Below are 69609 nucleotides of genomic sequence, written 5' to 3'. Positions count from 1 at the left end.
TGTTGTAGTCGATCTCAATTCCAAGAATGAAACGTGCGCGCCCGAGGTCCTTGATTCGAAACTTCTCCGCGATTCCAGCCTTCACCGATGTAATCACCGCATTGTCCCGCGATGCGATCAGCATGTCGTCCACGTAGAGACACACAATGCAGTGGTCGTCTCCATCCCCTCTTGTGTACACACACGGGTCGGCGTCAGCAGGCTTGAATCCCATCACCTTGAGGTGCGCGTCAATCGTTTCGTTCCATATTCGTGACGCCTGCTTGAGTCCGTACAAACTTTGCAGCAACATGCAAACGACGTCCTCTTCACCATCTTCTTCGGCAAGTGTCAAGAGATCTCGGAGTCCCTCTGGCAAGTCCATGTAGATCTCTTCTTCTAGCTTGCCGTACAGGAACGCGGTGTCGACGTCGCATTGCTCGATGTCGTATCCATCTGCGACACACTTCGCCAGTTTGGCGCGAATCGAGTTGAGATAAGCCACCGGGGCGTACGTCTCTTCGTAGTCCACACCGTGACGTTGCGAGTAACCCTTGGCTACGAGACGGGCCTTGTGACGAATAACGTGTCCCTTCTCGTTGCGTTTCAATGCGAATACCCAACGACAGCCGATCGGTCGTTGGTGATCTGGTCTCGGCACCAGCTTCCATGTCTTGTTTGCTACGAGCGACTTCAACTCGCTCTGCATAGCCTTCTTCCATTCCACTTGGTCCGCACTCGCCATAGCTTCTTCATATGACGTCGGGACCTCTTCCGTTGCAGCCATTGCTTGGCCACTTTCAATTGCATATTGGTCCTCGTTAACCTGAACTCTGCCTTGAATCATCTTCTGGCGCTTCGTGCCAGTAGTCGAGGGTGCCACGACTTGCTTCTTCCGAGCGCCTGCCTCTTCAGGATCCGTTGTCTCGTCAATGTGGCGAGCACGCGATCGGGTAATCATATGATGTGTCGATCCGTATGGCACGATCGCATCGTTTACGCCCATGTCACGTTGAAGTGGGATAACGTCCCCAACTTCAGAATCCATTGGCACGACTTGTCCTGACTCGTCCGGTTGATACCCACCATGGCTGGGCTGCTCCACCTTGACTTCATCGTCATCCAGCTCCATTTTCTCCACCATGTCATCCAGACTTGTTGTTTCCACGAACTTCACGGTGCGCACGATTTGCACCTTTCCCGTCGCCACGTTGAGTACTCGGTATCCCTTGACACCATCCTCGTAGCCAACGAATCGACACGTGAAGGCCTTAGCATCCAACTTGCGGCGCTTCTCGTCGGGAATGTGCGCGTAGCCAACTGAACCAAATACTTTCATGTTCTTGAGCTGCGGCTTGGTTCCATGCACAATTTCGTAGGGCGTCTTGACGTTCACCGAGTTGGGGAGCCGGTTGGTGATCCACGCAGCCGTGTTTACGGCTTCGGCCCACCACTTTTTCTCGATGGCTTCGTGGTAGAGCATACAGCGCGCCATCTCCACCAAACTTCGGTTCATGCGCTCAGCCAGTCCATTTTGCTGAGGCGTGTATGGCACCGTCTTTTCATGCTTGATGCCACTGCGGTCGAGGTAGGCCTTGAACTGCTTGCCCGTGTACTCGCCACCATTGTCAGAACGTAGGCGCTTGATCGCCTTGCCTGTTGCGTTCTCCATTGCCGCCTTGAAGATCTTGAACTTCGACAGCACTTCCGATTTGGCCTTCATGAAGTAGATGGTCACGTGACGTGAGTAGTCATCAATGAAGGTTACCACATACGTGCAGCCACCGGGTGTCTTGGTCTGCATCGGACCCATCACGTCCGTGTGGACCAGATCCAGTACGCCTGCACTCTTGACGAGCTTCTCCGGGTGGCGCGGATAGTCGTCCGCTCTCATCTTGCCCATGCAGCAGCCTGCGCAAACGGTACCACTTGTGACACCATCCGAAACGCAAGGCACTCCGTCTGCCATGGTCAACAGCTGTTCGTAACGTTTGAACGGGATGTGGCCGAGACGGGCGTGCACAACGGCCCATGGCTCCTTACGAGATGCCGTCGCCGCACGACACACCTCGCCCCCCACTGTCTTCAACTTGTAGACGTTTCCAAAACGCTTGGCCTCCATGACGGTAGCATCGCCATAGCGAAAGACACACTTGTCCTTGCTGAACTGCGCGACGACGTCCTTCTCGGCCAGCTTCGCAACCGAGATGTGGCTTCCATCAACTTCAGGGATGTATAGCACATCCGACAGCGTGACAGACGTTCCGTCCATCAACTTCATTCCGACGGTGCGCTTTGCAACTGCGTCGATTTTCGTGCCATCCGCGATCGTGATGCGGACTGGCGTCTTCAGCTCCTTCATGGACACGAACTTGTCCCGGACGCTGGTCATGTGCGAGCTGGCACCGGAGTCCACGAGCCACTCCGACTTGTCCATCGCACCCGTTGCCGTAAACGCGAAGTCGGACGCAGCTTGCGCGACTTGCCCACGTTCGTTGTCGACCTTCTTCTTGCGGCACTCGAATTCCTTGTGGCCAGTCTTCTTGCAGTAGAAGCACTTGCCGTTGAACCGATGCTTGAAATTCTCCTTCTTCTTCGTAGCAAACGCCTTCTCTTGAGCCGATGACGATTCATCCGAGGCTTCAACACCAGCTAGCGCTTGGATTGCGTACGAGAGCGTCATGTTCGGCGTGTTCTCGAGCACGGTACTGATCATCCGGTACTCATCGGTCAAACTGCCGAGCAGCAGCACGAGTTGGCGGGTCTCGTCGAGAGGCTCACCAATCGTCTCCATTTGGAGCACGATTTCCTTGAATCAGTCCACGTGCGTCGTGAACCGCGTACCGGGCTCCATCTTGAAGTTATGCAGCTTCTTGGTGACGAGGAGTCGGTTCTTGAGCGTGCTCGGTTGAACTGCTCCTGGAGCATGGTCCATGCATCCATCGCAGTCATCGCACCACGGATGTAGACTTGGAATGTGAGGCTGACGTCGCCAGCGATCACTCCAAGGGCTTTCAGATCGTCGGTCTTCCATGCATCCGTGGTGCGGTTGCTCACCGGGTCGAACTCTGCCTTGATGATGTGGGGCAGCAGTCCCTTGCGCGAGAGCTTCATCCGCATGTTGAACTCCCAGTGGAAGTAGTTATCTTCCACGAGCTTGACGGTGTCCGCGTAGCTTGGGCTCATAACCAATTGAGAGTGTGCGAATGAGGCTTGGTAGTCGAGTGAGTAGTTGGAAGGAAATCCGAAAGTGAGCTCGATTTAGGTTAGTGTGTTTGCCAGCTAACAGTCCCTACTGTATGCAATGTTCCCTAGTAGGTGAGGCTTGTAGATGTGGTCCAAACGATCTCGGCTGCGGTCCAAACGAAGTTGCCAGTCGTAAGACTGATCCGCCTAGTCACGGCTGCGGCTCAAAATAGTTGACTCAACACATGCAAATCATAAGCACCCAAATTGAAGTTGTCGTCCAATCACATTCCAGTATCAGAGATAGTCCAGCCAATCAGGTTGCGAGATCTTCCCATCTTCAATCACAGACCCCGGTGGCACGTGCCAGCACGCGCAGTCCGTCTGCCTCCGCGGTAGGGATCCAGTCGATCAGACAGCGAAGTGCAACCTCAACAGTATGTACGGCGTCAGAAAATGTCGCTATCACGAACGAGATCCCGAGATTACATGAACTACTTACTGTACGCAATCAAGGTTCGCTCGCGAGAAGAAAAAAAAAATCCTGCCTCGTGCTTTGCCCTCACGCTTTCGACTTTGGACCAAAGCCTTTGGCGGGGGTCCCTCTGCCCTTGCCACGCCGTGACGCTGCTGGAACGGGTACAGGTTGTTTGGTCGGGTGCTGCGGGCCTCTTCTACGTATCGGTGCTGAGGACGAATTGTCACGGCGTTTATGTATTTTTCCCTCAACCAACTTGGTTACCAAGTAAATCTAGGCTTTTCGAGAAAAACCTACAATAAGGTTTTACGTTAAGAAAGATGCATTGCCTCCCCAGCCGGTGCGCCGTGTAGGTGGTCCCATAATCTCTCTCCCCGAACCAGTAGCTCTTGCTTCTTCGTAGCCATGAAGCATCGAATCTTTGACTTAAGCACATTCCAACACCCCTCGATGTGATTCAGCATGGGGCTGTACGGACCCAGCCGTAGCAGTACCAGCCTATTCACGTAGTGCGCAGCTCTGGACAGCGTGGCTGCTCACCAACCACTGCTCTGGAGTGATGAGCAAAATTGGCTCAGCTGGGAAATGTCGTTTTTTGTGTTGACATGCCGTGCTTTTTTGTCGTAGCTCATCCCCCATTCACTTTGGTTGGGAAACGTTGCCAGTACTAACCTATGTTATCACATATAGTACACATTAGTGTACAGTACCAACATAAACCAGATATTTGATGTCCTGTCTAGTGGAACCGTACAATTGAATGCAGGGAGGAATGAAATGGAGTCTATTGAATGTTAAGCTCTGATACAGTCCGGAGCATATCGTCAAAATCGTCGTCCAGGCTGGAAGAACCTACAGTCTTATCTAGACATCCTGCACTGATGACTTCGTCCAATTTAGCCGCTGGCAGCTCAGGTTGATAGCCTTCTCGATGTCATTATAGGCGATAAAATGGTCTAAGGTATTTTTTGGGTGACGCGGGGAAGGATGAAACTGTGTGCGTCTTCTTCGCTTTAGGACTTTCGCCGCCTGAAAGACGAGGTCCTTTCGGACGTCGGTGCTGCGTGCGAGCCATCGGTTGGCAAAATGAGCTCGGAAACGTACAGTTCGAGATCTGTGTGTGATACATGTATTATGCTTGGTCTCTGTACGTGAATTACACCATTTCCGACTAACGTATGTTTTCACCTTCTCTACGTTATGGCACACAGCAGTGATATAGCCAATCAGAGCCCCTATCGGGAAGTAATCTTAAGTTACACGTATTGTGGTTTGCAGTTATTTTGTCGCTCGGATTTAGGGCTTAGATCGATCTCTGAGATAAAATAATTCGAAGACATAAACATGCGACATGGTAGTAAATCGACCTCCAGGTGTAGGTAAGTCGCACCACCTCTTCCTACTAAATATAACGGGCGCATCGTTGGTTCTCAGGACACGGGGGTAACGTCGCCGGCCACTGCTTCTCCGATACGGCTCTGTTGGACGTGTTTAACGGCTCGTTAGCTTCGTCTGTGAGTGCACTAGCGGCTCCTGTATCGCTGGGCTTTCCGCTTGTCTGTCGCGCAAGCTGCACTCCGCCATGTAAGACCGCATGTCGATACTACGCTACCATACTGGAACCTAGTGTTTCGCCGGTCTAATACTAATCTGTTGAACGTGTTTGATAGCTCGTTAGCTTCGTCTGTGAGTGCACTAGCGGCTCCTGCTTCTTACAATGAGCCCACCACGTGGTGGTGATTTGCCATTCGACAAGCAACTTCGAGGCTCGGTGACGTTCAGGACTGGCCAGCGCTCATCAGGCCCGCGTAAAGGAATCGTGAAGTCGTTCAAGTTTGTGGCCGATGCAGGCTACTCAGTGGCCCGGGCTCAAATGTTTCGCTTCCGCTCAGGTCAGGAGTTTGATGCTGAAGTTGACGTGATCGAAGACAGGAAGGTATTCATGAAAGCCACTAAGAACGCCCGCCAGCAAGACTTCAAGGAGGTCTCCGTATCCAACTTCTGGGAGCTGCTAAAGCATCGTTGGGCCTACATCTCCGAAGGTGATATTCTAACGATGTCATCGAGTGAACTTCCAACTTATGAGCAGTTCACTTTCGATTTTTTGTTTATCTTGCCCCAGCTCGACGAGTGGCGGAAGGCATTCGGCGAGCGACAGCGTGAGTGCACGAGCGGCTCCTGCAACACTGGGGTTTCCGCTGTGAGTGCACGAGCGGCTCCTGCAACACTGGGCTTTCCGTTTCTCTGTGGCGCGAGCAGCTCCCCGCCATGTAAGACCACATGTTGATACTACGCTACCATTTTACTTTAGGAAAAGCGTTTCGTATGAACTGCTGTAGCTCCTCTAAATAAAATGTAGGGTGGGCTTTCACGTAATTTCGAACACGGGTTACCACGTCGTTCGGCCAACGCGACGAGCGGTTAGTTCGATCTCCTTCATCAACCACACCATCGGTTAAAAACAACTTGTACCGACGTTGCAGTGTTCGCACGTTAGGCCCAAATATATCGCTAACATACTGCATACATATTCCATACACATGCATAAGAAAAACGGCTCGCCAACGGTAGTCGAGAGAGTACATGCTGCAAGGTGAAGGTTTTCGGAAACTGCGGTGCTTCGACAGATCAGCAGCGCGATCTGCCGACCACTCGTCAAGTGTCCAGATATAAGTGTCCAATTGCATATTTTATATATATATAAAGCGCGGCATTATAATCCGTACACAGACAGCGCGATTTAAATTAAATCGGCCCGAATTTCGTTTTTGGATCGGCAATTCGACCACAGATAGCGTAAATCGAGATCGATATCGAGGCTGGCGATTATAACTTGGAGGATTTAATGGCCATCTGTTTTTATATCGGGCACCAGATATTATAACTCGGGCAAAACACTAGGTGAAAACGACCAACGCATTGCAAAGCATAATAATACAATCCCCTATACGTGTTCGTGCGCTATCGCAACTCGAGTTCACAGACTATTAAAACCAGTTAACCGACTGCGTGCATGATGCTAACTATATGCAGAGGCAATTCCATGCCACGATCCGTAGCAGGTCGGGGAAAACAGATCACATTTCGTTGCTGGAGTTCTGCCGGGTTATTAATGTGTTGTACTGTAGAAAACCCTCACCACCTGCATCATGGTCCAAGAAGGCAAAGCGATAATATTCGTGCTAATCGACTGAAAACGTTCAAGGGATAACCTAGCGTTTCTGGCAGCTCTTGTAGTGTATTATCGTTTAGCTCGAGGTCATAAAACATTTGCCCCTTTGCAAGCTCGGGGATAGTCTGGAGTTGGTTACCTTTGAGAGAAATAGCAAACGCTCGCAGTGATACCAGTGACTTCGGCAAACTGGTCAGCTTTGAATGGTCACATGCTGCCACGGACATCAGATGGATACTCCACGGGAAGGCCGCAGGGATGTTTGCGAGGTTTGTATTGCAGAACTGGGCAGTTGAGAGAGACGATGGGAGTAAAAAACATTGTGCGGCGCCTGAAGACACATCTGAGTGAGCCACTATCAGCATTGTCAACCGTGGATTCGAGGAGGAGTTATCCAGATTTCCCCACGAAACCACGCTAGAATTGCGCACGTGTAATACCATGAGGCTGTGGAATTGAAGCAGCGCCGATGGAAATACAAGGTCAGGGCAGTGCGCCAGCGTCAGCGTCGCTAGTGCTGACGTAATCTACTGACTGCATTCTGTACCTGTCGCAGTTTACGACCAAACTCAAGCACGAACATTGAGTCCTTAGCCACGGACGCGTTGTTGCGCGGCATCCGTGAACAGCATTGGGTTGGGATACAATTCTAGCGTGAAGATGCAGTCCCAAGATCACACCTCCTCACAAACAAAACACAGCTTTAAGCACCTTGTGTCCTGCTGCACACAACTGGGTTTTATTTCCTTTGCGTTCCTCGATCAAACTGATATCTGGGGTGAGTTTGTCCTCCGGGGCACTTGCTATGCAATTAACTTTTACCCTGTTAGTTTTTTTTGTTGTACTTGCAATATATTCTATCTGTCCTGGAACGATGAGACCGTTAATGCTCACCAGTGATAGGTAAATAGCAAAATGAGGGACCCACTTCGTGACAAAATCGGCAAAACTTGATGCAAAAATCAATTTGGCCTTCAGCACTAACCGCGCCATGAACATTGGATCATAAAACGATACCGAGGGATCAAACTGACGGGTTGAGATATCAAACGCTCTTGCGTATGGCGCGAGCACCACCATAAACACGACCAGCATCATCACAATGTACAGTAACACGTCGACTACGAGCGCTATCACTCGCTTGAGAGCGGATTTGTGTCTTATGAATTGATTGATAGCCAGTGTCGACCAACAATATATGATAAGTGTTGCCACCAAGATATTGTTTAGCCACACTCGAGGCAGCAGGTGACTCGATCGGCACGCTTGATACGATTGAGTCGACAGTTCTATCACCTCGCGGATCTCGAATATCGTAAGAAAGTGCTGGCCCTCGACGCCGAACAGCCCCCTTCGCGAAAACGGAATCTCCCAAGCGTGACTTACTGAGGTTTGTGTGCTTTTCAAGCCCTCTTGGCGATTCTGAATGAACCTTGCAATAACATTTGGGCTGGCCGAAACACTGTTAATGCTGGCGGAGAAGGAGACGACTGGTTCGTGTGCCGCTCTGAATGCTCCACCGGCAGCCGACAAGGCCCTAGAACTGATATTTAGTGATGATCTCCTCGCCTTCGTGGTTCTGAAGGTTAGTCGTCGTTCTTGAAGAGATCGGTATAAGAGTTGCAGTACCTGGATTCCATGAAGGGCACTCGCAAGCGCAAACATTACTGCGTAGATGCCGCCCACTGAGGAGGACCACAACTGAACGAAGTACACCATGATCGAATTCGTAAGATACGAGTACGTCGCAGCGCAGCAAGTAAGGAATGCAGCACAGAGTAAATGCGCTCCGACGACGTTCACCCACACGAACGCGAAAGTTAGAGGACTGAGCTCTAGAGCTCTTACGGCTCTGTGCCGCTTGAGGGCATCCGCCAAAAACCGCCGCGAGCTTGTTACCAATTGTTGGGATCGACTTTGACGCTTAGAACCTCCTTCTAAACCGGTGCCCCCGCTGACTGTGGTGCTGAGGTTGACGAACGCATGAACTCACCGCGCTTGTTGAGCCATGTTTGGTGATCGGGTCAGGTTGGTTGGGAGGCTTGTGAAGTGGTTAAATAAATATGAAGTGGATCACAGGGACACTGGAAATAGGCGAAAACCAATCTAACCAATCTAAACCGACATCGCAATCGATCGCAACGACGTCAGTATCTAATCTATTGGGGACGCTTAGAAGCACTGCGAAGTTAACGACAAGATGTACGAAAAAACTACAGCAATACTGCAATTCACGGCATTTGATATTGACAAGTTGTTTTGTTTTGGACACTACGCACCACAACACCCGCACACAAACCTCGGCATTTGCACAATTCAAAATCCTCGTCGTCCAATCTCGCAGGCATTTGCCAGAGACAGCACCGCCAGTCTTCCCAACGGGAATTTCGGGGCGGTCGGTTCGAACGATGCCGCGTAGATCGGGTTCTTGTAGTTGACAGTGTTTTCCTGATGCTGGTATCGGGATCGCTTCACGTGGTTAGCGTTGACGTAAGTCGGGGTGACCGAAGTGGACTGGTACCGGTGCTTGGCTAGCAGCAGACTCAGCGGCGGGAGCTGCGGCGACGCCGAGCGTTTGTCCAGGAGCGGGAATTGAGCCGTCGGGGAATGCACCGTCGTCGGTGGTCGGGGATAAATTGGCGACGGAGCGTTGGTGATCGAGGTCGGGGAGGTGGTGGAGGTCTTCGTGTTGCCCCCACGAAGGTGAAGCAGCAGCTCCGGCGCCAGCGTCGACGGGGACGGGGGCGGATTCCTGCGAGCGTTGAATTCAGATTGGCGTTGCAGTCTCTGGGCCTCGAGCTTGGCTGCGCGGCGAGCTTGGGCCTTGATGGTGCGGTACGGCCAACGATACTGGAGGCGGTGGCAGTTGCGCTTGAGCGTAATGGCGGACACACCCAGCAGGGCCGCTGCATCGTCCTGGCGGTAGTGCGAGTACGCCTGCAGTGTTGGAAGGTCGAAGTTGAATTTGCGTCGACTCTTCTTCTCCGGCTTCGGGGAGCTGGGTGGGCTTTCGGGCTCGCAGTCGATCACGATGGGGGTCTTGAAGTCGTGCACCGGCGCCTTGGCGGGGACTTTGGCGATTGGAGACAGCGCGCCCATGTCGAATCGGATTGGATTTGGTTTTCGGTGGTGGATCCGCTGCGGTGGAGGTGAATCGAGAAGTGAAAAAGAGATCGACACTTGAATCGGACTTGAGGACTTGTCCTTCTCGATAGGGAGGGAGGGACCAAGTTCCCGATGGTACCAACACCCCGTAGAGCAGAGCCTGTGAAGGGCTCACGTGGTTGACAGCGAACGGAGATCCAGCGTCGAACACGCGATCTTCACTGCTCGGCGGCCCGAATTTCCGGGTGCTGTAGTACACGTATTCGAGCCGTTCGATGCCATCGGAGGCACTGCAGAGCGCAGCATACGGCTTCTGCATATCCGGATGCGGCGCGTTCTAAGCAATCCCCCGCTCAGTTTACGAGGCTGGTGGACTCATAGCCCACGAGCGAGAGTGGACACCGTCTGAATCTTCGCGGCGCGGTCCATACAGCGAAGTTGGCATCGGGTCTCCTCACACACACACACACACACACACACCGCTTCGCCCACCAGAGGTCACACGCAGCATAGGGAGCTTCGCATTGGTACCAGGAATCTCAGAGCGAGACGATTGGGCCCCATCTCGACCAAGTCGCAGCGTCGTCGAGTCAGGCGCGAACGGAGTTGCACATGCTCTTCACTTCACGCTGCAGCTATGGGGCGGACCTAGGAACCGGAGCCAGTAAAAAAAGCCACCAAAGTCGAGTCGAGCGCATCGAGCGCCATCGAGCGGCGCCTTAGTACCACGTAGGACGAGCGGGAGACTCGGGACATCCTTTTTGGCTTCGAATTTCGTTGGTGGCGACGAAAGATGACCATGTTGAAGCGCCCCGTGTGTTAAACGGTTCGCGGAAGCTATAGAACCATCCTAAGAACCTGCTCCACCCCTCGAAATAGAGCGTTGTCCGCGAAAGTCGAGAGCAGAAATACCCCAACATTTATAGGGCAGCACAGGTATCAGCCACAGACTGCTCCATTACTAGAGCGAGCTCGCCGAAAGCCGGACGAAGGTGCTGAGGGCATCAGAGGACTCGCTCCAATTGAAGCCGGTCGAGAAGCAGGACATGTCCCTCACGCGACGCAATGTGGGCCAAGGCGCGGAGTCCAGTGAAGACCGAGGGCGCCGCGGGTCCACGATCTGGGAGGACGAGGCCGACGAGTACTGGAAGAAGATGGAGCCTGCCCAGCGCTGCCGCCGAATCACCAACTATCTCGCGGCACTTGTGGCCGTCGTGCTGCTCGGCGGGGGCGTCTTCTACGGCGCGCAAACGGCGCTGGATGTGGACAGCATCGCTGCGCTCAAGGCCAGGTTCTCCTCGCCACAGGTCTCCACTCCGCAAAACTTGACCAATGTCGCCGAACCTGCTCCAGCTTCAGTGTCAATGCCAATGCCAACGGCACCTGCAGTCCCCGTTCAGACTAGTGAATCACTGGGCCAGGAGGCTCAGCGTGGCCGCTGCCGCGTGCGCGGCGTGCAGTCTCGTTGGCACGAGGAGACGTGCAGGAAGCTCTGCGTGCGGTACGTTGTCAGGTATCTTGGGGTTGGTCCGCCCATAATCCGCTAACCGTGTGAATATTTCGTCGTCGTGTATCCCGTGGTTGCTGCCAGCGACCCGCACAACGCCGCGTGCATGAACGGCTGCTCCTACGGGTCCCTCACGGTGACCAAGCTCGTGTGCGACAAGATGCAGCCCGCGGACGTGCCGGCGGCTGCGCGCTGCCCGGACGGCGTGAGCTGCATGGAGGCCTGCCGCGCCTACGACGACGAGAAGCCCTTCCCGGACCTACGCAACTCGTGTGTGCGCGGCTGCTCCAACATCGTGCCGTCCGCCTGCGCGCGCGCGCTGCAGGTGTACCGGGACCTGCTGGCCGAGGCCCAGTAATCCCAGCAGCAGCAGGTTGCTATAACGCCGCAATAAACCACACACTTCTCTTCATATTTATCACCGAACGGCGTGCTTGTTCTCGTCCGTGATCTCCACCGTTGCAGTGCCACCTTGAGAGCCGTCGGCCGGAGACTCACAGCCACAGGTACCATGGCATGTATCACAACTGGGGCGGGGAGGGGCAACTTCAACTAGTAGCACCCCGTCGCCACGTTGAGTGCGACTCGTAGTCGCGTTGTGTCCCTCGTTGCATCCCACCCGCCACCTCCAATGTGTGGGCTCCGAAGCAGCTTTCGAGCGGATGGACCCGATCCGAAGTCGGTCTCCTCTCGGTTCGCCCCGCCTTGTGCCGATAAACTCAGGCGAGTGAACTTTTCGCGCTCGTGCCAAAGTTGTTCCGCTGGATCAGAGCGCCCACTGTAACTCGCACTCCCCAATCGCGGCGCGTCTGGTGTCATCAATTCACTTCAACGTGCCGGGTCTCTTGGATGCCCTCGAGGCCAATGCATCGCGGACAGTAGTAGTGAGACCCCCTAGCAGAGACGCTGTCCCTCGCCCAAGCAGTTAAACAGCTCATGGAGCTCATTCATCAACTTCCCCACTCCGACGCAACCGCAGGCAATGACCATGACCTCCAGCAAGACCAAGACCAAGAAGACCACCAAGGCCAAGGGATCGAATGCTGGAAGCTACAAGCGCGAAGCCCCCACCGGCACCGACAAGCAGCAACGCAAGAGCCGAATCGTGTACGACTGGGACTACCACGACCTCTCGCAGTACTTCCACCTGCCGCAGAGGGTGGCGGCCAAGTACCTGGACGTGTCCGTCATCACCATCAAGCGCTGCTGCAAGCGCCACCACTTCGACTGGCCCTACCGAGCACTCAAGCACGCCGCAGGGAACAAACCCGTGCTGTCCGCCAGGGGACGGGCCTTCCAGCAGCTGCCGGTCAGCTGCATGCTGGAGGGCGACGAGGTGACGAGTGAGGAGGAGACGAGCGAGTGCGAGACCGACACGGAGAGCGTCGAGGGCGACGACCAGCAACGGAAGGACCTCAGCGCCATCCTGCTGCTCTTCCACGACAAGTCGGTCAAGCTGTGAGGCGTATCGGATACGGGTGGAGGACAAGTAGAGTGGACGGGTAACAAGTACTAGTATATCAAACTTTCAACTGATATGTTGCATTATCGATGTTGAGCGTGTGTATTACATGTACGCATAGCTGGCATCGCCACCTAGGTAGGATGGACCAGAACATCGGAGTTGCGGTGGCCATGACGAAAAGACCCGACGTCATCAAGCCCGAGCCAACTTCTGACCAAGCTGAAGAACAACCCTGACTTGACCAAAGAAATTGGCCGAAATCCCTGAAGTCTTGGTCGCGCTAAAGTGAAGTTCCCTAAAGCCGGCATAAAGCAACTTCGACCAGCTGCTGCTAAGGATCCTGCAGAACCTGGAAAGGTGGAGGGCAGTACCGAGAATCCTGATGATAGGAATTTTCATTGGATTCGCATTCCTTTTTCCTGTTGATCCTGGACATCTTGATCGTAAGTGTTGCTGAGGTGTAGGTTGCGTAAGCACAATTGTAGCGGACAGCTACTAGTACCTCCTCTGGGGCCACCCGGTGTTCCTCTTTGTCTGTACTTGGTTTCTCGTTAGTTAGTTTAAAATTGCGTAGCCGAAAGCAGTTTTAGAACCAGAGAAAAGATTTGACTTCAGGTGGAGGCATTAAATCGACATGGTGTAGTGAGTGGCTGCTGGCCTGACACAAAGTAGAACTATGTTGAGCGAACTCAACGGAAAGATGCGTTTTCCTCTCGGGAAACTGTGATAGTTCCGGTCTAAGGAAACACCATCGAGAGCAGTCCTCTACTGTATGTCCAAGTTCCATATTATCCTAGGCCACCCACTGAGATTTGGTGAGACCCACTCTCATGCGCTTCCTAATCGATACCATGGAAGCAAAAAATGTGCTAAACCACCGTATACAGCCATCTCGCTTGATAGATCTCATCTAACTTGCTGTGCAGCCACTTTAAACCCACTAAAGGGCAATCTCGAACGAAAGATCTCCGATATAACGTGAAGTTCAACGTGGCCTCCTCTATATGTCTCCGAGGACTCGTCACCTCAATTTCCAACTCAGTTCTCAATTTACCGACTCCACATCAAATCCAGCAAGATGCCACACTACTTCGTCATCGACGCGCGTTTCAGCCTCAGTACCGACCCCGACAGTCCTTACACCAACTACAACCCACCTCGCTACTGCGAGACCTCATACACTTGTACCAAGCCTCGTCGACCGAAACATCCTCGTGCGCGCAGTGGCTCCATCTCCGTAACGTCTCTCGACAAATTCCCGAACTCGCCCGTCAACCGGTTCGCCCAATCCATGGGGCCGGAGCGAACCAAACCGACGAAAGAGGACGCCTGGAGTCGACACACCACCCCCGCCATGTCCACTCGACGAATGGACTTCTTCTGCGACTACAACTTCGCGGAGTCGTGGGACGAGTCATACCGCGCCAAGTCGAACCGCCGCAGCGTGTGGCAACGATTCACGGAGAACGTGGACAAGTGCGTGTTCCGAGTCGTCAGCAAGTTTTACAAGTGACGAATCAGGGGGAATTGCTTTTTGTTTAGTGTAAATGAGTCTGTATTGATGTTGAGTACCCGCCCAGCCCAATGGTAGGCGACGGTGGAGTGTCCAATAAATGCTATCGAAGTTTTTATTGAAGCGCATCGTTGTTCGTGTTGCAGACTTGCTCGAATGTATGTTACCAAACCCATGAAAGTAACTTCAGTAAGTTTTTGATTCATGCATGGTTTGTTATCAAACGTTGATTCGCGCGTGGTGGATTATCAAATATAATTCGGGCCTTGACGACAGGCCATGCATTTTTTTAGCGTCATGGTGTCACTTAGCTGGACATCAACGAAACTGCCGTGCAGTTGCATTGCCAAAGTCTTGTCCATGGCGTGTCAATAGCTTGGATCGCTCGCGTATGTTCCGCTGGCATAAGAAGTAGAAGAACTCTCCGATCTCTGGATGACAACCTCCGTCTATTCTAAGTGTCCTGACTCAATTCTGAGACGTCAACAGGATAAGTAGCGTCAGCGTGCCTTCAAATACCTGCGGTCTTAGTTCACTTTTACCAAACGCGCGCAACAAACATCCGTCATTGACTCATGCCCACGACCGAGCAGCTTCACCATTGTGCGAAGTCCATACTCCGAGTCTGGAATGAGCTGCAGATTGAACTAAACGGATCGTACTCGGTCGAGCGGTTGCAGCAGCTACGTGACTTCAGCGAGCGCGTCACTACGATGCACTGTTTGCTCGTGCTGGCTGCGACACCGATGCCTAGCCTGCTCGTCACTTACTAATTGAGAGCACACCATTGCGTCCACCGACCGATGGAATTGAAGAGAGCTTCATGCTGTGGGTGCGTACATTCGCGCTCATGGTCGTCGTGGTTCTGGGATTTACGTGGCCGTGCCGCATCGTCGTGCCAGGCCTGCCGTCGTCAATTACTCCTGTGATCGTAGCTGCTGCAGCGTCTGCTGGCGTGACCGCCGCTGGGACCTATAGCATTGCTTATGCTATCGGCTTCCCACTTCCCTTCACGCTGGTGTGTGAGTCTGGTATCGGGATGTTCATTATGGGCATCGGCATGATTGCTGCGTAGGGTGATTCCTCACCAGTGATCGCATTGGTCGACTTGCGTTCACCCGTCACTTCACCTTGGAAGCTATGCAAGCTAGCATGGTGTGGGTGTATCCGGCGTACGCATTCAACAAGCTCTAAGGTGGTCGACAATTTGCCGCGATGGCGCTATTACCCGTGATCAAAACGCTTTATAAAAATGCATTTGCCCGAATGCTTCGGGAGCGACAAGATCTCCAGCCGTGTCTTGTGGTGTTTAGCGTAGAATTGTATCACGTGCTGTTCTTGTCGTGGCGTATGAACGGCTCCGCCTCGAAGAAGGCGATCGTGACCTTGATGCTGGTGGACGTCCTGGAAGCGGTTATTGTACTCCATGAAATCGACCACGCGGTCAGTCGTATCACTTCTAGTGTTTCAGGCGAAGCGAGAATCATTCTGTTGCCGAAGAAGGCGGCATCCGCAGTGAAGTATCTGCGATTTCCTTCCAGAATTCCAAGGGAATCGAGGCGCAATTCGTTACTAGACAAGCCAAAAGCAGCGATGGGGTCCAGATTTCACCCAGTGAAGGCCATGAACTTGTCGTTAAGGATACGCAGCCGAAATCAAGCCTCGGTCTCAGAGGACACGCGAAAGAACCCCGCGTCGGGCCATTCGATGCGGATCCGATCGATAACCATCCGAGCCGATCCCTTCACGCCGTGAAGGTGCATACGACGGCGACCGAAAATGTTCACGGTCTGTCTTCCTGTTCGAGTCTAGTCGACTTGGCAGTGGCAGCGCAGCAATCAATGACTGCATCCGACTCGAGCGCTGACATACCCGTATTTCGCGAGTTTGTGCATCACTCCGTCCGGTTGCTCTATACGACCGAGTTCGTGTTGCTGATCGAGTTCACAGAAGTCATGATCCCATGCATCTACAGTAAGTAGAACACCTTCTCCAACCTGGACGGTTACTAACTCATTGTCTGCCAGGCTAGCGGCATATCACCTGCCCAACCGCGCGTTCTTGACCAACATCCACGACAAGTCCATCGAAGAAATATCGTACAATATCCTCGCACTGCTGGGCTACTCGTCCTTGGTGATCTTGTCGCTGATAGTGCTGGGAGTAATTCTTCAGCGACGCACTCGAGTGTCCGTACTGCGACAGCTCGCGTTCGTACTGGAGACGCACTGGTCGCTCGTGCAGGCTAATGTTTGTCTCTGGTTCCTCCTGGCCATGCAAGCGCCTCTGGAGCACTACAGGGTGGACTTCTCCTTTCGGTTCAAGTGGCTCAATGCGAACGCGTGAATACGAACCGTAAGAGGCTATCATGACACAGAGGAATGTTCGGCAAACGTCTGTTCCTAGTGCGGCAAGAAATGATAGCAAAGCTTGAAAACTTATCATATTCGAGTTTAGTTTCCTACTTCAACCATCATACACCGTATGTTCATGCGATTCTCCCCCTCTCAGTTTGTTTTGGCTGGTGTTTGACGAGTTCAATTCGGAATCGGATCGCTGTGAGCGACGCAGGAGGAAATGCGAACATTACGCTTACTGGTTCTTCTCGTGCTTCTACTGCTTGCAACTTGCCACGCTATCACGACCAACAAGCAGACAACCGAAACAGACCGCGATGGCATCGACCTTACTAGTGGAGAAAGCGAAGAGAGAGGGTTAACTCCCGAATTCGTTTCGGAGGTCGGAGTTGCCTTTGGCAAAAACTCAGCCATCACCCAAAAAATCGAGAGCATTCGCAACAACCCCGAAATTGCAGCGGGTGTGGAGAAGAGCCCCGTCTTGAAGAAGCTGGAGACCGCCGCCGTAAACGACCCGAACTTCGTGAATACGCTCAAGAAGAACCCCGAGGTGGTCAAGCAGTTGCACAAGGACCCCGAAGTGGCGAAGATTTCAGTATCGCTGGAGAAGAAGAACACGCATTTTCATAAAGAGGACTTCAAACAGCTTCGAGCGGCTCTCGCCAAAGATTCCTCGAAAGACGGCAAGCTGGCCAAGATCTTGGACGTGTTAGAGAAGGCGATGACGCTGGTTGCCAAGGCCAGTTTCACAGTACTCGTTTTTTTGCTGGTAATAGCTGCCGTTGCGTATGTCACTCATGCAACTTAGGCAGGAGGCCGCACACGGAAAAACGAGGAAATACTACAAGATCAACGCGAAACTGCTCCAATTCGAGCTTTGGAAACTACGAGTTGGTGCTGTGCTCTCGCGTTCTATGACGGTGAATAAATGTACCATAAATCCCCCTCTCAAGCTGCATGCTACAGTAGTACTTCGTAAATTAAGACAATAGTGTTGTTATTGCTGAATAAATGTACTTAGTACAGTCCTTCGAGCCGAGGGACTGGGACTAATGGGACTCTGGTGATCCTAACCGTCAAACAATTCATCGGCAAAGTCACTACGTCTCCTGAGCGCTGGTTTAATTAGTATTTGAAAAGGCAACGAAACCAGTCGAGGTTTGCATGAAGCAACGAAAACCCTCTCCGTGGTGTAACCTGCAGCCTTGTCCTCTAAGTAGTGCATCCTCCACAAAGCTGAAAGCTGGAACGGACAAAACTGGACAGAAGTCATTGTTAAGCATAGCATGTCAGCCACACTTAGAGCGGCTGGTGCTTACACTGTTGCGGAGTCATGAAGTCATACAATGGCCCAGCCACAACTCCCAGGTTCCAAATTGCCGAACACTAGTTGAATGCTTGGTAAACATGCTAGAGAGTCGGTGACCCCGAACCTGGCCACTGTCAGATTGTTTGTTAAACTACCGGACGTGCTGGATAGTAACCACGAACAGAAGAGCTCCGATATCTAGCGAAGTCCAACTTGACCTCAGCTACCAGGGACAGGTCCCTCAAAACTCTGCAGTCTATAACTTACCAGCTCCAACGCAAACCAAACAATCCACACTATACACAACGATGCCACACTACTTCGCCGTCGACGCGCGGTTCAGCTTCGGTACCGACCCCAACACCCACTACACCAACTGCAACCTACCTCGCAAATGCGAGACCTCGTACACTTGTACCAAGCCTCGTCGACCGAAACATCCTCGTGCGCGCAGTGGCTCCATCTCCGTAACGTCTCTCGACAAATTCCCGAACTCGCCCGTCAACCGGTTCGCCCAATCCATGGGGCCGGAGAGAATCAAACCGACGAAAGAGGACGCCTGGAGTCGACACACCACCCCCGCCATGTCCACTCGACGAATGGACTTCTTCTGCGACTACAACTTCGCGGAGTCGTGGGACGAGTCATACCGCGCCAAGTCGAACCGCCGCAGCGTGTGGCAACGATTCACGGAGAACGTGGACAAGTGCGTGTTCCGAGTCGTCAGCAAGTTTTACAAGTGAAGAATTATTGAGGCGTGCCAATACCAAGAAAATGGAAGATCATGGACTCATCGGACGATTTAGTAGAGACAAATAATATTCCGTCTCTCTGGTAATCAAGTCGGAAGGGCTTTTTAATTTGAAATGAGTTGCGACTCCTCCGAAGAAAAAAGCTACTTCAAGTAAAACAAAATCGAGATACCACTGTTCTCGAGAGGTCAGTCACACAATACTTACTTAGCCTCACCGCTCTATAGCAATAAGTGCGTCTAGGGTCGCTCCGGAGGCATATACCTAGAGTAATGAAAGAGATCTGGACCGGTTTCGAACCCGAACCTTACACTAAAGTGTTTTATCGACGTTACTGAGTGAGCTGCAACAAACCTCCGATAAACTATATCTACTCGTAATGAAGCATAACATCCCGAAGCCGTGGTAAGATTGTTCCATTCACTGACAGCCCCATCGCATAGGGAGTTAAGCGCCTGGAGAAGGTAGAAACGCATCCCACAAAAGCAACCCCATCAACACAAACACCAACACGACGATCCCAGGCACCACAGCATTTCTGATCAGATGATCAATAGTCCAGAATCCGTCATCCAGTCGCGCTGCTTTGACGGGGTCCTTGGCCGCAGCCGACCGTAGCTGGTTGACGTCTTTCTTCGTAATGCGGACGCCTTGCTTCTCCAATGCACTCGTAACTTTTGCGACTTGGGGATCCTTTGCTAAGGTCTTGATCGCTCCAGGGTTTTCCTTGAGGTTTTTGAAAAACTTCGGGTTCTTAAACGCGGCGGATTGCAGTTTCTTCAGAGCAGGAACGTTCCTGAAAGCTGCGCCCAACCTCAGTTTTTTATTCGTGGTAGTGAGCTTGCTGCGGAGATCATTGCTTTTGCTGGGGGGAAATTTGAATATCGATAGAAGCAGGGAAGGGCCTCCTCTCTCCTCGCTGTCTTCGCGGATCAGCGCCGTCTCATTATCGCTTGTGGTACTTGACTGCTTCGTATTTGGATGGTTGTTGGTAGTCTGGTCAAGTGTGGCAGCGATTCTACCCACGCTGCCGATGAGGACGCCTAGCAGCAGCATGAACTTGAAACTCATGATTCAATTCCGGGGTTCTCGCGTAATTGAACTGAAGTGTTGGTGGCGAATTAAGAAATGACTCGGTGACCCGTAACCCGGCAAAGGGTGAACCTGTCGATTGTTCGGGAATCGAAAGTGATGGTGACTTTGCTTTTAGTACTGTATATTAATCCTATGAAGACATTACTTAAAAGCTAGGACACAGCCAATTAAAAAAAAAAACGCAATGCGTCTGCATATTTGCGTTGCATTGTACATTCATATAGTCTCTCGAATTACTCATAACCCTCTGAGTGTTGATTATGCAGTAAGCGATTATGTGGCGCAGTGAATATTGTGCCTTTCACACGTTTTGGCGAAGTCGATGTCTTAAACTGGGAATAAGATACACGAGACTAGGGTGCGAGGTGGGATTTGCTATGATCTTTGCTAATGTTAAAAGTCATATTAGAGGCAATTTAGCAGTCCTTAGAGGACGAGAAAGTCCGAATGCCGCGAATCACCCGGCCATTTGGGTTTTTCTCGCTTACAATGATATACTCCCAAGACTTAATAAGCGGATACACATTGCTATACATCGCGACTGCAATTGCCGCATTCTTATCGATAATACGTTGCAGTTCGTCAAAGCTGTCGAAACGTCGTAGTTGTTGGCGCCTCCAGTGGAGCACCCTGTGGTTGCCTAGCCTGTGTTGTAGCTATGTAGAGTGTCGTAGCAGGCCCAGTGCTTGGTTTCGGCTTGATGTTTTGCGGGCAAAGGTAGCGACCAGTTCGAGTCAGCTGTACGGAAGCCGCTCGCCTTTAACTACGACAGTGTGTTTCATCACCGACAGTGAAATTAAACCGAGCCATACGTCCCTTGTCACGGCATCTACTCAGTGCTTCACCTTTCTTTATCGTCAAGCAGCAACGAACCGTACTAGGCATCGTGCCTTCTTCTGTTCCAGAGAGGAGTTCTTGCATCTTGCTATTTAAAGTAGTTCTGAGGGCTTAAGTTATTCTGCCCGACATCCGTTTTGCAGTTTCATAATCTGATTTTAGCTGATAGGGTTGCAAAATTAGTAAAAGCGGCAATACTAACGACACGCCTACATAATATTTAATATTATAATACATGAACTGTACCAAATATCTCGATTATGCAATGGATGATTATGCGACTGCGCTGGATAGCCAGCTTAGCGCGGCGAGGTGATCAGATATCCCTACAAGCTACCAGAACATGCCAAAACAATTCAACGAGCTTGCACAAGGAACCACGGCACGTCCGTCATGCGAAGCTGAAGGGGATTGCACTAAGTGGTGCGAGCGTTTGTGGGTACTGTGGGATATTCACGAGGGAGTTCCGTAGCCAACCAACCAAGGATTTCTTCTGTTTGGCCGCTGAAAACGCCTCCACCTCGATGGTGACGGCGCTCGACCCAGTGAACTCGATTGGTGGTAGCAAAAATGACGGCGACGCCTTTTAGCCTCACCACTGTGGACAATGGCGACAGTCTCGGTGAGAAGGGCGGTGAAAACACTCCAATTAGGACATCGCGGTAAAGCAACCGCTTCACGAAATAAAAAAAGAAAGGTATTTGCAATCTGGGAAAAGTTGGGTGTGGACCACTGCCCGAAGCACTACATATCTGCCTCCAGATCTCCCGATTGTGAGCAGCATGTGGTCATTCAGCTTTCCATCGCACTGTCGTGAATTGCGGTTTCTTGACCGAAGTCTTGACCAATTCAGGGTCCTTCCAGATGCTCGACAAGAAGTTCGAGTTGTCTGCTGCAGCCGTCTCCAGCCCCACGGCTCCTCTCCAAGAAGGAACTTCCTCTCCCCTCGGGACCTACCAATTTTCAGAGGTCTGGACTTCTTGCTTGCCTTAGGACTAGGGAACAGAAATCTGCGCGTCTCACCGGGAAGAGAATGAGATGCTGACAGCATATCGCGGCTGGGGAGCCCTCACTTCATGTCCACATACTGCTACCAGAGAAGTGAACTGACTTGTGTCGCGATGCAGCCCCCGAGTCGGTCACCTACTGTAGCATAACGCGGGGAAGATAGCTATTGCTCTTTGCTCTTGGATTTCCGTGAACGCAGACGTTGCTCTCATCAGTGACTAGAAGACAGAACAAAAAGACGTAAAACAAGCAAATACTCGTTTACCACTGCGGTGCAGTCCTACAATACACGAAACCAAGTCCGCCATCCACTGCACTACCGTCTCTCACACATCGACCGGGGCCTTGCGGAACGTCAACATGATGGCCCCATAGTCCTTCTTCAGCTGCTCGTCGTCCTCGACGCTTTCGCTGTCGGTGTCGGTGTCGCCCTCACTGGGCGGCGAGTCAACCGCCTCAACGGCCTGCATGCAGTCAATTGGCAGCTGTCGGAAGGCCTGGGCTCTGGCCGACAGTACCGGTTTGTTGCCTGCCTTGTACTTGTTGGCTCGGTAGGGCCACTTGAAGCCGTAGCGTTTGCAGTTGCGCTTGACCGTGATGACCGACACCTTGATGCACTTGGCCGCCTCCTTCTGCGACATATGGAAGTACTGCGAGAGGAACTCGTACGAGAGGTCGAACTTGCGTCGGCTCTTGCGCTGCTTCCTGTCGCTATCAGCGGTGGGGGAGGAGCGCTTGCAGCTGGCCTTAAGGTTGGTCGAAGGCGAGTAGGCGGCGGTCATTGCTGAGAGGGGGGGGGAGGGGGGGGTACTAGAGGTAAAGTGTGGAAGTTTGGAAATGAGCTATGAGCTTTTAGCGTTGGAGTCTCACTGCTACTGTCGTCGTTGTCAGCACTTGAGGGGCAGCCAAGAGACCGGCATGCTGAAGTGACTTGATGACACCAGACACCTCCGGCAGGCGCCATCACTGGCCTCCCTGGTATAGCAGAGCCGTCGAGATCCACGAGCGAGAAAAGTTCACTCGCCTGTGTTAACCAGTGGGAGGCGGTGCGGACGGGACCCGCGTGGCACGCCAGGCAGTGAAGAGACCGATGGGTTGAAGAGGACATTTCTCGTCTTGCACCGCGTTGAAAGCGGCTTCGGAGCCCACACATTCGAGGTGACACGATGCGACTAGAGTCCCGAAGAAACTTTGGTGTTAGTTGTGGGATGACTCCACCCGAAGTACAGCGTTATGGTTGGTATGTAACTATAGTCGTCAGAATGGAGTGAAACGAGCTGATCACTTGATTTCTGCCTTACGTAGTGTCCATATGAAAAAAAGCGCTAACCGTTTACTTGGAGTTATTTTGATCATTGGTAGAGTTTGATAAATACTACTAGCTGTATGTCTGCCCTTCATTTGAAGCTGAGCTGGCCACCAGCGCCTACACCAATAGATCTTCAAATTAGTGCGCAGCTTGCTGCGGGAGGTCTTACTATGTACGAATTTACTCGGATTCTGAAAGTTAAAACATGTTGGGGGAGTGGTTATAATATAACCACATATTATGTACACCACACGTTTACATACAACATTCTTTTTTTTTTAAGTAAACGCTGTTGCTATTTTTAACGGACCCCAAAACCGAATTAGTTTTTGATTACGGACCCCAAATCGGATTTCCCCGGTTTACGCACCTTGTTTTATCAGCCCGTCTGTTTCGATCGTAACTGTGTTTCAACGTAGAATTTAAGAGCCGCTGTCGCATTTTCATTTTACGCGTTTTGTCGCAAACCATCGTTTAGAATTCATTTCGACGGTTAATACATGCCTCCGCTATTAATACTCTTTCACCGCTACTTACTCCATTAACATAATATGTTATCCGGTTTGGCTTGCTATGTTTATTTTGAATGAAGGGTTGGTAAAGCGGAAGAGGATAATCGAGATGGAGAGAGCCGCATCAAAGCCAGTTTGTTAAGATGGCTAAAACCTTTTGGTCTCGTGTGCTGTGTCTGTTTACGACAGTAGTGGTGTAGTTCACCAAGTGAACGCAAACATTGGTTGACCAGCTGCGTAGATTTCCGATTCATACTGAAGTGGAATGATTTCCAGCGCATCACTCGCAATGCAACTAACCTAGCTATCGCTCCTACCGCTAACCATTCTCTTTGCAGTACGTCGATTCGTATGTGACCCAACACGAGGAGCCACGGCATTCTGACTGACAAGTTGCTCCCGAACGTGGCGAGCTGACTGATAGTCAGTGGGAACTATGACATGCTCGCATGGGCACCCTATTGAGAACGGTATGACCAAGACTCTGCGTGCTAGGAACGGCTTGTCAATCGTAGGACGTCGTGCCAATGCTTTGTGCGGTGGATGCACGAAGGGAAGCAGACTGTGAAACCGTTTCCACCACGGTCGAAGACAAATACATTACGTGTGTTGCAACGAGTACACACGGATGCGATGGACCGATAAGAACAGTCTCCGAGGAAGATGCGAAGTATGTGTTGACGCTCGTGAGCGACTACTCGAGGTATGTCGAGGCGTACTTCAGGAAGAAGAAGAGCGAGGCGGCTAGTAAGATGATTGAGTTCAAGGTGTTCTACGAGATCCAGTGGGGAGAACGCTTGAAGTGCCTGCTTTATGAACTACACGTTCACGGAGTTGTGTCGTCGGAACGGTATCATGGACCAACTAACGGTGCCCTACAGCCCACAGCAGAATAGTACTGCGGAGCACTTGAACCGGGCGATCGTGGAAACGGCACGCAGAATGCTGCATTACAAGGACGTGGCGATAGAATGGTGGGCGGAAGCTGTGAGCACGGTGGTGTACCTGATCAATCATTCCACCGACATGGAACGCTCGGATGTAACACCGTATGAGGTCGGCTTCATAGCGAAGACAGAGTAGGAACACCTGCGTGTGTTTGGGTCACCAGGGTACGCCTACATTGACGGCGCTAAGAGGATGAATCTCGAGTGCAAGAGCTGCAGGTGTGTGGTTCTCGGGTATGCGGAGAGCGCTAAGGGGTTTCGTGTGTATGACATGGATGTGTCCAAGGTCAAGGAATCACGGTCGGTAAGCTGGACGAGCGCGAGGTGGACAGAATATGTGTTACGCACTCGCCGAAGCATGGGCCAATCATCCATGGGATCAAGACCAGTGATGCACCAGCCGTTCCAGTGGAGATGGAGTGCCAATACATAGAAGATGAGACGATGGATGTAACGGGGTTAAACGCACAAGTGTCTACAAACCACTTGTGATTTTAACAGATAAAATATCTGTTAAAAGTTTTAGATACTTCCTCGCCTTGGTGTAAGTCACACCAATGGATACATTGAACTTGGCCACCACAATGAGTGGTCCACACCTACCCAGAGATCCTATTGGTAGAAAGCAGCATCTTTCTACCAATTAGAGACGTGCATATTGGCGGGGCTCTGACAGCCAGCCGCTGTCAACCCCTTTCATAGATGATAAACAGTTTTAGCAGATTTAGGAGGAAGATCAATTTACAAACAATACAATACTCATGTTACCCTAAGTAAGCTACTTGGTGTCTTTATTTGATTTATATTATACTTGTGTACTCAAGTATAATTAACTCAAGTTATTACTAAGTACCTACGCTTCCTCATACACGTAGCGCAACGTGTAAGCTAAAGTAGTGAGCCAAAGTAGGCCCACTACACCTGGTAGCACTTTGTAGTTCGTCCAACGACTGACTGCTTGACGTTTGTATGAGGTGTACGAACGCGGAGCCGAGAACCACATGAGCACGGAGGTGCCCATGGAGAGCTCCAATACGCCTGCAACGCATGTTGCACGCGCCGACTGCCCCCACCTGTCTGACCCAGAGTGGGAAGCCCTTCACCGACCGGCAACAGTCATTGGAGAAGCAGCGATAGCTACGATGCTGCGTACGCTATCGCCGACAGAGCAACATGGTGTTGCTCTGGGGTTCATCATGAAGAAGCAGCGTGATGCTGCTTCCTCAGTAACGGCGTCGTCGGGGACGCCACCGCGTGCTCAATCACTAAAATTGAGCGTAATCAATTACGTGGGAAGAGAGGGTGAGCCTCTCCTCCGATGGCTTGTCGAGCTCGACACAGCCATAGCGGCTCGACGCATCGTCGACCCGCTGTCGAAGGTCGCGTTCGCCATGTCCTGCCTTGGCGGACGCGCAAGGAGTTGGGCGTATGGATGCCGACTCTCCGATCCTACGTGCTTCAGCACGTACGAAGTGTTCAAAGAGGAACTCAAACAAGCGTTTGATCCCCCGCAAAACGAGTTCCGGTCGAGGGCGGAGTTCCTCGACCTTCAGCAGGGTAAGCATGACGTCCATGCTTACGCGCAGCGCGCACGATACTTGGTCTCAAATATCGTGACTAATCCAATTGACGAGGCGACCAAGGTCGTCACGTTCATGTAGGGACTTAGAGATGGGCCCGTGAAGACCTATCTCTTCCGAGAGTACCCGAGTACTCTCGAAGCTGCAATCACCCTTGCCATGCAAGAAGAGCTTAGCCTGCGGTAGACTAAACTCCATGCGAACGTACCGAGGCCGCAACCGCGCCCGGTAGTGAGGACGGGAGGTCCGGAACCAATGGACCTCTCGGACGCAACGACTGCTGATTACCAGCAACAGGGAGACAATGTATGATCGGTCACTTTGCCAGGGAGTGCACAGCTCCCATGCCCCCTGGAGGTGGCCGTCGTGGTGATGCTAGGCATCGCCGCGGACCAACAAGAAACGCGAACATCCAGTAGGAGCGGGGCGCCCTACTGGTGATGCAGTCACGCATGCCGACATCGGGCACGCGACACGGAGGACTGCAGCCCTCAGTGAGACTAGCTCTCGCTGCAAGAAACAAGATGACAGGCCGAACCTAGTCATCTTGAAGGTTTACTCAAAAAGAGAGCGAGTGACTCTCTTCGAACCTTGGTAGATTCAGGCGCGTCGAACAACTTTGTTCGACTACGGAGCCTGCCGAGTCTCGACTTCGAGGAGGTAAATGTACCTCGAAGTCTTCTGGAAGTGCGATTGGCAACAGGTGCCATCGTGAAGACCGAGAAGCGCGTCGTGAACATGCGCTTCTCGTACAAACAACGAGTATTTGTCGAAGACTTCATCGTCCTGGACCTGGACGATAAGTTCGACGGGGTACTGGGCATGCCGTGGTTTGCACGGCATGATCCGGTAATAGACTGGAAGAAGCGCACGCTCGTGCGCTTCGGCCGCGACAGCGGAACAGAGAGCGATGGCCCTGTTACCGCAGCGCGCGCACCTGCTGGTGCGCGCGGCTCACCAGTCGAGACAGCGCTTAATGCTGCTGTCCCGGAGTGCCCAGGAAGTGCGCGAGGGCGCGCACAAGTGAAACCAAAGGCGGCAATACTGCCGACGTCAGAGGAAAAAGATGAGCTGGCTCCGGGAGCAACACTCACATTCAAGTGTGTAAGGGACAGTCCCTGACCCGAAGAGGTCAGGTCGACAACGACGCGTCGGCTCCGGGAGCCGACGCACCCTCGGTCATGAGGGGCTCCGCCAATGAATGGCGTCGAGGTGACGAAGGCGTTTCAACTCCGGGAGTTGACGCTGCAAACAGTGCGGACGGTTGCAAACGTACGACACTGACGCAGTTTGCATGCTGTCGTGCAGCCGGGCTGCATGACGAAGCGCCATGCGATCAAGCCGGGCTTGATACCGCGCGCCCGCGGACAGGGTCCGCCGGCGAACAACTGTCCACGACCAGGCCTGGACCAGAAGAACAACTGTGCGGAGCCGGACTCCACACAACAAGAAGACGGCGCAAGCGGAGAACGCTGCGCAAGTCTCGGTCCGGGACCGAGACGCTACGAGAGCAGTCTGTTGGGCAGACTGAGGTGGTGACGCCGGACGTCGAGACGCTAAGCGTCTTGACGCGCACCGATACTGGATTCCAGTATCGTGAAATGGGACTCGCTAATCCTCCGACGACGGCGTCGGAGCTGACTTCGCTTCCAGCCATGAGCTGGAAGCGCTTCACGCGCGACTTGCACGATGGACGCATCGAGCAGGTCTGCGTTCTTTCGAACAGCGAAAGAACGGAGAGTGAGAGCGAAGAGCTGAGACAGCTCTTCATGGGAAGTACCACTGAGAGTGAAAACACTCTCAGTGCGAAGACGAAGCGAGAGCGCTTCGAGGAACAAGGTTGGGACTCGCTGAAGTCGAGTCCCTATTACGAATTGTTGAGGGAGTACAAAGACGTACTCCCGGAAGAGATTCCTGCGGAGCTTCCGCAGGATAAGGGCATTCAGCACGAGATTGATCTCGTGCCGGGCACAAAGTATTCTGTTACGCGGCAGTGGTCACTGCCGCGAGAGCAAGTAAAAGCAATCGACGACTTCTTTGAAAGTCGTCGCAAAGCAGGACAAGTGCGGTAGTCGAGGTCCCCGCACAGTGCCCCGACGTTCAGTGTAAAAAGGCCACAGGGCGGATGGCGCATCGTTCATGCGTATAACAAGCTGAACGATGCGACGGTACCGGCGCAGACGCCGATACCGCGAAAAGATGTTATAATCGATTCGATGGCCGGGAGCACCGTTTACAGTGCTCTCGACTTGCGAGATGGATTCTATCAAATCCTAATTCGTGAGAGGGATATCCCTCTCACGGCAGTGAGCACGCCAAGCGGCATGCTCTGGGAATGGCTAGTGATGCCGCAGGGGCTTAAGAACGCCCCTGCGACTTTCAACAGGTGCGTGACGCACTTGTTGCGGTCGGTGCGCGACTTCGCACCGAGCTACTTCGACGATGTGTTCATCCACAGCCGAGCTGTGGACGGGAAGACTGACGTAGAGACGTACAGGGTGCATCTCCGGAAGCTACTTGAGCTTATGCGAAAACATAAGCTCTACGCGAACCTGAAGAAGTGTATCTTCGGGGCAAGCGAGATACCCGTCCTCGGGTGTCTTGTAAGGGAAAATGGTGTTCGCCTTGACCCGGAAAAGGTCAGAGTGATCAATGAATGGCCAACGCCTTCAAGTGTCAAGGAACTGAGGCAGTTCCTTGGCTTGGTCACATACTTGTGCAAGTACGTGGAGGATTACGCGGGCAAGATTCGCCCGCTGTCACAGCTTCTCAAGAAGGAAGCTGTGTAGAATTGGACAACCGATTGCCAAAAGGCATTCGATGCAGTCAAGCGGGGCTTGACTGAGGCGCCGATCTTGGCAGTGGCTAACTAAGATCGCCTATTTCACGTAGTGTGTAATGCATCCGATTTCGCGATCGGATGTGTCCTGATGCAACACGAGGGACGTGATCGTGTCGTCTACTACCAATCGCGTCAGCTGAAACCAGCTGAGCGCAACTATCCGGTGCATGACAAGGAACTCCTTGCCATGAAATATGCACTCGCGAAGTTCCGAGTGTATCTACTTGGAAGTAAACCATTTGTGGTCTACACCGACCATGCATCACTGCGCACTGCAATGAAGTCGCCACACATATGCCAAAGAATGGCGATATGGCTCTCATTCTTTGCGGAATATAACTTCCGGGTCGAATACAAACCCGGAAGGTTGAATGTGTCGGCCGACGCGTTATCACGTCGGTCAGACTATGCAGAAGCTGCTGACGTCAATGCCATTGACGCCATGCGAACGAGCACACCCACGTCGTCTCTGTTGGCCGACGTGAAGGCCGCGTACGCGCACGACGCGGACGCGAAACTCTTGCTGGCCTATGGCACAGCGCCTTCTGACAAGTCCCGTCAGAAGCTGCCCAAGCACCTTCGAGCGCGTGCACACCGCTTTCGTGTGCACGACGGACTACTGCTTTACAATGCAGTCGACGACAACGCGATCCGCGTTGTCGTGCCGAATGACCATGACCTGCGACTCAGGATCATGTACGAATATCACAACGCCCCGACTGCGGGACATCTCGGACGTGAGAAGACATACGTTCTTCTCATGCGCGACTTCTACTGGCACCACCAGTACAAGTGGGTGCGCAAGTACATCCGTGCTTGCGAGGTATGCCAACGCGTAAAGCCTGCGCCATTCGCGCAGGCTCCTTTGCAATCACTACCGACTCCGTCGGAGTGTTGGAAGTCCATGTCTTTGGACTTCATCTTTGGTCTTCCCCCGGACAGCGGAGGGAATACCAATGTTGTGGCCTTCATCGACCGCTTCAGCAAGATGTACCATCTTGCTGCGGTGCCGGCAGGAGTGCACGCGAAGCGGACGGCCCGTTGGTTCGTCGACATGGTGTTCAAACACCATGGCATGCCGACCGACATCGTGTCGGACAGAGACCAGCACTTCCCAGCGCACCTGTGGCAAGAAGTGTTTACACTTCTTGGAACCAATGTAGTGGGTCTAACTTGACTCACTACTTTAGCTTGCACGTTGCGCTACGTGTATGAGGAAGCGTAGGTACTTAGTAATAACTTGAGTTAATTATACTTGAGTACACATGTATAATATAAATCAAATAAAGACTCCAAGTAACTTACTTAGGGTAACATGAGAACTGTATTCTTTGTAAATTGATCTTCCTCCTAAATCTGCTAAAACTGTTTATCATCTATGAAAGGGGTTGACAGCGGCTGGCTGTCAGAGCCCCGCCAATATGCACGTCTCTAATTGGTAGAAAGATGCTGCTTTCTACCAATAGGATCTCTGGGTAGGTGTGGACCAAAAGCGCGTGGAAGGTGCTTGTTTCCACTGTTGACTTGAGTCGCGGAGAGCTGCGAGGTTATCGTCTCTATGGGTGAACTTGGTGGACATGTTCAGCGCTGCAGGTAGACCGTTGGAGAGTAGTGTATTGCGAAAAAGGCTGAACTTGTTGTTGATCCAGAATGTCAACAGTCTCGCCATTGCTGGATCTGGTCGAGCTTGATCAGAGTAGTTAATCACAAAGTCCTTCGCTGTGGACATAAAGTCTGCTGTCTTGCTGTTGTAGAAATATTTGGCGAACTTGTGATGCGCAGAGAGAGCGCTGATTAGGTCGGCGTAGCTGGAGACCTTAGGTGGGGGCTGATAACCATTCTTTGGCGAGAAACCCCAGAGGTTGACCCCTTTCTCGCTCACCGCCACGTCTTCGTCCCAAGTTCTTGCCGGCGCTTGGCTAACGGTATGTGCAAGTGTTGCACCTCACGAACGTCCTGGTCCTCCGATGAGCTTGAACACTGGTCATCGTCGGGCTGTTGGAGTTCGAGCGCTGATGGGCTGGCTGTGAATTTCGGCGGCGCCTTGAGCGAGGCGACGTGGTGGACGCGGTCGCTCCGGCGGGCGGGTCCAGGCGTCGCTTCGCTGGTAACTGGGGCGTCGTCGGTATAAAGATCGCCCGGCCGATTAGTGCGGCTGGCGGTCGAGAAGTCGAGGACATGTTGGCGGCGAACATGCACTAACTGAAGCGTGTCGGGACGTATGAGGGGGACGATATCGTCGGGTTCGTAGGGAACCGATAGGCTTGCAATCACGGCTGCAGGAATCCCCGTCCTGCGCTTCCGGCAGGCTGCTACGAGAGCGTCTTGTTGCTGGAGTAGCTCCATCGGGCTTAGGGCGATTATGTTCGCGCCTTGGCCAGTTTGTAAGACGTAGTTGAGAAGGTCCGCCTTAATGACCGAGTGCACGTCTGTCATTGCGAACCTTGTCGAGCCGTCGGGGCGTACGATATGCAATATGTCGGTGGGTTCGGAGGCAGTATAGCCCGACACGACTCCGTACGCCCATGAGTCGACCCCTGATGAATTCGTTTGCACAAACGCGACTGAGTTTGCGCTCCGAGTCGGAGACTAGCCGAAGTCCTGTAGTTGCTGTCGACAGATCGAGCGTAGTATCATGGTCGCTATCGTCCGTGCCGGTGACCTTGACAGTCGTCGTGCCGTCCTTGACGTCTATAACTTCGACGTACTGAAAGTCGGTCAGCTGGCTAGCGTGGACAGGACCGATGAAAGCGAGAGCGCCAACTTGAACTGCTCGTGACATCTTCGAGTCGGACGGCTTGTCAGGCTTGGTTATTCGAATCGAGTAAAATTTGAAAGTGAGCTACGACGGCTAGTGCTCTGCCTAAACTGGACCTAGCGACTTCGTCTCAGGCTGCGATCGAGCAGCACGTCTTCCGTTCCTTATGCTCCTGGAAATAGGAGTATCCTTCCTGGATACGTCCACTACGTCTGCGACCGTGAGGCGTGGCTCCTGAAGTTGGTGGGTTGCAGACGCAAACACCATGAGATCCTCATGCAGTTCGCACGAGAGACTTCATGCAATCTCAATCTCGTCACCGCAGCACAATCAATATTTCCGACTAACAATCACAATATATCGATGAGTGCAATAATTGCTTTTCCAGACCTGGGCGCAGGGTCAACTGTATTTATCGACTAGGATACCATACACTCGTTGCCGCTCTGCCTAGTAGTTGGTCACGTTGAAGTGGTCGAGTGCCACGACCTTGGCCCACACCGAATTTAACAAGTGCTTGAAGACTCCTCCGAAGCGATCAGTTGTACCGTCTCCTTCAGCTCGGGCGCCGCCAGCAGTGCTAGGTTCGTGTCCATCGTGTGCACGCCCTTTCCTTCAACCTTGTACTCCTTCTCCGACACCTCCGTCCACGTCTCGTTCAGGAGCACCTGGAATTACTCGTTCGACAGCGTGAGCGAGCCGTTGCTGTACAAGCCGCTGCTGTAGCCCATCGCCTTCTGCTCCGTGCGTTTCCGTTGTTGGCGTCCGTGCGTCCGCCCAGGAAGTCGATGGTCACGTTACCGGCGTCCTCGAGGGCCACCTGGCCCGCCAGCACGACCAGGTCTGCAGTCGACAGCGTTGAGTACGACTCCTTCACAGACCTCCAGCGCGGAGATGATCTTGTCCACACCGCCGTTCACCGCCAAATTCTTCTGCGGCGATAAACAGCGTGGCGTTGCTGGGGCCTGGCAAGAAAGCCTAGATAGCTGAGTCCTGAGACGCGTTGCTGGGACTTGGCGAGACAGCCTGGATAGCTAGATGGGTCCTGAGACGCCTGCTCATATCCACGCAATTCTGGCGTTGCTGGGACGTGGCAACAAGAACATAGATAGCTGAGCCCGGAGACGCCTGCTTGCAGCTACGGGTGCACGGGAGATCATATACGACCGAACAACGTAGCCGCGGTTAGGGAGCATGGAATCGTAGGATTGTACTAACTGAGAACTAGCCGATCGCCGCCGCTTCGCGGCGGTGTGTGTGTGGTTAGTCATAGGCGGTTACGCTCGCTGTTCCAGCTCGCTCCACTATTTGTCATAGCCCCCTCCGCTTCGCTCCAGCGGGTGTACACTTCGTTGCAACCCGTTACGCTCGCTGTGCCAGCTCGCTCCACTACTTGCCATACCGTTGCTCACAACCCGTTACGCTCGCTGTGCCAGCTCGCTCCACTACTGAACATACCGTTCGTCTCAACCCGTTCCGCTCTCTGTTCCAGCTCGCTTCACTACTTGACTTCCTGTTCGTCCCAACCCGTTACGCTCGCTGTGCCAGCTCGCTTCACTACTTGTCACTACTTGACTTCCTGTTCGTCCCAACCCGTTACGCTCGCTGTTCCAGCTCTCGTCACTACTTGACTTCCTGTTCGTCGCAGCCCGTTACGCTCGCTGTTCCAGCTCGCTCCACTACTTGGCCTACTGTTTGTCTCAACCCGTTACGCTCGCTGTTCCAGCTCGCTCCACTACTTGCCATACCGTTCATCCCAACCCGTTACGCTCGCTGTTCCAGCTCGCTCCACCACTGACCATACCGTTCGTCCCAACCCGTTACGCTCGCTGTGCCAGCCCGCTTCACTACTGGATATACCGTTTGTCTCAACCCGTTACGCTCGCTGTTCCAGCTCGCTTCACTACTACGCGATCGCGTTGGGTGCTCGAATGTCCAGCGTGCTTGAAGGTCCTGCGTGCTTGAAGGTTCTGTGGGAGGTGCTTGAAGGTCCGGGTTCACCCCTGTCCAGCGCACGTCTTGTATTTCGCGCGCTGTATCGCGAAATGTGTGTGGCACCCCGAATAGCAATATATTCTAACAGAGAGAGTTTCGGTCAATCACAGAGCAGTAATAATATATTATGTATTTAGCTCACGCCCAGAAGGTCGTCCTCTATTTACTTTATAGCGCTATCGCGCACATGTACAGGCTACTATGTCGCACACACAGCGCACCGTCGTCGCTGTGCGGCGCTCGCGTCCTGTGGGGCTCGCAGCGGCGCCCGACGTCCGCGCGCGGCCTCGCTTCGCCGCGCGCGGAATTCAAAAAAGGAAATGTGAAAGCTGAGGCAAATCAACCGGCCAATCACAGGACGAATAGAAATCACGCAAAAATAAGCCAGTCCGGAAGATGGTGGGATGCCATAGGGCAGGTTACTAATGCGTTAATGCAGGGCGGTAGGACGATGCTCTACGGTAGGCTAAGGCCCGAAGACAGAGAACGGACTTACGGACAGACAGACTGACAGGATACTCTGTTAGTTGTAGGGGACTAGCCGAGCGCCGCCGCTTCGCGGCGGTGGTTGTGGGTTTGGTCACAGTAGTGTGGACCGCCCGCCTCCGCTTCGCTCCGGCGGGCGATGGTTTCGTCAAAGGATTACATTGCTAAACTGGAACGCACTTCCAAAAGGACATGTATTTCTGTAATTATGAAGTGTGTATTTATGTAATTATGAAGTGTGTACTGCTGATTGCCTACTCCGCCTAAGCATCTTCGAATATCTGCCTGTACACAATGTTGTCAGTGTATGCACCGTCGTCTTCCTCCAGCTCTGGATACTCGATCAAAGCCTTGAACTTGGACCTGGATGTAACTCTCGACAGCGCCACATAGAGCTGTCCGTGGGAGAAGCAGGGTGTCGCCAGATACAAACCTAGGTTCTGGACGGTTTGGCCTTGGGCTTTGTTGATGGTCATGGCGAACGCTGGTACAACTGGAAACTGCTTGCGTCGCAAGCGGAAGGGGAACTCGCGCGCGTCCCCATCGCTGACGAAGACGATCCTTGGAATTAGAACGTTTTGGCCTATGCGCTCGCCAGTCATGATGGTAGCATGAATGACGTGAGGCTTGAGCTGGACAACCCGCAGTCGTGTTCCGTTGCAGAGGCCCAAGTCGGGGTTCAGGTTTCTCATCATCATAATTGGGGCGCCTTCCTTCAATGTAAGCTTGTGTGGAGGAATACCGTTGATAGTCACCGAATGCAACACCTCCGGCTCGAAGAAGTTTCCTTCGTTGTCGTCATCCACTGAATCCACCGATAGATACTCGCGGGCCTCCCCGGAGAGTCGTTCAGAGACAGCTTGGTTGATGCGGTGCACCACGGCGTTGGTAGTGGTCAAGATGGTCCTGTTGGCGAAGTACTCGTCCGTAGCAACCTCAGGATCGTTGATGTCGGCGTACATCTTATCAATAATGTTCTTCAAACCCCGTGGAATAGCTCCAGGTGTGATTTCTTCGTCTTCAATGTCGTCTCCTTCTTCGTAGATGTTGTCGATCAGCATATCGCGCGGAATCTTCACAAAGTCCCTGCCCAGTGACCTGTTGACCTCGTGCTTACCCTCTCCGACTTGTAGAAGAAACTCCGAGAAAGCCGCGAGCTCTGCGGCGGTGCTTTCGTTACTTGCCGATTGTACACGCATGTTTTCCGTGAGATGCAGCTGCCTGAAGTGTTGCCATAGCGTAGATGACTTCAGACACGCGTCGATGGTCTCCGCTGGTGTGCCGCGCACTACCACCGGCAAAATCTGGCGGAAGTCACCCGAAAGTACAAATACTTTTCCTCCAAAAGGCTCCTGGTCGTTACCCATGATGTCACGCAAAGACCTGTCGACCGCTTCGAAGGCGTGCCTGTGAGTCATCGGAGCTTCGTCCCAGATAACCAAACTGGCCCGCTCGATCAACATCTTGAGGCGCGACTGTTTATAAATCGCACACGTCGACTTGTCGTTCAGCTTGAGAGGTATCTTGAACGTTGAATGCGCTGTGCGCCCACCCATGAGCAACAGCGAAGCAATTCCACTCGAAGCCACAGCAATCGCGATCTTCCCGGACAGTCGCACCTTCGCCAGGATATGCCGCAGCAGAGTTGACTTTCCTGTGCCTCCCGGGCCGTCAATAAAGAACAGCTTGTTGCCTTGAACTGGTGCTTCGGCCGCCTGGATGATTTCGTCGTAAATAGCTCGTTGGCCGTCGTTCAGCTGGCTTTCTTGGTCCACAATGGCTTGAAGGGTAGAGTGCTGGTACCCCTCCAGTTCGCGTCGAATGAGGTTGTTCCGCAGCAGCGAATCCAGCACCAGCCGCGGGTAGTCATCCAGCTGAGGGAGGTCAAAGTCCGCCACTACGTAGCCATTGATCTGGAGCAGGTCGTTAAGGTCCTTGAGTGTGTGGAACCTGATCATGTCTTCCTTCTCCTGTCCTTCCAAGCCCCGGTATGTGTGCGCGAAGTCTTCAGAAAGAACCTCGTAGAAGCGATTCCACAGTACGCGAACCTCCGAAACTTGAGAATAAACAATGATAGTCGCGAAGAGCTGGCGGAGTTGGTACGGCATCTTGAAGGATGCGGCTTCTTCCATACACGCAATCCATTCTGCGTCGTCTTCAAGGTAGCCCAGTTTGAGTGCGGCTTGGCGGTACGACGCATACGTAACACCATCCACTGTCCGAAGCTTGGCAAAGGACTGAGGTCCCTTGCGGTGACACAGCAGTACACGCATGTAGAACCTCTCCATGTCCCGAGGGGTAACATGAACCATCCGCCCAAGCGCCGCTTGGTATTGTTTGCGACGAACCCATTTCTTTGCCTTGTCATCCCATCGGAATAGCTTCGGAATGTCTTGGTACACCATGGTCTTTGCAACTTGGTTCTCCGGGGCCTCACTCGCGCACAGTTCGAAGAAGCGGGTCAACATCGAGTGGCGACCGCGCGTGAGAACTCGATCCGGGTTGTCGCTCGATCGGAAGGTCACAAATTGCTCGTTCTCCAGGTGGATAGTCAGCTGTACGATGGAGTGCGTCTTGCCTTGAACGGAGAAGTCGAGAAGCCGCATACATGCCTCTATCGGAGATATATACCTTGCGTTCAGAAACCGGAGAATCTCGTTGGGATCCATCCTTGCGCTATTCGACTCACCACCCACCGTTTCCACAGTTATTACAGCCTTGTCGGACCCCTTGTAGACGTACTTGTACAGATATTTGACCGCCGTGAGGGCCGTACAAACCTCCACGTTGATATGGCAGTTGTACTTCTGCGAAAGGTAGGGATTGTACGGGACCACCCATTGGTTAATGGTGGCGTTGTCGTACTCCCTTCCCTTGAACTTGAGTACTCCCGGTGGCCGGCGGCGACGTCTGCAGACAGGAAACCCGTTCACGTTTCCTTGGGTAACCTCTACCAACGGCTTCGGGTATCCCTTCGTGCACTTTCCGTCCTTCATGCAGGGGCTGGAGGGGTTCGCCGCGCCACATGGACCATGCATCATGCAAGTGAGGATGGTCTCGTACAGCTGGGGGTTGATCTCGGCGTCCGGGAGCTCCGAAGAGCACAACTTGTCGATGATTTGTCTTGTACGCGGCTTGTCCTCGTCTGCGAGAATGATAAGAATGTGTGCGTGTGGGAGGCCCCGCTTCTGGAACTCCACCACGTAGATCCTCGCCAGAACACGTCCCAGTACGCCTTCATCCAAGTCTTTCAGCATCGCCGCGAGTTTCTGCTGCCAAACGCGGGCTACGATGTCCGGGCGGTCTTGTGCGCTTTGGTTTGGCTCCGGTATCTTCTCCTGGATCTCCTCCCACGTAGGATTGCACGTCATAGTGACGAAGACGTCCGGTTTACCGTACTCGCGCACGATAGCCATGGAATCTTGGTAAGACTTGTACATGGCCCGCGGACTCCCCGAATGCGTAGCTGGTAAAACGATGCGCTTGCCGATTTGGTCCAGAAAGTGTCCCGAGCGACGTTGCGGTTCGTCTGGGTGTTGTAGCGCCCCCGTTTCGCGGTTGTATTCTGTCAGTAGAGCTTCTCCCTCGCGCAGAACCGCCGTGTTTTCACTTAGAAGCGCGTCTTGAACCCCGCCATACTGATCGGCCCGTAGTTCAGCTTGATGGGATGCCACCCAACGCAGTTGTTCTTGCTCGCACTTGGCTCGTTGATCTACGCAGTACTGCTGGAATAATCGTCCACCTTGGTGCAGTACCGACTCGTCACCGACTTTCTGGAATAACCGGTAGGCTACGTGCTCGCGGAGGGACATTTCACGCTTCTTTCTGCGCACCACGTTGTTCGCATACACGTCTGTGTAGGTCCAACCCAGTTCTCCATGCGGAAGAAGTAGGGGATACTGCAACGGGTCGTACACAGAGTGTGTCTCGAAAAGGCGCAACAGAGAGTGATCTTTTGCACACAGAAGGATGTCGCGCGGGCTGTCCAAGTTGCCATCCTCGATAAGAGTCGCCCCAACTTCCGAGACCGTGGGGAGGTTGTGAGTTCGCGGGTTCGACCTCTTTTCGTGTAGCCGGAACACCATATCAACCACCTCCTTTCCTGCTGCCTGGTCGGCGCGCAGCTTCTCCGCGAAGTTGAGATATTGTTGCGCGAACGGATTGCACTCCTCCATCATTTGCTCGATCTCCAGCAGCGTTCCGGAATCGAGGTCAGCGAAGATACCTCGGCGTCGCTCCGCTCGCTGTTGCATGTCTGGATCGACTATGTAGATCTGGGCAAACTTGGGAGGCATGGGCTCATTTGTGAACGTATCGATACGCGGAAGTAGAGAGCCCAGGTAGTGACCCATGGCTCCTTGAATGCGATACGTGTATACGCGTCGTTGTCCCGCAACGCTCTCGTCTTGGTTCACGTCCCTGAAGTTGTACCGGCTGCTACAGGAAGCCCCAATGGACGTGAAGGCAAACACTTGGTTGTAGGCACGGATGCGGCGCCGAAACTCGGCGTCCGTGTACAACTGGTGCAATCGCGGAGGAACGGCAGGTAGTGAAGGTAGCTGCACCGCTCCCTCTAAACAGCAGCCTTTCTTGGACTCCGCAGGCCATTTCCACGCGTTGCAATGAGAGCAGACCGTAGTCGGAGGCAGTCTGTGGCGCCCATCGACGATATTGGCGCCACTGAGCATGGAGACTCTGAAATCCTCCTGGTTCGCGAGTGCATGGCCTCTGCGAAGAGTGCTGCGCCGTATACGCTCTTGTTGCCGCTGTTACTCTCTCTGCTCTTCGTCTAGAGCGTCACGAAGCACGGCATGGTATTCTCGAGTGGCTGCTCGCTCCGTCTCAGCTTGCTCTTGCGTCATGTTACCTCGACGTTCTTCCTGGCGAACGCGCTCGCGTTCCTGGCGTTCTTCACGTTCATGAGGCGTTTCCTGCTGTCGTTGTTGTGCATGTTGTAGACGATCGGTCTCCTGCACGATCTCCCGTTGTTGCTCCGTTTGGTTAGATCTTCTGTTGGCCCGTCCTAAACGGTTTTCTTCGCGCACTGAGCTCCGTTCGGCTTCGGGGACTGACGCTCGACGTGCACGTTGGAGTTCTGCAGCTCTACGTCTCTGACGCTCGCGCTGGGATCCGGTCATGTTAGCCCTTCTAACTCGGGCTCGCTCTCTGTCGCGGGCTCGCGTGCGTTCTGTCTGAGACGCTGTCATTGCTGCGCGTCGCCTACGCGCTAGCTCCGCCGGGGTCGGGCCACGAACTTGCTCCGTTGTGCTGGTATCCGCCGCTACAACTGTTGAAGCAACAGACGCCGCCGCCGGGACCGAAGGTTGTTCTCTGCGGGCTGGTGGGGGCTCAACAGACGTATTCCCGGCCGCAACGTGACTCTCGCCCGCCGTGACAGTAGTGGCTGTGGCTGTCACGTTAAGCGCTTGAAATTCCTTGTTTAAGTTGTATCGTTTAGACCTTCGACGCGCTTGGCGACGCTTTTTAGCGGCAGGCTCCTCTGGGGCAGCGGGAGTTGCGTTGATACGCTCATTGTCCCGCATGGCCTGCTCGATCTCCTCGCGCATCCTTTTCCTTTTGACTCGACCCATTTTGACCTACGCACACGCAACAGAGTCACATGGCGCGTTAGACATAAAGTCTAAGAACACCGTCGCCATTTCCTGGGTCCTATACACGCGCCCCGCCGCGGACACAGAAGCGCAAATAGGTGCGTCCACCTAAAGCGCCGGTCCCATACACGACCACTGGCCCGGAGATGAGGTAGGTCACCCCGGCTTCGCCGAGATCTGCCCCATTTACCCCGGATTGGTATGAGATTTCCCACGCCGCTGGCGGGCGGACGTGGGCACCTCAGGGTCGCGGCTCCCAAGAGCGGTCGCTGCGGCAAGGGCACGCGCAATCCTACGTCGGCGGCGGGTGCCAGCTGCAGTCTTTCTTATCATCTTAAAATGGGTATTGCTACCCACTTTAGAGAAAGTAACGGTCAGTATAGTGGAGAGCTGCAGTACCCAAATGCCATTCTCCAAGGTAATTAAACCCGGGATGCAAGCAAGAGAGCAATGTTGCAGATTCGGGACGACCTGCCTGGCATCTGTGCGCCAACGGGGGAGTCTCGACTACATGGCCGTGTCGTGGAACCCACTGCAACTCCCCCGTGGCCCCACCGGAGTAGGCACCAGACCGCCCTTAATCCCACACTATAATACCTCGACTGCCCTGAAGGTACCAGTTATCCCAACAGGCGGAACTCCCGAAACCGACACTTCTATTACAGTTAGGAAACTATGTAGCTAAGCGTACCTGAGTCCCTGTGCGGCGCTCGGGTCCTGTGGGGCTCGCAGCGGCGCCCGACGTCCGAGCGCTTCCTCGCTCCGCCGCGCGCGGAATTCAAAAAAGGAAATGTGAAGCTGAGGCAAATCAACCGGCCAATCACAGCACGAATAGATATCACGCAAAAATTAAGCCAGTCCGGAAGATGGTGGGATGCCATAGGGCAGGTTACTAATGCGTTAATGCAGGGCGGTAGGACAATGCGCTACGACAGGCTAAGGCCCAAAGACAGAGAACGGACTTACGGACAGACAAACAGACTGGAGACTCGGTTAGTTGTAGTGGATGGCATCGATCTATTTGTAGTCGGGCGGATACCTACTGCCTGGCCTCGTAACTTGAGCCCCTCATGAAAGTTAAGGCTAAATGACTACAAACAACGTCCAGATTATCTTGTCACGCGAATGTCGCCCCTAAAAAACTCAGGCAACACGCACTGGATAATATACTATCCGCCTATGTATAAACCTAACACGTTCGTCCCGATACATTATTCTTTGTCATCTTATAAGTGATTCAGGGATCTGTGTTTATATAAGGACTAGGACCCTCACTTGTATCGCCCCAACTACCCTGGATAAAATCCAGAGAATTCTACACCTATGGTTGCACTTTCAATGCCTGCGTTGCGGGTTCTGACCACGTTTAATGGTTTAGTTTGTCAAATTGCCAATCCTCTTTGCAAAGTATTTATTTGCTCCTAAATTACGCGAATTGCTGAACCAAAATTAAGGCTTACACGATTTCCTACTAGCTTTCGAACCACAAGAGAAGGTTTGGAGTTGCATAGAGTTAAATGCTGGAATTACTGATCATTGCTTCGACACTTATTGGCTACAAAACGTTGTGCACATTTATAAAATCATGGGCTAATGGATGAACACTGCATAAACGATAGTGGGCTCCTTAAACATGCCTAGACTAACCGAAAGTAATTGTTGGGCACGCGTTTGTTGCCGTTCGTAGCATCACGGCACGGATACATTGCTCATGCACTGCCTGCGAGCGCAACAATCGATCGAGCCAACTACCATGCCGTTCCTGGAGTTTTAGCACCAGAAACTCCGCCAGTATTGGAAGCTGGAATGGAGGCTCCCATGTACTGCCTCACGAGTGGCTTCATTTTTGATCTTGGTTGTCTTTAACTAATGCTCGTGCTGGCACAATTGCTAGCATGAAATTTTTGTATAGAGCGCGATAATGTCTAGTCAATTGTGTCCAATGCCATATGGTACTCCAGTCTTCAGTCAAGCAACCGAGACCTCTTTGGCAAGGGATCCACCATTGATGGTAACTACGCCATTTCACGGTCAAATTGAGAATTTGTAGGATCAAAAGGAGAAGCTACCAACACGGGATTTGATGTCCTGGATATTTTCTTCGATCGATGTTGCACTGAGTGTCCAAATACAACATAACTTTAATTTACTGGTTACTGCTCGCTCTCTGGCTTGAACTTCACGTAGTCATAGAGATTTTCTCGGTTTAATTGTATATTTTTTCAATTTGATCGCAAGACGGTGTCCACCCGTCACCTATTGGTAGAATGTGTACGGATGCTTTCTAGGCTACGACAACTGGTTGGTGAGGTATGAACTCGTGATCGAACAAGTAGTTTGAAGAGTGCGTAGTAATGATAACCAGAAATTAGACATTGCCGAGGATAACTAACATGTACTAAATATCCCTCATTTACTAATCTAGCATTTGTTTGTAATTACTTCTGTTCGCTAACGTTTAGGCGAGCACTACTGTAGTACAGACTTCGGAAATAGGGAATGCGGCGGTCAATTGTGTCAAGCTTTTCTCGCCTGAGGGTAGACATGGAAACACTTCCTCAACGTTCATGTACAGTTAATAATGTCCATGAACCTAGACCATAAAAAATATTTAGATCAATTTTCGCCTTCAAGTCGCATCACAATGCCAACACGAACGAGCTCCATGATAATGCCAGGTGAACGTAATGATCATCAATATTTCCAGGGGAGGGGGAGTCATAGATAAGAGCAAGTAGCGCAAGTTGATTGCTTTGCTTGGTGGAATCAGCGTTTCCGACGCCAAGTTTGTCAATTTCGGCTCGTGGGTTACGACTCTCAGTCCTCCAGCGAAATTCGCTGTTTCTCATGTACGAGAATATCTCGAATGCCAGCACTTCGCAGCAGGAATTTAATTACGAGCTAGACTAAGGTAAATTTGGTTTGCTTTTGTTTGTTTTCAGGGTTCAGTTCGATGCATCTGCTACACGTATCGCGTGCAGCCATTTTCACTTGACCGTGACTTACATTCTCTTATCTTTCATTTTATTTTGCCGTGGTTAACGCCTCTGCGCTCAGGGTGGCCCCTGAATTTTCAACCCCGCGGACCGAATTTCTCTATTCCCCGTACCAACACCTACGGCTGTATTATCTTATTTTTGCTTGTAAAGGTTTGCGTGTTGTTCCAGTAAAGAAAAATCTGGTGAATGTTGCTCGAGTAAACAGATAAATCATTTGTCATAGGTATTTTCGTTGCTTAGAGGATATGGAAAAGAGTAGGTATTTTATTTCAATCTCTACTGGAAGGGTCAACGTAGCAGCATAATTTGTACAACAAACAGACTATTCAAAATAACAGGCATTAATTAAACACGAAGAGTTCTTCAACATCGCAGATCATATTCAACAGGGTATGTGGTTAGTCAATAATGGCACCGCAGTGGCATCCGCCTATGGACTCTGGATAAAACCCAGCTAATACCGTCGCGTTTCGCTTTAACCAGGGTTCTTCAGCTATCTTCTGGTAAGATGCTGGACTGCACTGCGATACTTTGCATGTACTCCATAATATTATTAACACGCGAGTTCTGCATTTGATGCTGCGGTTTAATATCGTGCTATTTGCTAAGTAATCTGTAAGGTCGAATGGAAGATTTCTGGAGGTTTTGCAAACATCACGCTGCGTGATGTGATTCACGCTTCTATTGTTTGCGTCTGGACTGGATCGAAGGTAGATCTCACCTTGTATCCCAGATGCAGCCCGCGCGTGATCGTTGACCAACAATCATTAGTCGAAATCCCATTTTGCAGGGCTCTGCATTGTGAAGACGGCCCAGACGACCCGAGAGTACTGGAATTTCGGACGCCGGGGTCGTCGCCAATCGTTTTATGCCTGACGGCGACAAAGTTGGCAGAACCGTGCTTTAGCTACCTGCTCAAGACGTACGAATCCATCCTGCAGAGCGCGTGGTCGTTGAATGCGCGCCAGCACTGGTTGGAATCGGGCCGTCCTGCAATCAGTGAAATATTACAATCCCAGGATACTAACACTGCTTACACTAAACTTGTTCTACACATGTTTGATAATTAGTTAGGTAAGAGATATGCTGCGAAGCAGCTTCGTACACCGTAAATCAATTGGTGTTTTGTCTTAAACCGCCGCGATCAACCTGCCTGGAAATCTCGGGTCATATTCATATTGTACCGTGGTGTACAGGCAGCTTGCGAGTTTAGTACATGTAATGTTTAGGCAAAGAAAGCATAACGGCGTGAAAAAAACATCGATGTCGTCGCAGAAGCTAAGCCGATCGGTTCTGTCGGGAAGCATTTGGGGCGGGTGACTACCTGGGTAAGCGATGTCGCCCTGCCCGATGTGGAACATTCACCCCAAAAAAACTACCCGATATTCAAGTGCAAGCACTGCGTAGTAGCATTATCTATAGGAGGGTCACCTCGCTATCTATGGGATGGACACTCCTCAGTTAACCGTAGGTCTCCTTGAATTTGGCCGAGTATGTTTCGAGAAGCTTTGCCTTCGTGCTATCCGCCACTCCTCCTGCGGTTAGAAACTTGGAGACGGCTGCCGGGGACGCTTTGTCTAGAACCCACTGGTTGAGCAGCGCCGTCTCCAAGTCCGTGGCTACGTTCTTCGTACTCGCGACTTCCTTTGCTGCGATGAGCATCGTGGTCAAATCCTGATCGCTAAAGGTAGCTCTAAAGAGGTCAATCATCGACTCTCTTTCCTTGAGGGGCCTTTTTGCATTGAATGCTTCCAAATAAGTGTCCCAAGTGTTAAGCAACGGGTTGGTGAGGATGTCGTCGACTGAGTCGTCCAGAAACAAAACGTTTTTGAAGAGATTCTCAGGCGTCTCTTTGCGGTTTAGCCAGAACTGGATCTGGTCGGCCTGCAACTTGGTAGCGAGTTTTTCTGTGCTCGGGACCTTCTTCGCCGCGATGAGAACCGATGCCAGAGCCTCGTCGCCGAAGCCACTTGTCATCGCCAAGATCATCGCACTATCCTTATCGCGCATCCCTTCACTTATACGAGCCATGTACTTCTGAAAGTAGGCGAACAGCGGAGACTCGAGCACTTTGTCCCCCGTTTGTTCGAGCCTCAGGCCCTGGAAAACATTGCCTGGAGTAAGCCTTGTCCTCCAGCCCCTAAACAAGCTTTCTTCCGTCCAGTGGGCGATCTTCTTCGTACTTGGGTTTTTCTCTGCGGCGAGGATCATCGTGGCCAATTGTTGGTCGTTGTAGTAAGGGCGCATCGACTTGAAGGCAGCGCTATCCATGTCGCCGTACTTGAAGAAGTCGTCCGAGTACTTGGCCCAAGCGCTGAACAGAGGACTTTCCAAGAGCTTGTCCTCCGCCTTGTTAAGCTGGAACAGTTTGAACACATATTTTGGCTCTTTGCGTATGCTCAGCCAGTACTGGAGCTGCTCGCTCTGCAGTCTCGCAGCGATCGTTTCCGAGGCCGGCACCTTCTTGACCGCCTCCAGCAGGCGAATGACGCCTTCGTCGCCGTAGTGCGTGGTCATTGTGGCGATCAAACTCGTCTTCTTCTCCGGATTATTCGCGTTGTAGGCCCTCGCGTACTTCCCCCACGCGTTCAACGACGCGCTGTTGAACATCTCCTCTCCCGCCTTGTCGAGACGCAGTAGTTTGAAGACGTCGTCGGGGTCCGTCCGGAGCCAGCGCTGCAACTGCTTGGACTCGAGCATCTTGGCGGTTTCGGTCGTCTCAGGGACCTTCTTCGCGGCTTCGAGGATCTTGACCACGCCTTCGTCGCCGTAGCTCTTGGTCATAGCTGCGATCAAAGTCGTCTGTTCCTTAGCGTTCTGCTTGTTAAAGACGTTGAGGTAGGCGGACCACGTGGCCAGCTGCGGGTTGGAGAGGAAGTCGTCTCCGGCCTTGTTGAGCGCGTATAGGTTGAAGACGTCGTCGGGATGTTTTCCAATCGTGGCCCAGTACTGGAACTGCTGCATCTCGACCTTCGTGGCCACATCCTTCGTCTGGGAGACCTTCTTAGCCGTTTCGATCATTTTGATCAGCGCTTCGTCGCCGTACTTCGTGGTAAGGCTCGCCATCAGAGACATCGCCTTTCGCGGGTTGTCCAACACCTTCGTGCCCAAGCCCATCCGCACGAAGATCTCTTCGACAGGTTTCCCGTTTGTGAGCCATTTCGAGAGTTTTCCAGCCGAGACGGAAGGCCCCAACAGAGCTTTCGTCTTCTCGGCGATGATGGTGGACTCCCCTGCTCGCTCTTCATCGTCGAACCTCAGAAATCGTTTGGAGTAGATGCCGAACGGGTCGGAACGGAGCAAGAGCTTCGAGTCTGTGACGAAGTATGCATCGGCGTTGGCGAGGACAGCAGCAGCAACCAGGACCGAGACCCAGAGGACTTGGGTCATGTTTACTCTCACACCAAATTGCGAAATGAGTGCAGTTTGCTGGAATGAAACGATCCGGGAGCGAGCTGCACCTATCGGGACGTGTACACGTATCTATTATAATCAAGGTATCATGAAACACCCGTGAGCGTGTTCCTGGACCATATCAACATAACATCTGGGATTGCGATGACCGCACAAAGGTGGGGATCGAGAGGACACAATGGAATATAGTCAAACCTGTTTATATGATCCTCCCTATTTGAGCGTTGCCATCTATTTGATGCAAGCTTTGTTGCTACCAAATATTTTACTTAGTTTTTGTATAAACGCTGTTTATATGTATACAAGGTATATGAGTCACATTTTGGAGGACCAAATTAGGTCTAACCTGTTTATTTGATTCACACTGTTCACGACCACACACTCTTCAAAGCCCCCACTGCTCAACGCCCAACGCCCAACGCCCAACGCAAGCCCCCTTCCCTCGCAATGTCTCCTCGCACCTGTCTGACGCTAGAACAAAAGCTCCAAGTGCACCTAAAGCTCAAGCAGAATCCTGGCATGAACAACCCCAGATGTGATAGTGGACGAAGCAGCAGGAAGTGATGCAGTTTCGCAGGACGAGCAGGAGGAGGAGGAGGTGGACCAGGAACCCACAATTCAACCTGCCATCGCTCTGAGACACTGCATGGAGCTGTCTGCATTTCTGCTTCAATGCGGAGAGCAGACTGATAGAGAACGAAGAGCTTTACAGACCGTGACCGCTTTGGTTCGGGAGACTACGGTGAAGGCAAAGCCGCAGCGAATTATGCGCGATTTCTTTACGTGCACCACATAATTTTTTTTAACTGAGTCCATTTTATATAAGTCATTGTTGTAGATGGCCACCAACGGGGCCTCATATAAACATGTTTGACTATAGTCGTGACAGACCGTTTTGGACATTCTAAATTAGAAAATAGTAACGAGGGATTCAGTACAGTACTCATCACTAGTCTTGATTTTGCCGAACAAAACTGCAGGTATATTGACTGAAACATGAAACCATATACTGCCAGTTATGATCACGACAACGTGGGGAACAAAATGGTCGTAAAATGTTATTTCTATTAAAATAAGTGTTATGGAAAGCTTACCCAGACAAGCCATGAAATGGGTACACCTGGTGTAGCAGGAGCTGTGCCTTATGCCAAATCCTACTTCAGATCATCACGTCGTTAAAACCAGTCTTCATATTTTGCGTTATGGAAAACTTGCCCGCCGTGCTTGGACCAAGCATAGCACCAAGCGTTGGTAGTACTGGGAGAATAACTTATTAGAACGCTTTCAATGTTCAGCATTTTCTGGTCAAAGACTGGGTCTTTTATTGGGACCGAGTGTAAGCCCACCGATACCCGGTAGATGGTGAAATACCCCTAACTGCGCGAATAATTAGTGGTTCTCTGAGGAGACACATCTTTCTCGAGACAGCAAGCATATTACGATTAAATCGATCTCCCAGCAAATCACGTGTTTTCAGCATGTAGCTGTGTGTTATGCCGATTTTCGTGGACTCTTCCATGCCCACATACAGACAAAGTCAAAATACTACTGTAAGTCTGCCCAGGGCTCTCTGCAGGCTGACGAACCGCAGTTAATGGGTACGCTGGTGACTGGACAGATGTCGAGACGTGTCCTCGCATCCTAGCGGGTTCGTATTCGCATGCTTCGAACCAATTCAATACTACGAATATGTTGCTCGAAGTCATTACTTCGTCAATCGAAATCGGTTCTCCTGGAAAGCATTCCACACAATCACAAAAATATCCGTATAAAGCGCAGCAGGAATTGAACATAAAATTGTTGAACACCTCCAACATGTCCATGTCCTTCACTAGCTTTACGATAAAGTCGCCTAACTCCACCAACATGTTGCTGTTTTTTCGCTATACACTAACAGACAGTTTGCAAACGTTAGCGTTTGCTGTACAGCCAGTGTTTGTGCCAACACTAAGTACACTAGTTCGCAAACAAGTTGCCAGACTTCCATATCTTCCAAATCTGGCCACGAATTCATCGCATGATTCTGATACCTGATTCGGTTGCGTTAGGAAGACAAACGTTAACTTAGACTATTGGTTTGTAGAGAAATTAGAGCTCGCAGCCGTTGCTCGTAAATAACAACAAGCGTCAGGATACAGAAAGGAGATTTCTATTATAGCTCCAACAATATGAATAGCTGGATTCGCATTGCATAGTGCGACAAGGTGTTGGATTCGCGCTCAATGTAACCTGTCTGAATGTAACGCAGTGGAAACCTCAAGTCCGTACTCTCTTGTACTCTAGACCAGATACTCACTGGCCACTCGTCGCTGAATGGAATTGTTAGTTGACGGGTCGCCCCGTAAACTTCACCTTGCAGCCGTCCCGTAAGTCGTCCCGTAATACAAATATATGTACCTATCGTCAATTACCACGTAATTATAAATTTCGTGCTCCGTAACAAATTACGAAACCAGTCGTTTTGCGTTATGGAAAGCTTACCCAGACAAGCCATGAAATGGGTACACCTGGTGTAGCAGCCATCCAGCTTTGCGTTATGGAAAACTTGCCCGCCGTGCTTGGACCAAGCATAGCACCAAGCGTTGGTAGTAATGGGAGAATAACTATTCTCAGCAGCTCGCAGTCGTCGTCATTGATACAAACCAGAGAGCCGGTTTTGTTAGCACTTTTTCTACAAATGACCCACATTCCAGTGAGGGGGTTGTAGTTTTATCGACGAAATGGTACAGACAATCCAACAATAGTGGAGCGATAGCAGCCTGTGGATAGCAGCCCATCGGCAAAGGAAACCGCACGAGATGGTGACTTGCCCAACGAGTTCATGCATGGTGATGTGCGGTATGGTTTGCTATCCCGTCATGTCCATTTCGGAATCGGCTTCACATCAACAGAGTGGGAAACACTCTAACGCCAGCGCGAAGAAACTATGCAAGCAACCCACCTACTACTTCTGCTTCTGGCTACACTTCTCGTCAATGTCAATGCTGCTGCTGCTGCCGCTGAGGAAATCCCCCAGACAACCAGCCTCCGCTCCCTCTTGGGCAAAAATGACGGCAAGCGCGGAGGGTTGTCATCCCTAAACGACGACAGTATGAGCGGCTTAGTCGAGAATGAGGACAGGGGCTTTATGTCCTCAGTAACTGAGCCAATTGCCTCGAAAATCAAAGGCTTGTGGAAGAGTACTGGTCTCAGCAGCAAGTTCGGTCGTTCCGGAAAGAATGCCGACTTGGTGGCGACTGTGGAAAGAATGCCTATCGTGAAGAAACTCGAAACTACGATTAAGAAGAACCCGAACTTCATCAACGAGTTAAGCAAGAATCCTGTATCGATCAAGAAGTTGGCGAGGGACCCTGAAGTTGCAAAAGTGTCGGCTATGATTAAGAAGAACAACGTCAAGGTCACCAAGGACAGTATCAAGAGGCTGCGCGCTGCTGCGTCGAATGACCCCACCATGCTGAGCACACTGAATGGAATCGCCCGTGTAGAGCGGATGGTGGATGGGAAAGATATTTTCGGGGTTGTCATCTTTTTATTGTTTGTTACAGTATTGGTGCTTCCCATGATACTCATTCCAATCATAAAATAGTTGAGGCAGCATGCAGGTTCCAACTATGTGAATGTATCCTTGTGGAAAAGGGAGAGAAGCTGGTTCACTGCTAGAGATTAAAGCTAATAATTAGCTTGCGGAGTTCGGGGTTCTCAGCGAGAAGCATGAAGATTCTTCTAATTATGTTTTCCCCGAAGCTATACACCTTTTCAACTTCAAAACTGGAAATTCTTAGTTCAATACAGCAAAATGTAAGATCAAAACAGTAATACTCTATGCTTGTATATTATTATTATATATGTCTTGCAGATAAAACGTCGCCCTGATTTATGTGTAGATTGAGGACGACCGCTCCATAAATCATGGCCCTCATACTTCTCCCTGGGAACCCCGAACTGCTTATTAGCTTTAATCTCTAGCAGTGAATCAGCTTCTCTCCCTTCCACAAGGCTACATTCACATAGTTGGAACCTGCATACTGCCTCAACTATTTTTCTTTTGTAATACCAAACGCACAACCTGTCACTTGGAAGGTGAGGTATTGGGCAGTTGGTGGAAGCACTTCTGATGCTTCAGGTGATTTGGAAAGTGAATATATGTAGACCGAGCAAACTTTGCTCGGGTTAGCCTTGCAACAAAGATGTTGACGCTGCACATTATGAGCAGAGAGTACTCTTGGCACTGGGGCCATGAGGAATCACTTTGACCTGCAACGGCGAGTCGCAGTCTGCGACTACCTGTCCTATCAAGTTGACTTCTACCTAAAATATAGCATACTGCTTGTCACGCAGTCCAGAGTACATCTGGCTATAGCCCAGAGCCTGTCACAAGATAAAGCTCAACACTGTAGCTACAAATAAAATTAGGACAATCCCGCCAAATCCTTTCATCCGCGCTATACGGTCGATTACGTCCAGGCTGGACTCCAGCATCCTCTGTTTGGCCGGATCATGCGAAACAGCAGCGCGCAGCTGCTTGATACTGCCCTTGGTGACCTTGACGTTGTTCTTCTTAATCATAGCCGACACTTTTGCAACTTCAGGGTCCCTCGCCAACTTCTTGATCGATACAGGATTCTTGCTTAACTCGTTGATGAAGTTCGGGTTCTTCTTAATCGTAGTTTCGAGTTTCTTCACGATAGGCATTCTTTCCACAGTCGCCACCAAGTCGGCATTCTTTCCGGAACGACCGAACTTGCTGCTGAGACCAGTACTCTTCCACAAGCCTTTGATTTTCGAGGCAATTGGCTCAGTTACTGAGGACATAAAGCCCCTGTCCTCATTCTCGACTAAGCCGCTCATACTGTCGTCGTTTAGGGATGACAACCCTCCGCGCTTGCCGTCATTTTTGCCCAAGAGGGGGCGGAGGCTGTTTGTCTGGGGGATTTCCTCAGCAGCAGCGGCAGCAGCAACAGCATTGACATTGACGAGAAGTATAGCCAGAAACAGAAGTAGTAGGTGGGTTGCTTGCATAGTTTCTTCTCGTTGGCTGTAGAGAGTTTTCCACTCTGTGGATGTGGACCCGATTCCGAAATGGACTTTACAGGATAGCGGCACGTCGGCAAAGGAAACTGCACGAGATTACGATTTGCCCACCGGGTTTAATGCACGGTGATATACGGTCTGGTCTCCGTAAACTTCAAAGGCGTGTCAGCGCTATGCATTTAGGGATTTCATAACTCGAAGTTGTGAGTTGACGTGAGATCAGAAGCTGCATGCCTAGCGATGGAGCCTGTGCGATGCATTATTCTACGTTGTCAACGCTGAAAGATCGGTAGAACTGGTTTGGTCGCTCAGTTCTCATTTAGATGTTTGCCAGCCGGTCAGATGTATCTGACAGTGTATTCGTAGGGGACTGGCTTCTGGTCACCCAGTACTGTACATGTATCGAGGGTTGGTCCAAGCACAGCAGGAAATTTTTCCATAACGCACAATGTGGATACAAATTAAAACGCATAAGCATTGCGAAACGTAAAATGTGAATACTGTTCTCAACGACAGGACGATCTGAAGTAGGATGTGGCATAACGCAAAGCTGGATGGCTGCTACGCCATGTGTACCCATTTCATGACTTGTCTGGGTAAGCTTTCCATAACGCAAAACGACTGGTTTCGTAATTTGTTACGGAGCACGAAATTTATAATTACGTGGTAATTGACGATAGGTACATATATTTGTATTACGGGACGACTTACGGGACGGCTGCAAGGTGAAGTTTACGGGGCGACCCGTCAACTAACAATTCCATTCAGCGACGAGTGGCCAGTGGGTATCTGGCCTAGAGTACAAGAGAGTACGGACTTGAGGTTTCCACTGCGTTACATTCAGGCAGGTTACATTGAACGCGAATCCAACACCTTGTCGCACTATAGACGAATTTCGTCAAGGTAGCGACTACACTTCCGTTCAGTATTGGTAATTTCATCCAATAAAACGAATATTTCACCAAAAATTGCTAATTTAGGCAATGACACGACTCGATTGGTATAACCTCAACCGATGAGAGGCTTCAGTCCTTCATGGGCATGTAATAGCCACAGCTCCGACGTATCGAGTCGGTGGATTCGCCGATGTTATTGATATTGCCTTACAGATTGCTAGTCATTCGCCTATTTCTCAAATAACACTCAAGCTCCTACATCTCTGACAAAACATGAGCCTGAACGACCTCGCTCCGGCCAACAGAATATGCCCACGAGCGAGAGTGCAGCACGCTCCTTCATGAAGCTCTTCGCAGAGGAAGGTGTTGGATGGGACTATCGAGAAGTGTTCATGCAGTGGAAGAGCGCTCCGCTCGTCCTGGAGGATGTTGTTGACGGTTAGGGATGTACCTTGTTTTCAAGGAGGGCCGGAAGGGCCAAGTCTTGGCCCGCCGCTCAGTCATATAGTACTTCTGACAGGCCAAGAACTGGCTGCTGGAAGAGTTCCCCCCAACATCGTGCGGCTGTTGACATGAAACTGCTGAAAAGAGGACAAGTTCTCGAGCGCTACTGTATGAAGAGGTAGTCGGGAGCTTTCCTCAACAAGGCATCAGCATGCACGAAGAAGGCACTCAAGCTTCTTGCTTCTTGCGATTGCTCTTGCTCTTGCGTTGGTGACCCAGACGTCGTTGAGGGCATCACTGGTGGGGCGACTACCGGAGCGCCACACTGCTTCCCAAGCGGCTCTCACACCAGCCACGCCGCTCATCGATTTGATGGGTCATCTAGAAACCGTGCTCCCGCGCCAGATCGACGAGGTCAAGTCTCCCGACTCTACGCCCGGAATCCACAGCTATCTCAATCGCGTCCTTAATAGAGTCGTAAAGCCGGCCGGGGTCGCTGAGCGCTTGCTTGCTCACTCCTTCCGTCGGGGAGGGGCACAACACGCCAACGGAGCTGACTTGTGCGTTCAGTGGGTCTTTGACCTTGGAGCCTGGAACATGACCGCGACAAACAAAGCGTTCGCCTACGTCTTCAACACATCGTCAGAGTACCGCAAGGTTGCTCGAGTCTTGAGCAGCCGCGATCCAGACAGGAATGCCCCGCTTCTCGCGTGCGACAGCTTCGACTCTCACATAGACTCAAGGATTCGCTCGGTTGCTTCGTCGCTGTTCGTCGCTTCATCGGGCCTGCATACTGCACAGTACAATGTGAATACACGGGTAGTCGACACTCAGATGGATGGCGTGCCTGTTACGCCACTATGCGGAATTGAAGTTGCTTGCACCGGATGGCCTGGCAGTTCAGCGCATGGAAACTTGCACAATCGAGAATGGCTTCTCCATCAGCGAGCTGCTAGTGTGGTCGTCGCACCTGACCTGTGACACAAACGCAAACACCAAGCATGAAAACACGGAGACTACCAATGACGAAGCTGATATCATGAAGCATCCTATGTTTCGTCACCAAGCAGCATTGATTGAGCAGTTAACCCAAATCAACCAAAAGCTCCACACTCGTTTGACGCTCATGGATGCTAAAATCTAAAGCAAGAAGAAACGTGAAGGACAAGAAATCGACACAAGTGAGGAAGGCAGATAGCGATGACCCCCGCACCAAGCGACGACGTATCTCCGCCGCGTTCAGTCTGAAGATGTCTGGTTCTCCTGGTACGCTCACTAACTGCGCATGTGGAGCTTGAACGACGCGGCAACCACGCAGAAGAGATCGACCATCAAGCAGGTGGTCGCGTTCTTGAAGTTGTTTCTCCCAGGCGGCTTTGAGCTTAATGAGACGTCTGTGGCGAGGCCGGTGAAACCTGAATAGCCCAGGTGTACGGTGGCCAGTCTGGAGAATTGGTTGTAGGCACTTCTCGGGAAGGTAAACCCTTGAACGCAGTCCCTTAAGCCTGAAACGCAGGCTACGGGGGACCGCGGACGAGGGTGGCGTGTCACCTTGTGAGTCCCTGTCGGTGTCGTTTATCTTCGGGGAGCCTGGATAGGTCACCGGGTGAGTTGCTCTACGGTTTGGAAGCTTTGACCATTCGGGTGTAACCTTCACTGACATGAACGTACTTTCCAAATGGCCGGGAGGTCGAAGCAGTGCAGGACCAGGGATACTACCACAAGTTAGAACCCCAGAAAATACACCCTTCCAGATAATCAATACAAATACAGAGTTATACACACACAAATAGCCGCCACTTATTCTTAGACCCTCGGGCGGTGGGTCGTACGCCAGTCAACTATCGACGCTCCAGGCACTGGTCAACCTGGAACGCACTTCCTTCTCGCGCACCACTCGCCGAAGAGAGATATACATAAACCAAATACAATCTCTCCTTGTACGCAGTCGATCAACTATTCCCGGGGGTGATTGCTAATTAACCACCCAAGATAACCTTGTGAACATGAAATGGGTAGCTACTCTTACCTACACGCAGTGGGCCCAACTGGGATATGGAATACGCGGATCACTTCAGCGCCGGAGCACCTGATCCCCACGTAATTGGACTTGAGAGTGTGGGGAGCTCCGCGCTGACCTTCTCCTAGCGATCAGCGGACCCGATTCCTGGCTGGCACTTGGTTCCACTTGCGCAGTAGGGGGTAAAACGAACTCTCTGTTTGTAATCTCCTAGACTATCGCTAGGGGTATGTAAATGTTTCCTTCTTTGGTGTTCTTCTATGTTCATCGTCGTGCGTCTGGCGAAAAGCTTGATTTGGTTATACTTGGGGTAGCTTGTCTTGACTTGAATATACCAGCCGTTTTTGCCTTGACTTGATTATATCCATTTTGGCTTGATTACACTGGCCGGCTGTTGACGTCGACGCTTCCGGGCTGGATCTTGCACAGCTTCAAGGTACGTATCTTTGCGTGTGACTGGCTACTCAGGGGGGTTCATATACAACTGCGGACAAGGTTCCACGAGTCCGAACATACTTGATATTGAGTTTCATAGTCAGCCGTCCTTCAACGCAAGTGTATCCGATCTGCGTTCAGGGATAACTTGCGCTCAGGGGCTTTGTCTTGTCTGAGGCTTTGCGGTCGAAGGCATGGTGACTCCACTCGGTAGCGTGACGCTTGTCTGTGCTTGTCTCGGGTGGCCAGCAGTCTTGGCACTGTGCACTTGTCTTCACGAGAATCTCTGGGCTCTGGGCGCACGAAATCTGTGTGCGTTCAAAACCTAGGCGAGGCGGGACACCATACACGATACGTTTGAGCAGACTTTTTCGACGTTCCTCTTTATGTCAACCCGCTTAAGGACGGGGACGGCTTGGACGGAGATTCGTGCTCAGGGTTTCTCGTCTCAGCGCGGTCTTCCAAGCCTAAAGGGTCCATCCTAGGTCTCTTCGCACTTCGTTCCGCGGAACTGTGGTGTCGAGAAATGCAGCCGAGACAGGGTGCGCAGAAGACTCGAGGCGCCGGCGCCCACTGGCAAGTCACAACCCATCGCTAGTCATTGGACCAAACTCCCCGATCGCTGATTGGCCTCAATAGGCCAGTGACGATGACTCGTCGACGGTCCCAAGTCAAGCGCGGGCGGTTGCAGCTCGCTAAGTACGGTGCGAACCTATTGGCAAGATCCGAACTTATGAGTCGTCGGCGCCTGTCCCCAGTCGTCGGTGGCGTTTCAACGGCCGTTTGAGTCGTCGGTAACGCCGCCACGTCGCAGAGAAAGCGCCGAAGAGTCGCGAGTTACAACTGGCGGACCCAAAACGGACGCGTTTATACTTGATATCTGTAATGGGGTTACACACACAAGTGGCTACAAGCCAATTGTGAATTTAACAGATAGGATATCTGTTAAAAGTTTTAGATACTTCCTCACCTTGGTGTAAGTCATACCAATGGATACATTGAAGTGGGCCACCACAATGAGTGGTCCACACCTACCCAATGATCCTATTGGTAGAAAGCAGCATTTTTCTACCAATCAGAGTCATGCATATTAGCGGGGCTCTGACAGCCAGCCGCTGTCAACCCCTTTCATAGATGATAAACAGTTTTAGCAGATTTAGGAGGAAGATCAATTTACAAACAATACAATACTCATGTTACCCTAAGTAAGCTACATGAGTCTTTATTTGATTTATATTATACTTGTGGACTCAAGTATAATTAACGCAAGTTATTACTAAGTACTTACGCTTCCTCATACACGTAGCGCTACGTGTAAGCTAAAGTAGTGAGTCAAGTTAGACCCACTACACCTGGTAGCACTTTGTAGTTCGTCCAACGACCGACTGCTTGACGTTCGTACGCGGTGTACGAACGCGGAGCCGAGAACCACATGAGCACGGAGGTGCCCATGGAGAGGTGCAACACGCCTGCAACGCATGTTGCACGCGCTGACTGCCCCCACCTGTCTGACCCAGAGTGGGAAGCCCTCCAACGACTGTCAACAGTCATTGGAGAAGCGGCTTTAGCTACGATGCTGCGTACGCTATCGCCGACGGAGCAACATGGTGTTGCTCTAGGATTCATCATGAAGGAGCAGCGTGATGCTGCTTCCTCAGTGACGGCGTCGCCAGGGACGACACCGCGTGCTCGATCATTGAAATTGAGCGTGAGCAATTACGTGGGAAGAGAGGGCGAGCCTCTCCTCCGGTGGCTTGTCGAATTCGACACAGCCATAGCGGCTCGACGCATCGTCGACCCGCTGTCGAAGGTCGTTTTCTCCATGCCATGCCTTGGCGGACGTGAAAGGTGTTGGGCGTATGGACGCCGCATCTCTGATCCTACGTGCTTTAGCACGTACCAGATATTCAAAGAGAAGTTCAGACAAGCGTTTGAGCCCCCGCAGAACGAGTTCCGGTCGAGGGCGGAATTCCTCGCCCTACAGCAGGGTAAGCATGACGTCCGTGCTTACGCGCAGCGTGCATGATCAAATATCGTGACAGATCCAATTGACGAGGCGACTAACGTCGTCACGTTCATGAAGGGGCTTAGAGATGGGCCTGTGAAGACCTATCTCTTCCGAGAGTACCCGAGTACTCTCGAAGCTGCAATCACTCTTGCCATGCAAGAAGAGTTTAGCCTGCGGCAGGCTAAATTCCATGTAAACGTACCGAGGCCGCAACCGCGCCCGGAGGCGAGGACGGGAGGTCCGGAGCCAATGGACCTCTCGAACGCAACAACCGCTGGTTACCAGCAGCAGGGAGGTAATGTGCGATGCTTTCGTTGCGGAAGGATCGGTCACTTTGCACGGGAGTGCACAGCTCCCATGCCCCATGGAGGTGGCCGTCGTGGCGATGCTAGGCATCGCCGCGGACCAGCAAAAAAACGCGAACATCCAGTAGGCGCGGGGCGCCCTACTGGTAATGCAGTCACACGTGCCGGCATCGGGCACGCGACACTGAGGACTGCAGCCCCCAGTGAGACTAGCTATCGCTGCAAGAAGCAAGATGACAGGCTGAACCTAGTCATCCTGAAGGTTTACACGAAGAGAGCGAATGACTCTCTTCGAGCTTTGGTAGATTCAGGCGCGTCGAACAACTTTGTTCGACTACGGAGCCTGCCGAGACTTGACTTCGAGGAGGTAAATGTACCTCGAAGTCTTCTGGAAGTACGACTGGCAATAGGTGTCATCGCGAAGACCGAGAAGCGCGTCGTAAATGTGCGCTTCTCGTACAATCAACGGGTGTTTGTCGAACACTTTATCGTCCTGGACCTGGACGATAAGTTCGACGTGGTAATGGGCATGCCGTGCAAGCCACGGCATGATCCGGTAATTGACTGGAAGAAGCGCACGAGCGTGCGCTTCGGTCGCGCCAGCGGAACAGAGAGCGATGGCCCTGTTACCGCAGCGCACGCACCAGCAGGTGGGCGTGGCTTACCAGTCGAGACAGCGCTTAATGCTGCTGTCCCGGAATGCCCAGGGAGTGCGCGAGGGCGCGCACAAGTGAAACCCACGTCGGCAATGCTGCCGACGTCGGAAGAAAAGGATGTGTTGGTTCCGGGAACCAACACCCACATTCAAGCGTGTAAGGCACAGTCCCTGACCCGAAGAGGTCAGGTCGACAACGACGCGTCGGCTCCGGGAGCCGACGCACCCTCGGTCATGAGCGGCTCCGCCAATGAATGGCGTCGAGGTGACGAAGGCGTGTCAACTCCGGGAGTTGACGCTGCAAACAGTGCGGACGGTTGCAAACGTACCGCATTGACGCAATTTGCATGCTGTCGTGCAGCCGGGCTGCACGACGAAGCGCCATGCGATCAAGCCAGGCTTGATACCGCGCGCCCGCGGACAGGGTCCGCCGGCGAACAACTGTCCACGGCCGGGCCTGGACCAGAAGAACAACTGTGCGGAGCCGGGCTCCGCACAACAAGAAGACGGCGCATGCCGAGAACGCTGCGCAAGTCTCGGTCCGGGACCGAGACGCTACGAGAACCGTCTGCTGGGCAGACTGAGGCGGTGACGCCGGACGTCGAGACGCTAAGCGTCTTGACGCGCACCGATACGGGATTCCAGTATCGCGAAATGGGACTCGCTAGTCCTCCGACAACGGCGTCGGAGTTGACTTCGCTTCCAGCCATGAGCTGGAAGCGCTTCACGCGCTACTTGCACGATGGACGCATCGAGCAGGTCTGCGTTCTTTCGAACAGCGAAAGAACGGAGAGTGAGAGCGAAGAGCTGAGACAGCTCTTCATGGGAAGTACCACTGAGAGTGAAGACACTCTCAGTGCGAAGACGAAGCGAGAGCGCTTCGAGGAACAAGGTTGGGACTCGCTGAAGTCGAGTCCCTATTACGAATTATGGAGGGAGTACAAAGACGTACCCCCGGAAGAGATTCCTGCGGAGCTTCCGCAGGATAAGGGCATTCAGCACGAGATTGATCTCGTGCCGGGCACGAAGTACTGTGCTACGCGGCAGTGGCCACTGCCGCGAGAGCAAGTGAAAGCGATCGACGACTTCTTTGAAAGTCGTCGCAAAGCAGGACAAGTGCGGTAGTCGAGGTCCCCGCACAGTGCCCCGACGTTCAGTGTAAAAAAGGCCACAGGGCGGATGGCGCATCGTTCATGCGTATAACAAGCTGAACGATGCGACGGTACCGGCGCAGACGCCGATACCGCGAAAAGATGCTATCATCGATTCGATGGTCGGGAGCACGGTTTACAGTGCTCTCGACTTGCGAGGTGGATTCTATCAGATCCTAATGCGTGAGAGCGATATCCCTCTCACGGCAGTGAGCACGCCAAGCGGCATGCTCTGGGAATGGCTAGTAATGCCACAGGGGCTCAAGAACGCCCCTGCGACTTTCAACAGGTGCGTGACGCACTTGTTGCGCTCGGTGCGCGACTTCGCACCGAGCTACTTCGATGATGTGTTCATCCACAGCCGAGCTGTGGGCGGGAAGACCGACGTAGAGATGCACAGGGTGCATCTCCGGAAGCTACTTGAGCTTATGCGAAAGCATAAGCTCTACGCGAACCTGAAGAAGTGTATCTTCGGGGCAAGCGAGATACCCGTCCTCGGGTGTCTCGTAAGGGAAAATGGTGTTCGCCTTGACCCGGAAAAGGTCAGAGTGATCAATGAATGGCCAACGCCTTCAAGTGTCAAGGAACTGATGCAGTTCCTTGGGTTGGCCACGAACTTGTGCAAGTACGTGGAGGATTACGCGGGCAAGATTCGCCCGCTGTCACAGCTTCTTAAGAAGGAAGCTGTGTGGAATCGGACAACTGATTGCCAAAAGGCATTCGACGCAGTCAAGCGGGGCTTGACTGAGGCGCCGATCTTGGCAGTGGCTAACCAAGATCGCCCATTTCACGTAGTGTGTGACGCATCCATTTCGCGATGGATGTGCGCTGATGCAGCACGATCACGAGGGCCGTGATCGTGTCGTCTATTACCAGTCGCGTCAGCTGAAGCCAGCTGAGCGTAATTATCCGGTACATGACAAGGAACTCCTTGCCATGAAATACGCACTCGCAAAGTTCCGAGTGTATTTGCTTGGAAGTAGACGGTTTGTGGCCTACACCGACCATGCATCACTGCGCACTACAGTGAAGTCACCACACATATCACAAAGAATGGCGAGATGGCTCTCATTCTTTGAGGAGTACAACTTCCGGGTCGAATACATACCCGGAAGATTGAATGTAGTGGCCGACGCGTTATCACGTCGGCCGGACGACGCAGAAGCTGCTGGCGTCAATGCCATTGACGCCATGCGATCGAGCAAACCCACATCGTCTTTGCTGAACGACGTGAAGGCCGCGTACGCGCACGACGCGGACACGAAACGCTTGCTGGCCTATGGCACAGCACCTTCTGACAAGTCCCGTCAGAAGCTGCCCAAGCACCTTCGTGCGCGTGCACACCGTTTTCGAGTGCACGACGGACAGCTTCTTTATAATGGGGGTGACGACAACGCGGACCGCGTTGTCGTGCCGAATGACCATGACCTGCGACTCAGGATCATGTACGAATATCACAACGCCCCAACTGCGGGACATCTCCGACGTGAGAAGACATACGTTCTTCTCACGCGCGACTTCTACTGGCACCACCAGTACAAGTGGGTGCGCAAGTGCATCCGTGCTTGCGAGGTATGCCAACGCGTAAAGCCTGCGCCATTCGCGCAGGCTCCTTTACAATCACTACCGACTCCGTCGGAGTGTTGGAAGTCCATGTCTTTGGACTTCATCTTTGGTCTTCCCCCGGACAGCGGAGGGAATACCGGTGTTGTGGTCTTCCTCGATCGCTTCAGCAAGATGGTACATCTTACTGCGGTGCCGGCAGAAGTGACCGCGAAGCAGACGGTCCGTCTGTTCGTCGACATGGTGTTCAAACACCATGGCATGCCGACCAACATCGTGTCGGACAGAGACCCGCGCTTCACAGCGCACCTGTGGCAAGAAGTGATTACACTTCTTGGGAGCCAGCTTTCAATGTCGACTGCGGATTATCCGCAGACGGACGGTCAAACCGAGCGCGTGAATCGCGTGCTCGTCGACATTTTGAAGAGCTACGCTCACTCGTTCCAATACTGGAGCGAATGCTTATCGATGGCAGAGACAACAACTCAGTGCATGCCTCGACCGGGCATACACCGTTCTACGTGAATGCCATGCGGCATCCACGTCTACCGAATTTACTCGGAGTGATGGTTCCCACTTTAAGTGGGGGAGGATCTGCGACTGCAATACAGCAGCCGCAGAAAACCGCTGACACTTGCACAGTGTCAGCTGCAACAATGGATAAACCACATGAGTCTGCGCAGGGCGCAGACTCCCCCATCAACAAGGACAAAGACCACGGGTCTGCGCAGGGCGCAGACACCGCGAAGAACCACGCAGAGGCCGGGCCTCGAGCGGAGAGCGAGCTGAATGACTTCAGCTCGGATACAATCAACTTTCTTACCAAAAGACAAGCCGTGATTCGGTTTGTCCAAGATGCAATAGCAGCTTCTGTTGATCAACAGAAGCTGAACGCAGACAATGTGGGCAGAGGCAACACAAATGAATTCAAAGTTAGTTTTGTTAGCTACTCAAAACCTGCCTAAACATGCAGTTTCGGACTTCGGAGCAAGCCAGCTTGCTCCGCGCTTCATCGGGCCGTTCACTGTGCTGGCACGGCACGGCAACCCTTACACGCTAGACATACCGTCTAGCATGCGCCTCCATCCGACCTTTTACGTCGGGCGGCTGAAGCCATACCTGCAGCACGAGCCATCTAGCTCGACTGAACCGAAGCCTCGGCAGGAGCCGAGGCAGAAGCGGAAGCCTTGGCCTCGGCGACGAGCAGCCTCTCTTCCAGCGCGCGGACGCGCTGGAGAAACCCCTTCAGCTGGGTCCCCAACTCGACCTGGATATTCGAGGCGGTCTGCGAGACCGCCGCGACTTGGGCCTTCTGGTTCGCCAGCTCCTGCTTCAGGGCGGCGAACTCAGCGCCCTGCAGACGCTCCACGGCGGTCACCCGGTCGTGGAGAGACGCGTACTGATCAGCCCGGGGCTGATCATACAATGGGCGTGTTCCCACCCCCGCCACCGCCGATCCGTGACGCCCGCGGCTCAACCCGCTGGATTGTTGAGCGGATTGTTGACCATAGTATCCCGAAAACGAACCCTCAAGGGGCTCGTTTTCGTATTCGTTGGAGAGGATTTCCTCCCCATCAAGATACATGGGAGCCGCGGAACGTCTTGCTGGAGGACGTTCCGGAAATGGCGAGGGCGTACGAGGAGCAGCACGCGCTGGCGCAGCGGAAGTAATGCGAGCGTTGCGGTCATCGCTAGCGCCCGAGCCCTCACGTGCTAAGAACTTAGCACGGAGCTCTTTGAGACTTTCGGGCACACGGAACGATGTGTACCCGTTCAGGTCGCGGTCGCTCAAGCGGACCGCGCCTGGGAAGCACTTCGCGCACTGAAAGCCCTCGGGCACAGCGCACGGCATTAGCCTCCTCCGCAGCAACGTGGAGTTGCTCCAACTTTCCACGCTTCGAGTACGTCTCGAAGCGATCACGCGCTTGCTTAATCCGATCACGGTAAGCACTCGGCTTCTTGTTGAAGTTCTCAACAAAAGCACTCCAACTATGACAAAGTGCCTGCCACTCGGGCACTTTGCTGCGAGAAGATGTCTTCTTGCTTTGAAACCATCGGAACTCATGGAAGAGTCCGATGTAGTAATCGCGCCTTTGATGCGTTTCCACATCAAAGTGCAGCTCGGCATCCACGGCGTCATCGTTGATGGCGCTACATACGTATAACGGCACCTCATTCGGAGGCACCGAGTTCCCATACCGGTCCGAGACCTCGGACGCGGACGGCATCCACGGATCGCGCGCTGCAGGCGCAGCGCGCGGAGAGCCTTGAGCTTTGGAATCACGCGCTGCAGTTGGAGCGCGCGGAGAACTGAGAGCCCCAGCGGAAGCGAGTGGGGTATCACTCTCAGTTCGCGAACGCTTCGAGCTCGAAGCGTCCGATTCGTCCCCCTTCACGCGGGTGAGTGATCTTAGCGTGGGGGTCGAGCGATTCGCTCGACACTGAGTCCTTGCGCTTTGAGGACGAGTCCTTCTCGTCCTCCATGTCTTCATCGTCGTCGTCGAAGTCGGCGACGTCGCCATACTTCGCCTTCTGGCGTTCGAAGTAGTCGTCGATGGAGAGATGACTCCCCACCGACTTCGAGGTCTTCTTCTCTTGGGGCGTGCTCATCGTTGAATGAGCGCGGGTTTCTTCTCCAAACGCGGAGAATTGACGAATGGTCAATTCCGAAGATTGACGTGCGGGGACCCCGCGCGTCTAACCTTAAGGGGGGATGGTGTAACGGGGTTACACGCACAAGTGGCTACAAGCCAATTGTGAATTTAACAGATAAAATATCTGTTAAAAGTTTTAGATACTTCCTCACCTTGGTGTAAGTCACACCCATGGATACATTGAAGTGGGCCACCACAATGAGTGGTCCACACCTACCCAATGATCCTATTGGTAGAAAGCAGCATCTTTCTACCAATTAGAGACGTGCATATTGGCGGGGATCTGACAGCCAGCCGCTGCCAACCCCTTTCATAGATGATAAACAGTTTTAGCAGATTTAGGAGGCAGATCAATTTACAAACAATACAGTTCTCATTTTACCTTAAACTAGCTACGTGGAGTCTTGTCTAAGTTAACTTATATTTGTGTATTCAAATATAATTAACCTAAGTAATTTTTAAGTACTTACGCTTCCTCATACACGTAGCGCTACGTGTAAGCTAAAGTAGTGAGTCAAGTTAGACCCACTACAATATCTGTATTGATCGATAGGAAACTTAAGAGAAGACAATATAAGCCTTCGGGCAACAATAACAGAACAGGTTTTCCTCCCAACCACGCAAGGGCGACACCGGTACCTGCAGTGAACGACCTGCAGCTCAAGGTAAACCTGGTAGGTAGGATTATGACTGTCGGTGGGCACATCTACTAGTGTAGCTTGTGTTCATCCCTGACAGGGCCAAGAGTTAGTGGCCGGTGTATTGGTAGCGACGAGTCGTCGCCAGGAACTGGAGGAGCGAGAGCGCACTCCATTTATTTCTTCCCTGCGAGGTATACTTTGTGTGTGAGAGCGTGCTAGCCTTTGCTCGTGGCTAGTGACGCTGAGTCTTCAGTCGGTCGACTAGCGGAAGCTCGGTACACAGGGGAAACATCAACCCGGTGCAAGGGAAAGTTCCTGGGCCTTCAGGTTCTAATCCTAACAAGACCATTGAGACTTCGGTGACTTGGTGGGTGTTGTTGGTGGGGAAAGTGTGCCTTATATAAATTAGCGCGTGTTCCTACACGACAATTGGTGCCGCGACCCTGGATTGGTGTGACCTTCTGTGTTTCGTGCAACGGCAGGTCGATCGACTATACGAGCAACAACCAAGAGAAGAAGTGAAGAAGAAAAAGAAAAAGAAGACGAGAAGAAGAATGGCGAAAGGATCACGTTCAGCGGTACCAGCAACCCCAATGAAGACTGGCGGAACGCGTGGCGACGACTTGACGGCGGCCCTGATCACGCCGCACCTCGATCCGATTGCTGAGCGGACCGTCAGCTTCGACGACTCGATGACTGAATCCGACGCCAAGGACGAAGAGATGGATGATGACTACGACGACTACCTGGGGGAGAAGGCGCCTGCGCCAGCGGTGGTGACACCCGAGACTCCGGAAGATGCAGTGCTGTCCGCGGGACGCAGCGCGGGCACGCGTTCGTTGTCGCAAAATCTCGCGGTTGAGCTTGACGATGACGCGCGCTCCGTTACGCGCAACCTCGTGGACGAACTGGACGATGTGGATGGCCCTGGGCCAGCGTATGATGACTTGGAAGACTTTGAGGACGCCGCCGACGACTCAGGGTCACCGGTCCTGATGACTCAAGTGACCGAGCAAACCTCCGGCAACCGGCCGCCACTCAACGGTGACACGCCGGCGGCCAACAAGGTTCTCGGTCGCCTCTACGAAGAGATGAAGAAGAGCGACTGGGGTGAGCTATTCGAGCCAACGATGACTCGCCAAGCGGTCTGGGTCGATTTGCGTCACGAGTTGGCTCGCCCAGTGAGTTCCGTGACAATCGAACAAGTGGTGAAGGAAACCGAGCGATTTCTGAAAGCATCGGGGCTTCGGCCTCTGGAGCGCCCTTCGCCGTCGACTCTGGAGTGCTGGGTGCCGGCCGAAGCGGGCGTGGAGCTCTGGAAATGGAGAAGCGACTCCGCACAGCCTTTGGTGTGAACTCGTTCGCTCTGTACGACTCGCGGAAGACTCGCGCAGACCGCGAAGTGGTCAACCCGGCTAGCGTACCGCTACCGACGACTCAAAAAAGGACAAAGCACGAAAAACCAAGCCAAAACCCCACTGGGAGGGTGTTTAGCGCGTCTGGGGAGCGATTACCGTACTTTCAAGACCCCTACATGGTGACTCCACCACCTTCGGGCAACCCGGACCGCGCTAGATGCACCACAAATGACTCAAAAACGGACAGCAGCACGCGAAGCAGATCCGGACGGAGCAAGCGTCGTCGCTACCAGCCCACCGACGACTCGTCAGACGAAGAAGCGGACTTCACCGGTGATGGTAGGGCGCAGACGAACGAATACCTGCGTCAAATCCATGAAGTGACCGAATTCGAGTCGTTGAATGCAACCCCAAGGATCGAAGTGGTTACACATCGATCACTGGGGCACATCAAAGCGTTCTCGGGCACCAGGAACAATAGCGAAAAGTCGATGCAGTGGCTTCGTGCTTTTGTCTACGAGATGGAGGGGACTCGAGCATCACCCAATGAGTGGTGCATGCCTTTCGAGCTGAGTCTTCGGGACGGCGCTCTACACTGGTACCGACAACTGCCTAAGAAGACCAAGCGAACATGGAGCCTCCTAAGCGAAGCCTTCATCAAGTATTACTGCTCCCATTTCAGCCAGTCGGCGGGGACTCGTTACTACTCTGCCAAACGCGAAGACAAGGAACATGTCTGCGACTACCTAAACCGACTCAATGGTTACGCTAGGAACGCCGGAATTCAGTTTGAGAGCGGTGGCCGCAAGGCACGCGACCACGTCAAGCGGTTCCTCGAGACCTGCGGCGACCGGGGACTCGAACGGCGTTTGTGCCATCTGCGTATCTCGGATATCCATGAGTTGGAGGAAATGATCCAAGAGATATTGAAGATTGACGAGCGCAATTCGTCCCGCGAGTCGTCGCTGCCACACTCCCCAGCTCGAGATGCCTTTCGACAACGTGATGACCGCCGCCGCGACGACTCGCGAGATGCCTACAACCGTCGTGACCGACGCGAACGAGATTATGAGCGCCGTCGCTACGACTCACGCAACATGCCTCGGGTGAGCCTAGCTGAAGCATCTGTCGCCGACATAATCGCCGAACTTCATGGACGGGACATGCGGGACGCTCGGGGCGATCTGCAGCACCCGCGCCACCGATACAACGACGACAGCAACAGCGGAGATGGAAGTGAACACACGGCTCCGACGACTCACAGTGCAATGACGAAGACTGGGGTGACAGCTATTCGTCGGACGGCAGCGACGACTACCTCGCAGCAGCCAACGACAAGGAGCGACGAGTCGCCGCTGAAGGTACCTGCGCGCAGTCAGACAACCGACAACTCAGGAGTGATCCAGCTGGCCGCAGCCAAGGCCGGGACAATCGGCTCCAGAGCCGTGGCTACCGCGACGAGAAATCTCACCGGTACGAGCCGTGTGCAGCCTGCGGAGGCTTACATCACTTAGCGCACTACTGCCGACACCGTTGCAAGCTGTGCAAGCAGGTCCACGATGTTGACAAGTGCGAGGTTTTCCAACAACGCACAAAAATCGTCAAGTACAAGGTGGACAAGAAATAGCTCACGCCCGAGCTCCAGGAGCTACGCTTCCTGGATCATTTAAACTAGGCAGCCCGCCAACTACGACTGGGTTGGTCCCAATTGGGCTGCCACAGTTAGCCGAGCCTGCGATTGAAGTGGAGTGTATCTACGCTTTCGTGGGCAAGAGCGAATGGACAAATAATGAGCAAGGCAACGATGTGATAACGACTATGCTTGAAGAGGACAGAGGCAGAAGCCTCGGTGGAGATGTTACAAGCGGAGAAGATGACGATGAAGTGATTGAAGACACTGCTGATGACTCGCTGATAAGTGCAGCTCACGGAGACATGCCCCGACGACTCGCTACAGCAGTGCGATTATTACCCGACGAGCGTATGGGATGGCGGTCGGTGCAGAAATCGGACAAGAAAGCGCGTGATGAGACCCTGCTGAAGTGGGAGGCTGGACGCTATGTCAAGCAGTCGGTCGTTGGACGGACTACAAAGTGCTACCAGGTGTAGTGGTTCTAACTTGACTCACTACTTTAGCTTACACGTAGCGCTACGTGTATGAGGAAGCGTAAGTACTTAGTAATAACTTGCGTTAATTATACTTGAGTCCACAAGTATAATATAAATCAAATAAAGACTCAAGTGACTTAGGTTAGGTAAAATGAGAACTGTATTGTTTGTAAATTGATCTGCCTCCTAAATCTGCTAAAACTGTTTATCATCTATGAAAGGGGTTGGCAGCGGCTGGCTGTCAGATCCCCGCCAATATGCACGTCTCTAATTGGTAGAAAGATGCTGCTTTCTACCAATAGGATCATTGGGTAGGTGTGGACCACTCATTGTGGTGGCCCACTTCAATGTATCCATGGGTGTGACTTACACCAAGGTGAGGAAGTATCTAAAACTTTTAACAGATATTTTATCTGTTAAAATCACAAGTGGCTTGTAGCCACTTGTGCGTGTAACCCCGTTACACCATCCCCCCTTAAGGTTAGACGCGCGGGGTCCCCGCACGTCAATCTTCGGAATTGACCATTCGTCAATTCTCCGCGTTTGGAGAAGAAACCCGCGCTCATTCAACGATGAGCACGCCCCAAGAGAAGAAGACCTCGAAGTCGGTGGGGAGTCATCTCTCCATCGACGACTACTTCGAACGCCAGAAGGCGAAGTATGGCGACGTCGCCGACTTCGACGACGACGATGAAGACATGGAGGACGAGAAGGACTCGTCCTCAAAGCGCAAGGACTCAGTGTCGAGCGAATCGCTCGACCCCCACGCTAAGATCACTCACCCGCGTGAAGGGGACGAATCGGACGCTTCGAGCTCGAAGCGTTCGCGAACTGAGAGTGATACCCCACTCGCTTCCGCTGGGGCTCTCAGTTCTCCGCGCGCTCCAACTGCAGCGCGTGATTCCAAAGCTCAAGGCTCTCCGCGCGCTGCGCCTGCAGCGCGCGATCCGTGGATGCCGTCCGCGTCCGAGGTCTCGGACCGGTATGGGAACTCGGTGCCTCCGAATGAGGTGCCGTTATACGTATGTAGCGCCATCAACGATGACGCCGTGGATGCCGAGCTGCACTTTGATGTGGAAACGCATCAAAGGCGCGATTACTACATCGGACTCTTCCATGAGTTCCGATGGTTTCAAAGCAAGAAGACATCTTCTCGCAGCAAAGTGCCCGAGTGGCAGGCACTTTGTCAAAGTTGGAATGCTTTTGTTGAGAACTTCAACAAGAAGCCGAGTGCTTACCGTGATCGGATTAAGCAAGCGCGTGATCGCTTCGAGACGTACTCGAAGCGTGGAAAGTTGGAGCAACTCCACGTTGCTGCGGAGGAGGCTAATGCCGTGCGCTGTGCCCGAGGGCTTTCAGTGCGCGAAGTGCTTCCCCAGGCGCGGTCCGCTTGAGCGACCGCGACCTGAACGGGTACACATCGTTCCGTGTGCCCGAAAGTCTCAAAAAGAGCTCCGTGCTAAGTTCTTAGCACGTGAGGGCTCGGGCGCTAGCGATGACCGCAACGCTCGCATTACTTCCGCTGCGCCAGCGCGTGCTGCTCCTCGTACGCCCTCGCCATTTCCGGAACGTCCTCCAGCAAGACGTTCCGCGGCTCCCATGTATCTTGATGGGGAGGAAATCCTCTCCAACGAATACGAAAACGAGCCCCTTGAGGGTTCGTTTTCGGGATACTATGGTCAACAATCCGCTCAACAATCCAGCGGGTTGAGCCGCGGGCGTCACGGATCGGCGGTGGCGGGGGTGGGAACACGCCCATTGTATGATCAGCCCCGGGCTGATCAGTACGCGTCTCTCCACGACCGGGTGACCGCCGTGGAGCGTCTGCAGGGCGCTGAGTTCGCCGCCCTGAAGCAGGAGCTGGCGAACCAGAAGGCCCAAGTCGCGGCGGTCTCGCAGACCGCCTCGAATATCCAGGTCGAGTTGGGGACCCAGCTGAAGGGGTTTCTCCAGCGCGTCCGCGCGCTGGAGGAGAGGCTGCTCGTCGCCGAGGCCAAGGCTTCCGCTTCTGCCTCGGCTCCTGCCGAGGCTTCGGTTCAGTCGAGCTAGATGGCTCGTGCTGCAGGTATGGCTTCAGCCGCCCGACGTAAAAGGTCGGATGGAGGCGCATGCTAGACGGTAT

At 52.6% G+C, this 69609-nt stretch overlaps 14 protein-coding genes across 14 annotated transcripts; 9 read left to right on the top strand and 5 right to left on the bottom strand.

Annotated features, from left to right (window-relative positions):
- Window positions 1-5516: 5516 nt before the first annotated feature.
- On the top strand, window positions 5517-5806 carry IUM83_03825 (uncharacterized protein; the record flags this gene model as incomplete). Its single annotated transcript, XM_067927857.1, has 2 exons — window positions 5517-5685; window positions 5766-5806. The coding sequence occupies 2 exons, from the start codon at window positions 5517-5519 to the stop codon at window positions 5804-5806; spliced, it is 210 nt and encodes a 69-aa protein (XP_067795516.1).
- Window positions 5807-9131: 3325 nt separating this feature from the next.
- Window positions 9132-9914, bottom strand: IUM83_03824 (RWP-RK domain; the record flags this gene model as incomplete). The annotated part of the gene is made up of 1 exon (XM_067927856.1): window positions 9132-9914. The coding sequence occupies one exon, from the start codon at window positions 9912-9914 to the stop codon at window positions 9132-9134; it is 783 nt and encodes a 260-aa protein (XP_067795355.1).
- Window positions 9915-10966: 1052 nt separating this feature from the next.
- Window positions 10967-11785, top strand: IUM83_03823 (RWP-RK domain; the record flags this gene model as incomplete). Its single annotated transcript, XM_067927855.1, has 2 exons — window positions 10967-11421; window positions 11512-11785. 2 exons carry the CDS (start codon window positions 10967-10969, stop codon window positions 11783-11785), a joined length of 729 nt encoding a protein of 242 aa, XP_067795327.1.
- A 624-nt stretch (window positions 11786-12409) lies between these two features.
- On the top strand, window positions 12410-12889 carry IUM83_03822 (Winged helix-turn-helix DNA-binding domain; the record flags this gene model as incomplete). Its single annotated transcript, XM_067927854.1, has 1 exon — window positions 12410-12889. The coding sequence occupies one exon, from the start codon at window positions 12410-12412 to the stop codon at window positions 12887-12889; it is 480 nt and encodes a 159-aa protein (XP_067795352.1).
- Window positions 12890-13970: 1081 nt separating this feature from the next.
- Window positions 13971-14405, top strand: IUM83_03821 (Myb protein J; the record flags this gene model as incomplete). The annotated part of the gene is made up of 1 exon (XM_067927853.1): window positions 13971-14405. The coding sequence occupies one exon, from the start codon at window positions 13971-13973 to the stop codon at window positions 14403-14405; it is 435 nt and encodes a 144-aa protein (XP_067795357.1).
- Window positions 14406-15228: 823 nt separating this feature from the next.
- Window positions 15229-15480, top strand: IUM83_03820 (uncharacterized protein; the record flags this gene model as incomplete). The annotated part of the gene is made up of 1 exon (XM_067927852.1): window positions 15229-15480. The coding sequence occupies one exon, from the start codon at window positions 15229-15231 to the stop codon at window positions 15478-15480; it is 252 nt and encodes an 83-aa protein (XP_067795517.1).
- An 888-nt stretch (window positions 15481-16368) lies between these two features.
- On the top strand, window positions 16369-16751 carry IUM83_03819 (uncharacterized protein; the record flags this gene model as incomplete). The annotated part of the gene is made up of 2 exons (XM_067927851.1): window positions 16369-16379; window positions 16433-16751. The coding sequence occupies 2 exons, from the start codon at window positions 16369-16371 to the stop codon at window positions 16749-16751; spliced, it is 330 nt and encodes a 109-aa protein (XP_067795557.1).
- Window positions 16752-16982: 231 nt separating this feature from the next.
- Window positions 16983-17570, top strand: IUM83_03818 (Avr1b-1 avirulence-like protein; the record flags this gene model as incomplete). Its single annotated transcript, XM_067927850.1, has 1 exon — window positions 16983-17570. One exon carries the CDS (start codon window positions 16983-16985, stop codon window positions 17568-17570), a length of 588 nt encoding a protein of 195 aa, XP_067795556.1.
- Window positions 17571-18379: 809 nt separating this feature from the next.
- IUM83_03817 (Myb protein J) lies at window positions 18380-18814 on the top strand (the record flags this gene model as incomplete). Its single annotated transcript, XM_067927849.1, has 1 exon — window positions 18380-18814. One exon carries the CDS (start codon window positions 18380-18382, stop codon window positions 18812-18814), a length of 435 nt encoding a protein of 144 aa, XP_067795559.1.
- A 3275-nt stretch (window positions 18815-22089) lies between these two features.
- Window positions 22090-22545, bottom strand: IUM83_03816 (Winged helix-turn-helix DNA-binding domain; the record flags this gene model as incomplete). The annotated part of the gene is made up of 1 exon (XM_067927848.1): window positions 22090-22545. One exon carries the CDS (start codon window positions 22543-22545, stop codon window positions 22090-22092), a length of 456 nt encoding a protein of 151 aa, XP_067795172.1.
- Window positions 22546-34455: 11910 nt separating this feature from the next.
- On the bottom strand, window positions 34456-38445 carry IUM83_03815 (helitron helicase-like protein; the record flags this gene model as incomplete). The annotated part of the gene is made up of 1 exon (XM_067927847.1): window positions 34456-38445. The coding sequence occupies one exon, from the start codon at window positions 38443-38445 to the stop codon at window positions 34456-34458; it is 3990 nt and encodes a 1329-aa protein (XP_067795459.1).
- A 5819-nt stretch (window positions 38446-44264) lies between these two features.
- On the bottom strand, window positions 44265-46193 carry IUM83_03814 (putative secreted RxLR effector protein; the record flags this gene model as incomplete). Its single annotated transcript, XM_067927846.1, has 1 exon — window positions 44265-46193. One exon carries the CDS (start codon window positions 46191-46193, stop codon window positions 44265-44267), a length of 1929 nt encoding a protein of 642 aa, XP_067795558.1.
- A 3271-nt stretch (window positions 46194-49464) lies between these two features.
- On the top strand, window positions 49465-49803 carry IUM83_03813 (Avr1b-1 avirulence-like protein; the record flags this gene model as incomplete). The annotated part of the gene is made up of 1 exon (XM_067927845.1): window positions 49465-49803. One exon carries the CDS (start codon window positions 49465-49467, stop codon window positions 49801-49803), a length of 339 nt encoding a protein of 112 aa, XP_067795544.1.
- A 722-nt stretch (window positions 49804-50525) lies between these two features.
- On the bottom strand, window positions 50526-50909 carry IUM83_03812 (Avr1b-1 avirulence-like protein; the record flags this gene model as incomplete). The annotated part of the gene is made up of 2 exons (XM_067927844.1): window positions 50526-50585; window positions 50676-50909. The coding sequence occupies 2 exons, from the start codon at window positions 50907-50909 to the stop codon at window positions 50526-50528; spliced, it is 294 nt and encodes a 97-aa protein (XP_067795457.1).
- Between the last annotated feature and the right edge of the window lie 18700 nt (window positions 50910-69609).

Source organism: Phytophthora cinnamomi (assembly GCF_018691715.1).
Source record: "Phytophthora cinnamomi strain GKB4 chromosome Unknown Contig21, whole genome shotgun sequence".
In the NCBI taxonomy this organism is placed as follows: Eukaryota; Oomycota; class Peronosporomycetes; order Peronosporales; family Peronosporaceae; genus Phytophthora; species Phytophthora cinnamomi.
This window is presented reverse-complemented; position numbering and strand designations above follow the sequence as displayed.